The sequence below is a fragment of the Elaeis guineensis genome, chromosome 15, assembly GCF_000442705.2.
Source record: "Elaeis guineensis isolate ETL-2024a chromosome 15, EG11, whole genome shotgun sequence".
NCBI lineage: Eukaryota > Viridiplantae > Streptophyta > Magnoliopsida > Arecales > Arecaceae > Elaeis > Elaeis guineensis.
Genome location: NC_026007.2, coordinates 73,405,126 through 73,464,858, shown reverse-complemented (window position 1 = coordinate 73,464,858; position 59,733 = coordinate 73,405,126). Strand labels below are relative to the sequence as shown.

The window sequence follows — 59,733 nt, the reverse complement described above, 5'->3', positions numbered from 1 at the left end:
AGTATTCTATACTCATTGTGCCATAGAAATGATAGGATTTTGACCGAGCTGCTACTCAACAAAAGCTCTGCTAGTAGTGGAGGCTAATCCAAAGTTGCCTGGCACTTTGGGTGAGACTTGGAAGATGGACGGGCTCAATGGAGGGTGGCAAAAAGTCACCCTCTATCTCTTCCTATTTCCACATAATAAGCCCTACTCGTAGTTTAGATAATCATTCTACATTCATCAAGGGAGTAACTTGTTCATATTCCTACAATTTTAAATTAGAAACACAAGAATCATGTCCTTTCCACTAAATATTTTAGGGAAGACCTAGATAGCACGTTTTATGGACTTGAATTTTCTTTTTCCTTCTTCCATGCTTTTGAAAAATTGGAAGCTCTTTTTCAATGATTCGGATTAGTCCCAAAGACCCGAGCTATCCAACTAGTGTGACTGCTAGTTTGGAATTTTGCTTCAAACGATTCAATGAGGACTTTTAATAGGACTTAATATGACTTTCACTTGATGGTTTTTTTGATTCATTGCTATGATTAACTTGATCTACGCTTATGCAACATTTATGTTATATAATGATATTGGTCAAATAATACCCCAACGAAATTTACATTGTTGTAGATTTGTGAAGAGAGAATAAAGGGATAAAAAAGTGCCACCTATATTTCTCACTCAGCATAAATGGCTTCGGAGCTTTTGTTTTCTTAATTTTTAGTCCTAAGGCGTTTCCCATCATTGAGCTTGCAAACCCTATCAAACAACCCTTAAGGAAAGGCTGCCTAACTTTGCTGCATATCAAATAAAATGCATCACTTCAAACTCCTCGGCTGGGAATGTTAATCAGATCATTTATAATTCATTACTGGGTTCTTGCAGGTCATCAAACTCCTCACCATTGTAAAATCCAACTCCTCTAAAAGATCTATTAAAACAATACTCCGTACAATAACCATCCGTGATTAAGTCAAGGTACTTGGGCATGCCAATCTTCCTAGAAAATTTATGAAGATACCAAACAAGATTTCAAAAATCGATATTCAGTCACATACCGATTTCTGAGTCACGAACCAATTTTTATTTGATACAGTATTATATTATCTCGTATCGGTCCATACTGTCATTAAACAAATCAAAAAAATTTTCACCTACTACAACTAAAAATATATATATATATATATATATATATATATATATAATATATATATATATATATATATATATATATATATTGAACCGTACAAAACTCAATCCATACTGCACCAAATCGAACTGTCTGATTTCGTGCGATTTGAATCCATATTATCGTACCGAACTGACCGGTACGATCCGATTTAAAGTACCGATCGGTTCGGATCACGTACCAAAAAATCGGCCAAAATCATATTGATATTTTGCTAATATGATATAATATGAGGTGTATCGACCGGTTCGGATCGATATGAAATACAACAATACCAGGCATTTCGAGTTGATATCTGTTAAATGTGAAACTCAAGCCATTTTCTCCCTTATGTTCTCTTTACATATATCTTCCAATATGGTTTAGATGCAAAGATATATGACATATAGATCAGTTCAATGATGCATAATAAACAAGGGGACAACAACTGTTATTATTTGCTACTGCTTCTCCCCTCAACAAAATTATGATTAAAACGTGTAAAGTATTCGAGACTCTCACTCTGAGCTATCAGTTTACTTCAATTCCATCTGCCCGTTCTTCTTGTATTTCAGTATGATTTATTCCAGTGACACTGGACGTCTCCACCTCAACAGCAGAGTCAGGTGCTTTCACCATCCTCTCCTCTCCATCATCAGAGCTCGCCGCTGACCGCTCATCCCCCGACTGCTGCTGCTTTTGAGCAGATGGTTTCGGGTGTCGAATGGCAGCAACAGCATCTGGCATAGAAATTGCTGGTGGCTGAGGTGGGACCCATCTCCGCTGGCTAGGCCCTTCACTGGTTCCCATTCCATTAGGGAGCTGCTTTGGTTCCTTCATTTCGGGCTCTATTTCAGTTATTTTTTCAGTCTTCCTTCTCCACCAAGGTTCTGAAGCACCATGAGTCTTCCCGTTCGTCTGAGTCAGAAAGGAGGGATTGGTGCTCCCTTCTATTTCAGGATTCCACCCTTCATCGCTTGATTGGGAGCCCAGGTCACTGCTGGGCCCTTGCTGACGTTGCTGACGCACCTCCCAATATGGCTGTTTGATATAATCACATTGATACCAATCAACAATCCTTAAAACGTACAACATAAGAAGGCACTTCGCAAATTTGACTATAAAAATAGAAATGGCAATTCTCTCCAAGCAAGCGAAAGTGATGAATTGCTTTCAATTTCTTAGGATAGAAAAATATTCCTAATATTTGAAAAGCTTATAAAATGTGCTTAAGTATACAAATAACAGCTCATTTGTACAAGCCTACATAATTCCATGGAAAAAAAAAACTGAAACAAAATAAATGGATGCAAAATTATATTTTAATCAAGGTTTTCAGACCTGATGGGAAGGGGTATCTCGGCCATCTTGTCTTCTTCCTGTGACACAATGGGATCGGGACAGGGTTGGGATTCCAAAATCTATCCATGTGGAGAAGAAGAAAAGTGAATGAAAGAAAGGAAAGAAAGATGAAGAAAAAGAAAAAGTGATAGGAAAGATGAAGAAAAAGGAAAGAAAGAACAGGAGAAGAAAAAGAATTAAAGAAAAGAAGAAAAGAAAGAGAAATAAGAAGAAAAGGAAATAGAGGAAGGTAAAAGAAAAAAAAAAAAAAAAAAAAAAGGAAGGAAACAAGGAAGAAGGGAAAGAAAAAAAGAAAGAAAATGAAAGGAAAGAGAAAAAGGGAGAGAAATGGAGGGTATCTATAGGACTCTTGACAGAAATTATTGCCAGGATGGAGTGGGGACAGTAGGGCATCTCATTCTACGGGAAAATCGGGAAAACCCCATCCCAAAGGATTTCAAACCTTGATTTTAATAGATACAGAAATTGTATCACACAACTAGAAGTATAAAAGTCCTTACACGAACCTTTGGTCTAGAAGCTGAAAGAGGTTTTGCTGGTGGTTGATCATGACTTGGATGCATGTCATTGATCTCCTGGACATTAGAATAGGAAAAAGCAAATGGACTAAAATTATTTGTAATAAAATGAAAACATAATCCGATCCAGAAAATTAGTGGAATTAACAGTCTAGTTTGATTCCAGGATGCACACCCCCTCTCTATGCAATACTGATGATCAGGATAATTAAATATTGAAACTTGTTAAAGCAATTTCAGTTTCCAAATTATAGATAATGTAAGAAGTCTGTTTTCTAGTATGAAGATAATACTGATATGCAGTCCAGTTGTTGTGTGACTGCTAAAGTAAACAGGATAAAACATTTGCAAAATAAACAGGATAACTATTGTCGCTGTTTCTGTAATTTTAGTGGCCAATAGTTCCCCTTTTTTTGAGCATCAATTAGACTCCTCAAACTCGAATGATAAGTTCTAAGATTACTTTCATTTTTCTAAACAAATAAAATTCAGGAAATATAGTTTCCCATTACTTGGAAAATCCAATTTGACATGGCCTTGTATCAGGGTTGCAACTACTTAGAGAGCAGATAGAAATATCCAAAATATTGCTGATCCATTTACATGTTACACAAGCATTATTTACATGCTAACAAAAATATATCTCATCAATGAGGTCAAGGCGAGTTTAAAAGACATCATATAATTTCATGACTATCACCATCATAGCCTTAATTAAGCAGCCATCCCCTTTACATACCTTAGTTTTGTTACTATTGTTTAGCAAATGTTAACTCTAGACACCAAGAACAGAAGATAAAAACAGCTGGCATCCAATGTTACAATTCACAAATTCAAATGAAAAAACTTACAATTTGAAACACTGTGCAGAGAATGAGAAAAATATACCATTCAAATATCCCAAAACGGTCACATGGAAAAATGGTTTGTAGAAAGTGAACCCTATTCTCAGACAGCATATAAGATTCTAATGGACAATTTTCTGATGAAGCGCTACAATTAGTCTCCTATCAAAACAAGTATTTGGGACATAAAGGAAAGATTGTGGCATTCAAAAAACACCAATATCACTTTCTTTCATGCAATTATAGTGCTAGACTGATGCTGTGTTCCCTTTTTTTTTTTTTTTTCCTAAAAGGTTATGAAGGTATTGACAAGATGATGGAACTATATACCTCCATAGATGGCTTTGTGTGCGGTGCAGATACAGAGTCCACTGGTGCAGGTGTGGATGAAGGCCTCGCTGTCCGGTAAAATAAAAAAAGACAAGCAACAGAGACAAATGAGAATTGCAACATAAAGGCCAAAAAGGAGGGAAAAAGAACTGATGATTACCTCTTCCAAAGTCCATATTTGGCATGTCATTTACTTTAGCTTGCTGAAAAGAAAAATGAAAGAACTAGTGAGAAATTTCTCCATAAAATCAAACTAATTAATGACAATACTCAAGTAGCAGAAGAGTTCAAAGTAATTCAAGCTATGTACCATAGTCAAAGTTGTAATATCACCTTTGAAAACATAGAGGGGATACTTGCATCTGGTTGACTTACCTGAGAAGATCTCCATGAGTGGTTAGCTGGCCCTGAAGGTTGTACAAAAACAATTACAATTGTAGTCAGCTGAGAGAAATTGCATCACAGGTACTGGTAATATTATTGATCAAAATGCTTGTGAAAGATGTCTCACCACATTATTAAGCAATGCTAGAACAAAAGAGAGATGTAAGATATGACTCACAACTGCAAGTCTAAAATCATATCTTACTAGCAAACCTAGAAGTTTTAATGCTACAAGGTCACCCAATCAGATGCAAAGTTTTCATCTGGACCAAGATCCCTGTTCGAACCAGTATTGGGCACCACCAGATACAGTATATAGTAATTCCAGGCCTCTAATATCTCAGCCAACATAACCCAATAAAAACCAAGGTATCAGCTAACACCATAGTTTGCAATACCAACCCATACCATCTGGTATGCTCTAAGGGCTTGGTTCAAGCCCATATCAACTTATGCTACAGCTATTGTTACAACTCTAATAGTGTACCAAGTGCTGATATGGGGACACATATCATACCGACCTGACACGTACAAGTAATTTATCCTTACAGAGTCCAAAACCAAAATTAAAAACCTTGATTAATACAATATAAACATATTAGAAGATTTTTTTAATCAACTTTTTACTTCCTAAAATAGATTTTTAATTGCTAATTTTCAAAATCGATGCCTCCATACTTGCTAATTTCAGACTTAACGTACTAGTTGAGATTTAGATATCTCAGTCCCAAAATATCAGTCCGGATATTGGAAAATATCGGTTCATCCAAATTTACCTACCTTCCATATTGACTGAAATAAACTAAGATCTCGATTCATCTCAGTCTAGGCCACCCACTAAGAAGACCAAAATCTTTGAAAACCTTGAGAATTTTACATGCACAGACACAAGGTAAAGTGATGAAGTGCCATGCTTTAAGTGTGGGTTGAGAGAGGAAGTCCTTGAGACATTATTCTATTTCAAAATTGTCCAGGTATAATTTTGTCTGGAGCCCATGAGTTCTAGATTTTTAACTACATTATTGAGTGTTTTGTAAGTTAACTGGGAGCTTGATTGACTTGAATCATCAATAAAATCTCCACATGATATTATTAATTATTCATTTATTTCTTTCCCCATTCTTCATTGGGATTAATCTTTTTCTATACACAGTTGCATTTCTTAGCTCTATCCCAGGAAAAGGTATCAGATATAATAATTCTATAATTAAACTTGCAAGTTATTCAGTCTACGGTCACTACCATCTTACCTAAATTTCCAACCATGTGCAGAGAATTTTAGTGAATTGTTTAGATGCCTCGTTTTCTAAACATATAAATCATTAACTGACCAGAGTTAGCCAACCAATTATTAAGGATGTCTAATTGCAATTTATATGCAAGGTAGAAGACTGATTTTTCACAGAATGGTATGTTCCATTAAAGCAATATCACATAGATTTATCATTATCTAAGAAAAGGAGATATGGTATGTCCTTGTAATTAACTTACCATTCCCTACTGTAGATTGGATATACTCTTCTAGCAGCTTCTCTTGAGAAAAACTGTTTTCCCTTCTGCTTTCCAACTTATGAATAGCATCACCCATGGATTTCATCTCCTTCACTTGCATATCTAGTGCTCCCATAAAAGCCTCAAAGTACTTCCTCTCTAACAAGAACAAGGGGGAGGAAGCTCTCAAATTCAGGATCTTAATATAATTGATAATTAATAATTTACAAGCTTAGGAAAACGGAAAAAATTCATCTTGAATAACCTTCATTTTTAGCATTTAACAATTCTTGGCTTGCTTTTGCAACAACGGCAGCAGCAGAGGCAGCTGCTTTTGCAGCTTCTGTTGCTTCCTCAGCCAACCTGGAACTCTGTTTATCTTTCTTATCAGATTCACTTTCTTTGGCAACAACCTTTCTGATCCAAGATTTCAGCTTAGGAACAACCACATTCTGTTAAAATAAAAATATATATATCAAGTACAGAAATAGCATTTATTTAATGGCTCCCAAATCTAAATCAGAAAACTATAATTGATCAGCAGCAAGGATATAGGTGCTGGGTGACATCGTGCAAGCTGGCCGGTGGCTGGCATGGCATGTCCCATGCCGGCACACAAGCTCCCCATATTGAAACAAAAGAAACAACTAATAATAATTTAAAATCACCTTTTTATTTAAAAAATACTAACATTAGAGTTAAAAGGTGTTGTGGCAACTCTCACTAGCTGCCAGTATTGGCCTGGCATGTTATGTGCCAGCCAGTGCTTGAAACAATAATTAGCATCAAACATGTCAACATCCCAGTAAAATGTAAGACAAGTAAACTGGTGAATAAGTACCTTAAAAAGAACAGCAGTCCCAGCACCTGAAGCAGCTAGCACCCCTGTGGCAAGAAGTGCATGGGACCAGTGAAATCTGGATTGCTGCAAACTTGGAGCCACAGGAACCCCACCAGCAGGAGCAGGAGCAGCAGCAGGTTGTGGAGTTTGTACCAAGGGTTGGGGCTGCAAACCAATAGATGATTTTGGCTGCACAGCTGTTAACAGTCAAAACAAATCAGCCATTCAATTAAGGACAAGAGATAGAGGGATTTGTCTTCTATTTATAGAGATTTTGGTTATTTTTTTCAAGTTTGCTAAGATGTAATATATAGGTCAATAATAGTTTTTTAAACTTAGGATGGTGAACATATCTTAGTAAAAAAAAAAAAAAAAAAAGAGGTGGCTTCGTCCTTTGTGTGTGTGTGTGTGTGTGTGTGTGAGAGAGAGAGAGAGAGAGCAGCTCAAATTGGTTAGTGTGAAAGTTTTCTTGGAAAAGCCTTGATCAAATTATAACTATTACTTTGAGTGAATATTGTCCTGATAAGTCATAGTTTAACCATATTGTCATTTAGGCAAGTCCTAAACTCCTAATCACAGCCATGTTAGATTTAAAATGCCCCTTCAAATTATTCAAATATTAGATTTAAAATGGCCCTTCAGATTAGTCAATTTATATGGATGCTACGAAAGTGATCAAATTAAAGTAAATTAAGAAATAAAAACTACACTCATATTAGCTATAATACATGTTTTTAAACATGGATGTAAGTAGAATAACCAGTTTAGAACTGAATCAAAAGAAAAAACTCCTTTTTTCCTTCACTCATCAAGGAATTAATTAATGGAGCATTCCACTTTTTCCCACAAAAGTTGACATCTAAATATCATTTCAGATTATCATAGTTATCGGAGTCTGCTTTGAAGCTTTTGTCGCACAAAACTTTAAAAATAACATATCACTATCCAACCAATACCTTGATCTTTTGATCCTCAAATGAGAAAAAAAAATCACCAAATCCCGACGAACTAGAGCAATCTACCCAACTTGTCGAGCATACCAATCTGAATGCTCAACTTAATCTAAAAGAGCAAGGTCCTAGGGTCAAAGTATCAAATAAAAGTTTTATGAAGTTCTCAGAAAAAAAAAATATATATATATATATATAAGAATAATGCTGGAATGTAAGTAAACAAAAAGTATGCAATATAGAAATGAAAATAAGACAATAGTGATAATTTTTAACACAAATAACATTTAAAAAAAAAAAATCCTTTCCTATTAACTCCTGGTGGAGGCCTTGCTGGTCTAGGGTAGCTCAGCGATCATGAGATTTATTTATAAGAAGTCTACAATCTAAACAACATTTATGAAAGTGTACTGAGGTGTCAATACCAACATTAATTACAAAACAAAGCAAATAATGGGCAGGGTTCAAACTTCAAATAGATTACCCTGATTTATGGTAGCAGCCTCAACACTGGTAGCATTTGGAGGAGGGTCCTGTAATACATATGAAACATCAAAGCAGTGAAAAACATAATACCAAGCCTCTGCAAAAGAATGCCTCACCGGAAAGAAAAAAGTTGTAAAATGTAAATGAGATCCAAAAGGAAATTTAGGGGGGAAAAAGGAAAAAGCTTACTGGTACACGGCGAAAGGCTTCATCTATTTCCTCCTTTGTCAGGCCTTTCCTTTCAAGAAAGGAACGCCTGTGAATGATTGGGGAGCCCCTTACTCTTGGATGAGAAAGAAACTTCACAGCATTCTGCACTTGATCCTCCCTTATTGGTTGTGGTATTGTAAATACTGGTTCTGCTGAAGCTTCATTGGCAGCCTCTTCTTTGACATCCTTCCCATCCCCCTCCACTGTCTTTGATAACTCGGGCCCTAATGTTAGATGGTGCAACAGATATCAATGTACAAATATTATAGGCTGTTTCTTCTTCAAAAATTTACAGGGAAGATATAATGCACCAGCAACGCCTACATTTCCCCCGAGCAGTTCAAGCTTACGGTAAAAATGACACCAGTCACCATGTCTAACATAGTTAAACCCATAATTCACGTAAGTTCATTATTATTAATCTTAACATAGTTAAACCCATAATTCAGGTAAGTTCATTATTATTAATCTTTTTACGATATTGAATACTATCATTTGCAGAGACAATATCAAAATAATTCTGTGGTAAAAAAAAAAAAATTAAGCCTATGGTAGGCCAAAGAACCTTGGCATATATGAAAGCAAGCTTCGTCTACTTTCAAAATGTTTGAAAAAACTAGTAACCTCGTGAGGCTATAAGAAATTCTTTCACAAGCTATTCAGAACCTCAAAGAACAAAGAGGGTGGTTCAGTGGACTCTCCTCTCTGTGCCATCCAGTTTCTCTTCTTTCATAGCTAATACAACTGAAGCCTCTAGCCTACATAACTACTCATCAAGAATTCTAACAAAAAATTTTATATGCTGGTACCAAGGGTAATTTTCACATTAAAACCCTGACCTTCACTCAAATAAAAATTTGCCTTCGTTCCATTTTCTTCTGACATGCATGCTGATTACTTCTTTATTTTTTCTTTTTAATTTAGTGAAATCAGTATCCAAACTCCCTCCTTCCTTGTCAATAAATAGCATCAGTCAAAAGGCAAGTGGAGCTCCTTCGGATATATCAAGAAACCATCTTTTAACTACAATACAAGCCTATGCTTTCAACTTCGTTATCTCGGATTGCCCAATTTAATCATTTTCCTTTTCTTATTCCATACCAAAGCTGACAAAACCCAGCATGCGGACAAATTCTAATCGGAGATGAAGGAAACCCAGGAGGACATATTTAACAGGAAGAAAAAAGGTTAAAAACTGGAATCTAGTGACTGAAAACGAAAAAGGAACCCCTTGTTCAAAATGATTTCAGATCGGAAACCCAATAGAATCAAGGAAACAAGAAATTAAATTGGGACAGAGATTTCGAAAATAGGGATTTGGGAAAGAGAAGAAATCACCTTGGTTTTTGGGATTCTCGTCGGATTGGGTCGCCATGGCCACCACCTCCAACCGCTCTACAAAATGTTTGGGCCCAAAGAAAGGGGATGTGTTCGGACTAGAAATAAAAGAAGAACCGCAAGGACTGGGAAATGACCAGGTTTATGAGTGGGACCGGAGCGTGAGAGAGCCTTGGATTGGATCGGATTAGATTTGTTTAAAATAGAGCGGCAGATGGCTCTCTTCTAGAGAAGGTTAGTTGCACGCAGGCCGATGCAAGGAAGAAGTACAGGAACGGGTCACAGGAGCAAGTGTTTAAGATAATCACTCAAACCAAAGGCTGGAATTGGGCCGGGTCGGATGGGCTGCGTCCCGTCCGAGTCCAGCCCCAAATCCAATCGGGCCGACCCAAATAACCACTCTAATATTGGAAGCTCGATTTTTGGCATAAACTGCTAGAGGGTGGATCGCTATTTCATAGTTTTATGTAAAATTTTATTCAAATTTTTCAAGATGAGTCAATCTAGCTTACCATTGCAATACCGGACCAGCCACGAGTATCTATGACCTAGGTTTGAGTCAAGAAATTTTCACATTTTCACTGGTCACAATTATTGATATGCATTTCATGATGGCAATACAATTATCAGTGTTTCAATGTTTTGAATTATATTGTCACACACAATTATTGGCATTCCAAATTTGACCACTTTTTCTCCCTTCACTTAACAGGTCGATGAACACATCCTTCTTAAGACCCTTTTTTAAGATTCACTTATTCTGCACTTAAATAATCAGGTGGTATTATCTGGAATTTTGGATGAAAGTTCATGTCACCAAGTAGTCAAAGATAGGGTGCATTGTTTTGGTCATGACAATCTGGAGAATATGGCTTCAGAGAAATGATAGAATAGTTAGACAACTATGAAAGAGCTGACCTCCTGATACACGGAGGGATTGGAAAGATCGGAGTCCTCTGGCTTCTCCTGAATTTACGGTTGACTTGGAATACTTAGATCATGCTGTAGCTAAATGCTATTTGTATTTTCTCTTTTTGGCATTAACATAATTGATGCTCTGTCTGAATTTTATAAATTCTATAAACAGTTGAGAACCAATAGAATAATCTCTGTAAGAACGAACATACAACAAAATCTTGCAAGGTTGAGCTCCGCTATTCTATTCTTCTTTACACTTCCCAACAAAATCTTTATAAGAATCAATACAGCCAGGCGAACATCTTAGTATACAAAGCTTCATGTCTCATGATGGGAATCATACTGCAATAACGTCTTCCTTTTTAGCATTTTGGTTGGTGTCAGGGAGAGTTTCCAGTGACCAGGCTTTCCTGTTTCTCACCCTGCCACCTTCCTTCAACAACTCAGCCAACCTCCTCTTCTCATCATCAACATCCGGGTTCGCTATTCCCGGCTTCTCCTCCCTTATCGCAATAACATATTCCAATATCTCAACAGCCTCATCCAGCCTGCACCAAAGAAGAAGCACCAACAACAACTATCATTAAAAGATTCCCCCAAAAACATTATCATTAAAAGAAGTCCCTTAAAGTAGTAGCATGTGTTCTAATATCAAAGCTGGTGTAATGTATACTAATAAAACAAAAGGTGAACAGGAGACCCTTGATCTTATGCAACTAAACAAACGGGAAAGTAAGGACAAATGGCTGGCCATATAAATTATAAAGTAAATAGTTCCTTCTCTAAGACTATCACATAAGGTATGGAGGATATACAAAAAAGTTCTGTTCTCCTTTCCGACACAACTGTTATGTGAATTAGGTGGCAGAGTGTCTTATAATTGCACAACCAAGATCAGGAAAGTGTATAAGCATTTCTATAAAGCTGCAGACCACATGGCTTACAGGTAGTGGAAAGGTTCCAAGTAACCAATAATAAAGCACACCAAAACAGAAAGTAAAAGAAACTGTAAGCTAATCACAAACATACTTTGTTGGAAAAGGCAAATTCAAACAATAAAAGATAGCAAAAGATAATAATATTTTAATAGTGATTACACTTTCAGAAGGTCCGACTTTATGAGACGTGGAAGAAAATAATGACCTTAACATGATTGAGCAGTTGCAGCTTTGGTTTCAGATGCAAAGCTGGCACTTACAATGACTAATAGTACCCAAATAGGAGATGATTAAGTGACAACTAGTCTAAGCCAAAAACCTGCTATTTTTGATGATAAACTAAGCTCAATATATCCCTACTTGCCTATAGTGTAATCCAAGAACATACCATAATCAATTTGATTCTTTCTGATACCTAAAGCTATATGTGCCAAATAGGTTAAACAGCACTATTACTCAAGGTATCCATTCACAAAATATTGAATTATAATGCAATTGGCCCATAAAACATAATAAAAAGGGCATATGCTGTTCAGGTGACAGCAGCTAATTACTCTAAACTTGATGCTCTTCTGTGAGAAAGCATGTAAAGAGTGTAAGCTGGCATAAAGTCACTCCCACAAGCCATGATAACGTAGACCCACCTTAAACAAGAAGTCTTACCCCATCTAGATGAACCGCCTTTACTGAACAAAGAGTGATGATCTCTTATGGTCAGCTTTCAACCAGATGCCAGCCCTCTAAAGTAGTACCCAATTATTAGCCAAGGTAACTTCGGGCAAGAGAAAGATCCACCGTGAAAAATATAAGGCTTATGGGCATGTAGAAAATCTACCTTAATAGTTATGCAATTTAAGCTTATGCAACCAAGCCTTCCATCACTAAGCACAAAATAAATGAGATTCCAACACAAGCAGTGAAAGCTAAGACAACAAAACAGAAAGTAAATGACTCAGGAAAATTAAGGGAAGACTCAAAATGCAGAACCATCTAGAGTTCATACCTTCCCATTGCATCGTAGGTTCCTGCAAGATTACTATACACTCCAAGGGTTTCTTGATGATACAGTCCATACTCCAGTTCAAGTATACTCCTAGCTTCCTCAAACAGCTCTGCAGCTTCATTAATTGCATACCGCTGAACACATGCTAGCCCCATCTGGTTCAGAGCAATGCCAAAGAAAGCAGACTTCTTCTCCCCACATGCCCGAAGCTTGGTGATAGCATTCTTTAATGATGCATAAGACTCACCATAGTTCCCAACAATATAATACAACACCCCCATATGTGCCTCAATACCAGCAATTATGCTTTGTTGGCCAGCAGATTTATTATACGTCTGTATGGCTTTCTGAAGTAATTTCAATGCCTGCTCATGCTCGTTCATCAATCCATAAATGGCAGAAACATCAGTGAGACCACTGGCAATGTCCTCGACAGAGGTCCCCGGAATAGGCTTGCCATAGATTCGAAGGGCGTCTTCACAATATGACTTCGATTCCCTGAGCTTCCCCATCTTATGGTACAAATCAGCAAGACGCACAAAGATAGAAGCTACAGTTGGATGGTTCTCCCCTTTGGTTGATTTGAAGACGGTGAGTGCTTTTTGGTATGCAAAAACAGCCTCATCGTATCGACCCAAGGAGAGATAGATGTCTCCAATGCTGCAATCCACTGAAGCCACATCTTTTTCCTGGCCATTGGCCGCCATAGCCATGCTTGCCTGGACGAGATGCTCAAGAGCATTTTCATGGTCTCCCTTGGTATCACAAATGAGACCCATGAGCCACCGGTCTGCTGTTTCTTCTAGTAAAGCTGGTGCACCATTCTCCCTATGGATGTCAAGGGCCATCTGGCACAACTTCTCTGCTTCATCAAATTGCAGAGCCTGTACATGTGCTTCAGCTATGTAGCGACAAGTCTCACCAACACTTGGGTCCCTATCACCCAAGGCCTGTTTCTGGATTTGCAACCCAGTTGTGTAGCACCAGATTGAGCTCTCAAGCTGACCTAACATGGCATAAGCATCTCCCAGTTGCATATAACCAGAAAATTTAGCAAGAGCATGGTCATGGCCTTCTTCAAGCACAGGGATCTCAATTGAATGCTGAAGCACAGGGACAGCCTCAGCATACCGTCCTAAATCACAGTAGATTGCAGCAATAACATGAAGACTCATGACTAAGTCCAAACTAGGCTTCCCAGCAGCACATTTCTCAAATGATTTCGCAGCTCGAAGGGCATATTTCAGAGCCCTTCGTGGGTTTTCAGAAGCAATCAAATCCCTCACGTTTTTAAGAAGGAAAGGCCCAAGATCTGGGTTATCCAACCCTGCTTCAGATGGATCATCATTTCCATTTTGATACTTTGCCTCCCTCAGCAAGGAATTCTTTTGTTTCCTCATGTGATCAGCTCTACTGTTGGGCTTTGTTACACTCTTATCACCTCTCTCAAGGAAGCTGCCTTTGCTCTTCGAGCTGGATTTGAAGGAGGCATCTGACTCCACTTGTGATCGAGAAGGCTTCTTAGATTTCTTTGATGATTCAGATGACGCAAGGGAAGATTGTGCCTTGACTGGGCTCTCATGTTTCTTGTCAGCTGACCCATTTTCTATCCTTGTGGCCATATTGGTGACACTTGCACCCCGCGCTTCTTCCATTACTCTAACATGTTCCATCTTCCCACCAACAAGATGTTGCAGCTCCAAATCGATCCTTGATTCCTCACCATCAGATTCAAAACTCTCCCAACATGAGGACCTCTCGCTGGAGCTCACCATCTCACACACGTTATCATACAACTGCTGGATTGATGGTTCCACACAACTCTCGACAGGAAGGTCCAGATCCTCTGTTGGAGCGCTCATCGGGCTTGCAGAACCCCTAGGAGATGTTGGTGTAGACAGATTCTCTTTAATTTGAGAAGAATTCAACTCATCGGATGCCTCCTTCCCATTAACTCCATCCAGCATTATTCCGGGCATTGCAGCCAAAGTCGAAGCTAATGAGACGAATTAAAGTATTCAAGCCCAGCAATCGAAAAATCTGCAAACCACCATGGAATAAAAAGATTCAATCCTCCATTAAGGAACAAATAGAACAATTAGTGGTTCAATAATGAAACTTAATTCAAACCCATTCCACCCCTCCACCCCACACACCCCCTTCCCAAAAAAAGGGCAAAGTTTCCTTCCTCTGCTTCCATAACAAATGCTTGCTAAAAAAAACTTTAACTCACAATACAATGACAAACAGAATCCAGTTAAGAGCGAAACTAACTAAGATTCATATAACAATATAAAAGACGAAAAAGGTTCGTACCAAAAAAGCTCATGCGCAGAAAAAGAATGGAACTTTTACCATGAGAACAGATCACACCACTCCAATATCAATCTAATCCTTCGATGAGCAAACAAACAAAAAGAAAAAAAAAAATCAAATATCTGTCGGTACAACCCCTGCAATGATTAAAAAAAGAGAGTTAAAAATGCATCAATCTCTCCAGATCACTCAAAAACCCTAAATTCGAAAACCAAAACCACAAAAGCGAATTCATCAAGTTCTCCTCGGATATCGTCGGTTTCATCCATATACACAACCTCACATCCAATACGGCAAAACGACACATGAAAGACAATAAAAATCTCAATAATGCACGAAAAAAGACAAGAAAAACTCGCCCAATTTGCAACCCACCCATCCTGTCATCAGATTCATCAGCCCTGTACGATCCAAAAACAAACTAAAATTACAAGGATCAACAAGGAAATCCAGCGAGAGACAGACGACGTACCATAAAACCCCGCTACCACAGAAAGTATCCCAACTTTTCGTATTCTCTATAGAAATCACTGAGAGAAGGAGAGGAAGAGAAAGAGGAGGGTGGGGGATTGGGCGCGGGCGGCTGGTTGGGCGGTGGGCGGAATTCGGAATTCTAAGCTCCCTTATATATAGAAATATGGGCACTCAATTTTTTTTTAAAAAAAGAAAAAAATTAAAGAGGAATAAATTATATTTCGTCTAAATTAATTAGAACAAAGACGGTGGGAAATCCGGCGCAACACGAGGGTAAAATCGGAATTCAGAACCAAAATAATGTGGGTAAATAGTTATTTAATCCAATAACATAGCAAGATTCGAGCGGGGTGGTTTTTCTTCGCGACGAAGCAAAGCTGAGACGGCGGCCTCTCAACAACCGCAACATGGTTAGATGGCGGATTTGCCCCTGTCGCGATCATGCCGTCCTATTTTTATTTTCCGCTAGATCTGCCGAGTCTGTGATCAACGGTTGTGATTGATGAGTTCGGTTGCGGTTCGCCAAAGTGTATGCGGAGATGTTTAAATGGCGGATGGGTTGCTTGTGGAGGGAAAAAGGAGGAAAACCCACCTAAGGGAAACGAAGAGAAGATTGGCGTCCCATCACCTTACTTCGCCTGAGTTAGGTCCAGGATTTCTTCATGGCGTCTTTCTCCTGCCATGACCGTTGATTACCGTTACAGTGTTAGTAACAGTCCATTACTGTTAGATCTAGTCCTGGTCAATGTCATCTTCCAAATAAATATATTTTTAAATCTTAATTGCTACCTTCTTCTCATTAATAAACAAAAAAGACAGATAAATAGACTAGAACTGCTAGCTTGTGCCCCATTGAAACAGTAATTACAAACTTGATTAAATTATAAAAACCTCTCTTGAGATCAGAGATAACGTATACTTACATACAATAGTTGAAAAAATCTATGCTTACATTCTGAAGAATTAATTTTATTTAATATTTTAATATATAATTTAATAAAATGATAGTCGAACAACTTAAATAAGATCTAAATATCACGTCATAAAAAAATTTAAAAATAATTAAAATAATTTTAAGTGGCATAACAGTAGTGAGAACATAAAAAATATATGCATTCTTCTTTTTAAATGGATGTAAGTGTACATTTTATAAGTTAGTGGATGTAAGTTTTGAAAAAAATTTTATAATTGATTCTATAAATTAATATTATTTTTTTTAGGTAAGAAAATTAATATTATTTTTGCTTGACTATTTTTATACAATATAACAATGATTATAATGATCATTATGAGTTATTAGCACTATCATAGGGATATGCATGCAGAGATCTCTTGCATGCTACTTTCATGCTTCGGTATGGCAAATTTTTGTGATTAGTCCACAAGAATAGTTGATGGAAACGATGACTCAAAATGTCATTTCAAAAAATTATATTTATATGATCATCTCGTGGTTCAAGTTAATTTCTCAGCAGAAATTAAATATGATAATTAAAAAAAAAATATCAGGTTATTTCATTTACAATGAGATATTAAATATCTCAGGAGAAGGGATACTTGGTGCAAATTGCATGAGCCGTTATTTGGGTGGAGGGATGAGCTCCCTGGTGAACGCCTTCTGGAAGGTTCTGTCGGATGGACCGGGGCCGCCTAGCTGTTCCCGGTGGTTCTTCCAATCTGGTCGGCCGTCAGTGGTGGACCCCGTTTCCAGGAAACGATCCGACGTCTAAGATCCGAAGGTCCACCATCTGGGTACTAATCGAAGCCCCGGTCGGCTTTGGCGCGGGGTCGAGTTCTACCTATTCCTCGAGAACAATTTAACTTCACGAACCGGACCATTCAAGTGCGGAGTTTATAAACGCGATCAGGTGATGGAACTAGTTTAACATACTGCTCCGGAGGAGCAACTGAAACAATCTGGGACCGGACCCACTTGGCGCAAATTGGACTCCTCGTAAGAGCACATTCCAATCTTTTTTACTTGGTCTCAATTTCATTTGCTTTGGTAATTAACTCAAATCAGAAATTACTTTTCTTTGGACAATTGTATGTGACTTTGGTTTAGTAACCATTCCCATGCTAAATTAGGATCTTTTTTAAACCTCGGCAACGCCTTCTTCCTGTATTGCAGCAAGTACATACCATGCAAAGCTTGCATGCAAATAAATGTGGCTATATGTAATTAAGTTCCGTATCTTTCACCACAAAGTTCACTTTCATGGTTCGCTTGTACTTTAATCTCTCAGATTCATTCTAACTCATAAGCATTTCGTTTCCTCATCTTTTTTCTTTCCTTTGTTATAGAAATTGTTGCTCTGGATCAGCATGTGATCAAGTTGACCGATTAGTGTCCTGGGATCCCCACTACCAACTCGTACCAACTTCATTGATTGATAGGAGACCTTCATGCTGGGCATATGACAAGCATCTGCCACCAGGTCTCTCGTGAACAGATCAGAGGCCCCCACATCATGGAATAAAGTCATTGATCATTTTGGCGTGGATTAGATGGTACGGTTTGCCAGTTGGGCAACAAGCAATTTTTTTTCTTTTTTTCTTTTTTTTCCGACAACCAGGCGTGAAGTATTACTGGTGTAAGAACTCACGTCTAGATTACATGAAAGAGATGGAATGAGAGTAGGATAAAGGATAAGGACTGCCAGCTCCAAGGTTGGCCATAAATCCGCAGGTTGGTCGCCTTGTGAATAAATATCATGAGTAGCATGGATCAGGCAGCCAAGGTCTCCAATGAAGGAATGGCATCAAGAAGAGGCACCACGCGTCCAAGCCTTGACACTGGCTGAGTCGCCCAATGGAACTACTTTGTAAATTTCTAAAAGCTTAATTCTAGATTCAATGACCACTAAAGCGATGCTTCTAGGATAAGGTTAGTTAATAATTGGTAGGTAAGAAGTGAATGGAGAGATGGGGAACCAAACACTTAGGTAGGAACATTTATCATTGGATTGGAACAAAAACTAGATGAGCTTAGGTAGGACCACTCATCATTAGTTGACTTGCATCACCAATAGGACTCACTTAAGCAATCTACATCTTTTTTTTTTTTTTTGTAAGTTATCACAGCTTATAGCAAGAGTATGTATCTATTGCAATATACAATTTTTATGATGTCCAGTTTTTGAAAAATTGGAGAAATATATCTCATCGATGAACTAGTTGAGGGTAGGATTGGTTTTGCATTTTCTTTAAAAATGATCGTAATTTTTTAAGATTATCAATACTTTTGTTCTACACTTCTATTCAGGGCCTCAGACAATGGAGTTGAATCTTTCTCTCTCTCCACTCCTTTTAATCCAAACCATTAATAGTTACCGTTTTTTCATAAATAATGAAAAAAGCTGAATTTATGACAATCTGAAATATTAAATAGGATGCAACTTCGATATGACTGTCCAAGACAAACTCTAATTTAAGCCAAATCAAACCACATGGCATTATAAACTTTGCTTTAAATCTTGTTGTTTGTCTAATGATTATAGATGTCTAATTAAATACAGTTGGAGAGGTCGTTAATTGGTCTATATAAGATTATATTATTTATCATGTAGGGAGTAAGAATGCTGCCAAATCTTTTGTCCTACAATCTCTCCGTATAAATTGAAAACCTACATTTAAACATATAAATGTTTCTACAAAAAAAATATATATATAAATATAAATTTTTTAAAAAAGAGATATATAAGGATAAAATGATCATCCATACCTATAAGCTTATATGCTTAGCATGTAAATAGATAAACCTCTAGCATACCTCTCCCTAAAATATCTAGAGATGGGGGTGCGACGGCGCTTAGCCAAGCTTACCATTTGACCGTTTGGACTCAAGGCTGAAATTAAATAAATATAAAAAATATATTTTGACAGCTGTGGGATTTGAACCCACGCCCTTTCGGACCAGAGCCTAAATCTGGCGCCTTAGACCACTCGGCCAAACTGTCTTCGGACGGCGGGAGTGACCAATTGTATTAATTAGAACTTTCACAATTGCCTTTTTCTCGCTGCACGGACCAAGCACCTCTGTTTAAGCTCAAGGCATGCCCCCGCTAAAAAGGGCCGATTTCAAGTCGAGCTGTGCTCATGTTTAATATTTAAAGCCATCAATAGTTTTAGGCTAAGCTTATTGATTAGAGCAGCGCTAAAGCCTAAAATATTACTCAAAAATTAACCTGTTGCTGAGCTTTTGATGTGCAGATAGATTCATTTGCGGCTCCAAGGAAAATCTCCAAACACTATAATGCTCAAATTAGTCCGAGGACGTCAATAAAACGCTTCAATAGGACATGAACTAAAAATTCTGAAACTTCGTCATGTTTTTGGACACTACAGGTCACTCGACTTTTAGCACCAAATGATCACTCATCACTCTCAATGGCCCTTGATGATTGATTTGTTTTGATCAGAGCATATACATAAGCACAGGACTGGTTGTAATCTTCTTTCATCTTTCACAATTTATTCCTTGTAGATAGTGATCATTATAATCATCTCCATCTGGGTGGTATTTAGTTCATGATTGAAATGAGAATCAGAATCAAAATGGTCATATCCGTCGATGTATTTAGTTCATGATCAGAATTGTAATTGGAATGGAGATTTGAATCCTTAGGTATGAGTCGGGATTTGATTTTAAAGGGATAGAATTATTTTCATTCTGCTATGAAATTAGAATCGGAATAGGACTCCTCTAACCAAATGGTACAAATGGGAGTCATCCATTTCATGTTCTAACCCCCAAAACCAAATACACCTAATGGTTATCGGTTACTAAAGCACTATAGAAAATAGCAATAATTCAATGGAGTAGATCATCTATAGGTGAGGTTGCTACATGGAAGATAAAGAGTTCAAATGATTCAAAGTTCTATGTGCTGCTATTGATCACTTGTTAGATCACCACTTGGTTCACCAAGTTGATGTGGCAATCTCTGATGTTGTACACAGTAGGGTTGATGGTGCCAATCTAGCTTGGCCTACTGAAATCCATATCGAATTGAACTGAGATGATCCAAGGATGATATTTAACATTGTCCTATATCAATATATTTCAGTTGAATCTCAAATGGAAAGAGCATGTTCTTGTTAAGAGATACTAAGAGGAAGGCTCCTAAACCCAAGGGGTGTTTGATTGAGAGGAGTTGGGGCCTGGAATGGGAATGAATAACTCACAATCCAACCATTTGGTTGGAGAGTGAGGTAGAGGGGTTTCATTCTATTTTTGATTTTAAGACAGGATGGGAATGGTTTAAATCACTCTAAAATTCAATTCCGACTCTTCCTTGAAGATTTAAATCTCCATTCTAATTTTGATTCTGGTTGCGAACTAAATGCTTTATGAATATAGTAATTTTGATTCCCATTCTCATTTCAATATATTCCGATTTCAATCACGAACCAAATACACTTTCTACAAAAAAAAAAAAAAAAAAAAAAAAAGAGAGAGAGAGAGAGAGAGAGAAATTTAGGAGAAGTAAACATAGAAGTTTCAGCAAAATTTTCACTTAACATTTGAGCTAGCTTTAATTATATAACAATTATGATAGTTCAATGTATTTTTCCTGTGTCTTATGAGTACAGGAAACAATCTTGCTACAAAATAGCTTGCTTATTTCCCACGAAAAACCACAACACATTTGCTTTATCATTCCTATCCTGTTGCTTTTGCTTGCTTTACTTTCTGACTTGTTTCTCCTAATAATGATCACATGCCAAGAAACCCGCCATAGATTTAAAGTATTGTGGGAAGCATAGTATTTTTCAAAGTCTATATCGGTTAGGACTAAAACAGGAGGAGCCTGATGCTCTTATAAATAAGCCCTCCTAATTCTTGTTTATATGAACCATAACAAGCCAAGCCTTAGGTTAACTAAAAGGGTGTAATCGAAGTCTTGGGGAGTTATGAGGAAGAGAGGGTTTATATATTTGTCCGTTCAAAAATTGTAGCAGTTTTATTTTAGTAGAAATATCTCTTTTGAGATCATGAATGTAGTTCCATTTGAGGGACCGGACCACGTAAAAATTTTTGTGTTATTTTTCTCCTTTTTATTCTCTCTATTATTTGTGTGAGTGCTTCCACTGTCGGTCTCAACAAATGATATCAGAACGAGATTCTAGCCTAAAAGAGGAGAGAGAAAGGAGTAGGAGGTGCCACATCAGCAGTGCAGATGGAAGACCATTCAGCGCCATGTCAGCGGGTCTTAGCGCCACGTTAGTATTTTTTTGGAAAAAGGTTGGTTCTGACTAATTTTGATGTTCTGATTTCATTTTTGAGGTCAGTTTTCTCAAATTTGACTTATTTTATGGTACTTATTACTGGTTATTTGAGTGGAGGTATTTAATTGAGAATTTATTAAATATCATGACTCCATTGAAGAATGAAATTTCATTGTTTGATGGAAACACTGATTTTACTTTGTAGCAATACACAATTCAAGATTATTTGATGCAGCAGGATCTTGATTCTGCATTGCAGGATGAAAAGCCGAATGAGATGAAAGATTCAGATTAGAGTACAACCCAAAAGAAGACAGCTAATACGATTCGAATGGCACTGACCCCATAAATTAAAATCACAATGTTGAAAGAGACATCACCGAAGAAGTTGTGGGACATATTGGAGAGCAAATATACCTTGAAGATGTTAACCAACTGCTTGATGATAAAGATGGATTTGTACTCACTGGAGATGGAGGAAGTAATATTATCGACCATTCAAATAAATTTAATGAGTTAGTATCTTGACTATTGAATGTAGGGGAGACGATTAAGAAAGAAGAGCAGGTATTGCTCTTGTTGGCTTCACTATCCAGATCCTACAAACCACTGGTGCAGTCAATGCTAGTAGAAAAAAATACACTGCAGTTAAATAAGGTGATGAAGATTTTGAAAGAGAATCATCGGATGATAGAAGATGAAAATTACCTCGGAAAGAGTCAAGTACTAGCTACGGAGAGTTCTGAGAGAGGGAGAAAGAAGAGTGGTGACCAACATAGTGGAAAATCGAGATCTCGATCGAGAGACTTTAGCACTATTGAGGGCTATTATTGTGGAGAGTTTGGTCACATTCAGGTTCACTACCCAAAGTTCAGGGAGGACTTAAAAAATCTGAAAGAGTTGAAGGATAAGTCAAAGGTTGATTCTTCTGTAAATGTGGTTAATATTGATGATGAACTTTACTTCTCAAATATGGCTGCTATTAAAAATAATTCTAGCTAGATGATGGATTTTACTGCTGATATCCATGTATGCACTAACTGAAACCTATTTGACACTTTGCATATTGAGGAAGATTTTGGCTATGTCAATGTGGAAAATAATCTAAAGCAGAAAATTGAAGGCGTTGGAAGAGTTAACCTGAAGCTCCACAATGATAAAGTTAAAGTAATTCCTGATGTAAGGTATGTCCCTACTGGTGGAGCTAACATTATTTCATTGGGTGAGTTTGCTTCACATGAGTCCAAATATATTGGAATTGAGAATTGGTGTAAAGTGTGTAAGAGTGAAAACTTAGTTATGCAAGAAAGGAAAAAAGTGAAAAACATCTACTACTTAGATGGCCATGTCTTGTCAGCGAAGATGGAAAGCAGCAGAAAGACAGATACTCTAAAGATTGAGAAGAGAGTTCGGTTCTCCAACAAAATAGAAATATATGGGACTTTTGAAAAAGGAAGGAATTATTGTGGCAAGCATAGTAGTTTTCAAAATTCCACATCGGTTGGGACTAAAACAGGAGAAGTCTGGTGCTCCTATAAATAAGCCCTTTTGGTTTTTGTTTATATGAACCACAGCAAGTCAAGCTTTGGGTTAAATAAGAAAGTGTAATCGGAATCTTGGGGAGTTGTGAGGAAGAGAAGGTTTACAAATTTATCCGTTCAAAAATTATAGCAGTTTTATTTTAGTGAAGATATCCTTTTCGGGATCGTCGACGTAGGTCTATTTGAGAGATCGAACTACGTAAAAATTTTTATATTATTATTTTTTTTATTCTCTCTATTATTTATGTGAATACTTTTGCTGCTAGTCTCAACATAAAGATACAAATAAAGATTACGATAAAGCCTTCGCCTTATTTATGAGACTAGCGTTAAGCTAAAACTGACATGATAGAGAAAATATGGTACAAATTACACTACATAGAAATTTGGGGACTTGTCTTGCTTCCAAGTTTCAAGACGTTCCAAAAGATGCAAGACCCTCAGAGAGTAGTACACCTTGGGATGCATCTGTGAAAATTCTGTTATCGAACAGGTTTCTGGGACAAGAAAAATGTAGGATCCCCTTTTTCTTTTCTTTTTTTCTTTTTTTTTTTTTGGTAAGCAAAAGAGCCGAAGGCTATGTTAAAGTGAAAGTACAGAGTTTACAGCATACATATTGAAACATATATGGAAGAGAATACATAATGAAGTAGAAATGCCAGAGTAGGATGACAAAACAGAGAACAAATGATTGGTATAGCCAGATCTTTAGCAGATGAACTTGCAGTAAAGAAGGAAAGGAGCTTGGATGCAGGATCCTTTTCAAGAGCTTGTTTGTAGCTCTCAAGTAAGGATACAATCACTTCAAACTGAGGCCTTTTATCATGGTTAGTGTGATGAGATGGCTTAATTTCCCAGGACAAGCAGCAGACAATGGTGGTCTAGCATTCTGCAAAGATAAATGGAGTTCAGTATATGTGAACCATAATGGAGGCAAGACAATGAAATTAATTAAAGAATGCTGCTTTAAAAAAAAAAAATAAAATATCAAGTATCCGTTTGGATGGTTAGACCTAAAATCATATTAGATTTATGGGTGTGACCAATACAGCTATCAAAAATATTGAATTATAGACTAGACTAGACCTATGTCTCCAAATATTCAAAATTATCTTTTGAGTGAGATGGTCCGAATCTCATATGGAGAAAAAAAAAGATCCCACGAATTTCATCAGATTTTGGATCCAACCATCCAAACAATCCCTTATAGTTCTAGCTAATCTAATGGCATAGTAGTCATAGAAAAAACCTTAATATAATCATCTTAATCTGCTAGCTGATATATACCTACTAGTCCCAAGAAACCTATGGAGTTTTTATTTTCATGCTATCACCAAAATATAATGAATAACTAGGCAACATTGGGGAAATTGGCTCTTAAGTGGCAGGCACTTAATAATTCCCTTTTCAGTTCCACAAGTTGCCACCTTTATTCGTAGCCATAAACTGGCAACATACATGCAGCAGCCTACAGATAGAGATCAGAAAGAACCAGTGAACTCTCCTCGGTTGGGTGTAATGTATTTTATATTCAAAATACAGTTTATCAATCAAAGAGATGCAATAACCTGATCAGCATGAGACGAAAGGCAACTCATGCATCCAATCCAGTCCATTTAAAATCACTGATAGCAGAGGAAAAGGAAAAAAATCTCCATGCACATCCGAGAACTTGCTAGAAAATTGTGCAATTATATATATATATGATCAGATCATAGGAAACTATGTGATCATACCTTCTGGGCAACAGCACAAGAAGCTTGTTCAGGAGTCATGTCTTGGAATGGAAGCAACGCTGTTAGGAGCTCCCAAAGAACAATGCCAAAACTGTACAAGTCTACTTTCAAGAGATTCCAAAATCTGCTACCTTCACAGACAAATCTTCCCCAACAAGTATATTTTCTGACTTCAGATCCCTATGGAGGATTCCTTGAGAATGAAGATAATTTATCCCACGAGCAATATCAAGGGATAATTTTAAGACCAGCTTCAGAGGAAGTGAGTGAGGCTCTTGCTTGTGGAGATATTTATGAAGAGAACCATCTGCCATGTACTCAGTGATTATATGTGCAGAAAACTGGAGTTTTCTTTCATGCTGCAACAAACTGTAGAGAGAGCCAAATGCATGCATTTTGAGTCAGAAGGGAACCGGTCCATCCTGATCAAGTCAAAGTAACCATTTTAAAAAAAAAAAAAAAAAAACATGAATATCGTATGCAACAGACTGGAAGAAACTTGCATTAATTTACCGCTTAAAAGTTTCCCATATAGGCCAATGAGGAATCATATAAGTTTCCTTTTGTTAAAGGTAAATCCTAATAAATCAGTCCAAAGACCATGCATATTTGAAAGCCACCCTCTCGGGTTCAATTGGATTTTGATGAGGTTCCACAGGCCATGAGTAAAGGGGCACTTGATGAATAAATGGGAGATCTATTCCACCCTTGATTTACAGAGCTGGCAACTTGTGTTTACTTGCCAATCTTTTTTAACCAAAACTTTTTCGGTACAGAGCCTATTTCATAAAATAAGTTACAGAAGTATCTTTTATTATGGTTCTAATAATGTAGAGGGTATCAATAGTCTCATATCGATTGTGAGTCAAGAAAGACTCGCGCTTATAAGGAGAAAAAATTCTTCTTACGTGAGGTGCCTTTTAAAGGACAAAATCGTGAGGCCCATGAGCCAGAGCGGACAATACCTCACGTGACGGACCGAACCCTTGTCCGCAACAATAGCATGCCAGATAGGGGTCGAGGTCCGCCTCGATTCCCTGAGATCGAGATCCGCCTCAGCTGACTGGGTCAAGATTCGTCTCGGCTGACTGTGGTTCTAATAATGTGGAGGGCACCAATAGTCCCACATCGGTTGTGAGTCAAGGGGGACTCACGCTTATGCGGAAGAAAAAATCTTTCCCACGTGAGGCGTTTTTTAAAGGACAAAACCATGAGGCCCATGGGCTAGAGCGGACAGTACCTCACGTGATGGGCCGAGCCCTTGTCCGCAACAATGACGACCCAGGTAGGGGTCGAGGTTCACCTTGATTTTCTATGGCTGAGATCTGTCTCGACTGACTGTAGGACTCCTCGGACTATACACATCGGAGTCCCCCTTGACTGGAGGGCTCTGTTGTGGTTCTAATAATGTGGAGGGCACCAATAGTCCCATATCAGTTATGAGTCAACGGGAACTCACGCTTATAAAAAGGAAAAAATCTTTTCCATGCGAGATGCTTTTTAAAGAACAAAACTGTGAGACTTATGGGTCAGAGCGGACAATACCTCACGTGATGGACCAAGTCTTTGTCCTCCATATCTTTATTTTTTATAGAATGGTAGTCTTCCAAATAATTTTAATTATAGTGAGTATAGATTAGACCACCATTGTTAATAAATCTATAGTAAAAGTCAATCAAAAAAGTGCATAGCTTGCTATTTCAATGAGCCTGTGGCAATGATTTTCCAAATCAAACACGTTAATAATAAGTGAAAACTAGCTGCACAATTTAATTTCAAAGCCCCAGAATAGTAGGAAAATATAGTTATTTTTATTTTATTTTAGATTTTAATTATAAACTAAATATATCAAAAAATATGATTACTCCAATTTTTTTCCCAATTCATTTTGATTCCTTTATCGATTTTGATTTTAGTTATGAATCAGCACCAAAGTTTCTTTTTGACTAAAAGGTTATGCAGCATGGATATCTATAACCTTTAAAATCAAGCTTTTTTTTTTTTTAATAAGACAAAATCAAGGCTTTCGGTGATTCGTTTTGGACCGCTCACGAACCTTCGAGTTTGGTTTCCTTTTGTTTATTACGAAAGGATAAGGATATTTGAACAGTTTCCTCAAAAAACAGGGACATGACGTAAAGATAGGCTTGTTGGTTGATTAGACGTAAGTGGGAATCTTATCCCATTTATTTTGAAACAGTATGGATAGCAGTTAGCTCTTAGTTCTTATTAAAGGACAAGCCGGTAAATTTAAAGAAGGATAAAAGCCTGGATTGCTGGAATGCATGCTTGTTAGAAATCTGGCAGCCAATCCCTTGCCTGAGTTAATCATGTTTCGTCTTGATATTAAAAGAATGAAGCTAGAAATCATTCATCAAGAACGTGGAGTAGGCAGTTAAGATACCACAAATTGTAAAATATATTTTGTCAACAAAAATATTGGCTAATATCTATGTTTCTAAGTTGGAATTATTTTTAAATAAAAGAATTCTGGCCTTTTCGTTGTCAGGCCGTCCATTGTTTTTGCATGTAAGCCTAACCATCCAGTGATAAAGAAATGACATAAGTTAGCGATGTCCTGGGAGTTGTATATTTATGTCATTAAGAAGCTTTATGATCATCATGGTCATCAACCTTCGATACATAATAAGAAGATACTGGTAGTTAATTTCAACTTATCCAAGAATTAAATGTGATAGGGTGCTGCTCACACAAAATATTCCCTGGCTTAATCTGATTCTAGCCTAGCAACTCATAATTCAGCCAACTCCTTCTCTATTGCACTAATTCTTCTGAGCTACGTTAACCTTGCTGTGCCATGTCGCAAGCTTAGAGAAACTTTTTTGCATGGGTTGAACAAGCACACCGTAGCATTATAGCCAAAGAAAGTAAAATTATAATTCATTGCAGCCATGCAATTTGTCTCAGTTGCTCACATATTTAATACAATTACTAGAAAAACACCAGCAACCTAATGTATATGATGATGTACATGGAGAACATGTTAGAATACATACAGATAGATAAGTAGATACATATAGAAAATAGATGCACACCTGAATAGAATATTAGATTAATTTTAATAAATCTTTTTTGATACAAGACAAGAACAGGATATGTATGACATGGTTATTTGTCATCGCCTATAAAAGATTAGTAGGCTATTCAAGAAGGTCGCTCCAACTGTCTCTATTTTGCCACAGTTATGACAGCTACAACTAAAAAGCATCTTCCTATCATTAGCCAAACACGGTGGATGGCATTGCCTAAAGGATGGGGCTTGACGACAACAAGCCATCTACCTATCTATACATCATGCCTATGGATGGAGGACTATGATGGATTAAATAATATATTTCTTTGCATTTAAAAAATATTTTAAAAAAAAGAAAAAAGAAGAACACTTTTGCACCACAAAGGACCACATATGTTTGGATAACCTCCACATCATCCATCTCGTGGATGGATGCACTTGCTTACTCTAGCAACCCATTGTGATCACGGCCGGCCCTGGGGCGGGTCAAAGCGGGCGACCGCCCCAGGCCCCTTTTTTTTTTTTTCCGTCTGGTAAACCAAACGCCTCTTCCTCTCCCGAGTCCCAGCACCCCAACGGCTTTTTTAGATAAACCAAACGTCTTCTCCCTCTCACAACCTGTAGCTCTTCTCCCCTGCCTCCTCCTCCGTCTCACATCCAGTTGCGGATCGATCCTATGCACGCGGACTTGGACGAGGAGATCTCAAGTCTCCACAAAAAGATTCGGCTGTTGAAAGGCGTGAGTTTTTCTTTTCTTTTCTTGATTTTTTTTTTTTGAGTTTCTATTGATTTTTGCTTGCAATTTCATATGATAGGTTTGATTTGATTTGTCTTCTCGATCTTTTATATAGGTTGGATTTTTTTGCACTCTTCTTGTTAGATCCCCTGATTTAAAAGAAAGAAGCCAAAGTTAGGGACCTAAACATTCTTGGAATCGAACAATTAAACCCAGGATGAGGATGTTGTTTGTGTTTGAATATCTTAGTGTTAATGGTGGCCGCATATGTAATCACGTGAATGAATTATTTTGTTCATTATTAGTTTTTGCTGCGCATTGGAGCAGATATGGTTCAAATGGCAAAATGGTTCCGCTAGAGGTCTGCAGAACTGAGAGATAAATTATGCGCATATTGTAGTATGCTCCTATCATTCCCCAAATTCTTCATGGTGGTCTTCCGTGAATGTTTAAAACTAAAGTTAACTTCATCAGGATTCTTCTCTTCTTTGCCTCTTCTTGTGTCTCATGCCCAGAATGAAAACCATAAATAATGATTGCTCATTAATTCTCAAGTATAGAGGTTAATCTGAATAAGTTCTCCCTATTTTTTTATTTTTTTCACCGGAGCTTGTGGTTGTCGTCGTCCGGTCGTCGAAGGCTTTAGTTGTGGGCGGTGTTGGCCGGGGAGGAGGATCTCCCTTGTGGGTTGTGGCCTTGCCTCAGGAACAGGGATGAGTTCTCTGTTTCGTTAAAAAAAAAAAAAAACAGAGAGAAAGAGTCCTTGTTTTACCGTGGAAAAAGAAGGAAAAAAAAAAACTATTCGACCACTGTTGGCTGAATTGGATTTTTTGATGCTTTATATATAATTTTTTTTATTTCTCTTTTTAGATCCTTGAATATGTTGTACTCTCAGCTTCTCTTGTTCTCAGCTCATTGAGTCTTCCAGATGAACTTTTTCTCTGACCATTCTCTATACATATGTAACAAATTTAAAATTAAAAAAAAAAAATCACTGGAGCCTGTGGTTGTCGTCATCCGATCGTCGGAGACCGCTCCTTTAGTTGTGGGCGGTGTTGGTCGGAGAGGAGGATCTCCCTTACGACCTTACCTCAGGAACGAGGGATGAGTCCTCTATTCCGTTAAAAAAAAAAGAAAGGATCCCCTATTTTACCATGGAAGAAAAAGGAAAAAAAAAGAGAAAAGAAAAAATGATCCACAGTTCACACAATAAAGAAAAAAAAAGAAAAAAAATGATCCACACTGTTCTATTAAAAAAAGAGAGGATGAGTCCTCTGTTTTACTATGGAAGAAGAAGAAGGAAAAAAAAAGATGGTCCACAGTCCACACAATAAAAAAAAAAATGGTTCACACAATATAATTACATGGATTTGTTAATTATAATCCAATTGGTTTAGGTATATGAAATTTGGTTCGTCTATGTGAGAGTCTCAATCAATAGGTCAGTATTCTTGCATATGATGGAATATATTTAATTTTGTACATCTAGGACTTGCTTTTTTAAATAAATATAATTATGGTCTTTATATCCATCTTATTTTTTTAGATAGCTTGTGGTTTCACTTCATTTTCTTATTATTTTTACTATATCTTATTCTTAAAATAATTGATTAATTGTCATGTTTTATTTTTCAGGTTTAAATTTTTATTACAATTACAGTAGCTTTTGCTCAAATTTTGTTCCATCAACAAAGCCTTCAAACAAGTTCTATTGTTCTATCAAAAAGCTTTAAATCAGGTTCTATTGTTCTAAACTTTAAATTTATTGATTACTAATTTTAGCTAATATTTATTATTTTATTTATCAAAATGATACCTAGAAAATATCCTTCGGGTCATGAAAAACTTAAAAGAAAAAAAGAAAACAAGAACAATTAACTCAATCATTAAAAGGAGGTCTTGATAAATTTATTATAAGTAAAAAAAGTGATATAGTTGAGAATTCAAATAATATTGCTAGTGAATTTGTCAATAAAAATATAAATATTACTTATGAATTAAATAATGATAATAATATTATTAATAATGATAATACTAATAGCACAGATGATCTCATTAGTGGTGATAAAAATTTAATGAATGAAAAATCAAGTGAATCAAATATTTTTGACATTTATGATCCTAGGATATGGGATAGTCTTGATACAAATTCTAAAGATTTATTAATTAAAAATGATCCTAAAAGAGATATTAATATAAAGTTTCCTTTTGATCAATATAATAGACATTTTTCTTTAACACATTATGATCGAACTTTACCAAATGGAGAGCAACATGATCGAAAATGGTTAGTATATTCAAAAGAGTTAGACAAATTGTTTTGTTTTTGTTGTAAGCTATTTAAATCAAATGATAATAGTAGTAGAAGTCAATTAGCAAGTGATGGCTTTAGAGATTGGAAACACCTTAGTGAAAGACTTAAAGCTCATGAAACTAGTAATGATCACATTCATAATATGACCATTTGGATTGATTTACAGAATAGATTTAAAAAAAATCAAACAATCGATAAACATATTCAAGAGCAAATTAATAAAGAGAAAGAACATTGGAAAAAAGTACTATTAAGAATAGTAGCTGCTGTTAAATTTCTTGCTCAAAGTTCTCTAACTTTTCGTGGAACGAATGAAAAAATTTATCAAAATAGTAATGGTAATTTTTTACGATTAATTGAAATGATTGCTGTTTTTGATCCAATTATGCAAGAACATCTTAGACGTATTCAAAATAATGAAATTCAATATCATTATCTTAGTCATAAAATTCAAGATGAGTTAGTAATTGCATTAGCATCTAATATAAAAAATTTAATAATTAAAAAAATTAAAGAAGCAAAATATTATTCCATTATACTTGATTGTACTCCAGATGCAAGTCATCAAGAACAAATGTCTTTGATCATACGATGTGTGAATATTTCAAAAAGACCAATAACAATAGAAGAATACTTTTTAGAATTTTTAAAAGTAGATAATACATCAGGTTTAGGCCTTTTTAATGAATTACAATCTATTATAGAAACTCTTGATTTAAACATTGATGATATAAGAGGACAAGGATATGACAATGGATCTAATATGAAAGGAAAAAATCAGGGAGTACAAAAAAGATTATTAGAAATAAATTCTAGAGCATTTTATACACCATGTGCTTGTCATAGTCTTAACTTAACACTTTGTGATATGGCTTCATCTTGTAGTAAAGCTAAAACTTTTTTTGGTGTAATACAACGTATATATAATGCATTTGGTGGTTCTACAAAGAAATGGAAAATTTTACTTGATAATGTACCTAATTTAACATTAAAGCCATTGTCACAAACACGTTGGGAAAGTCGCATTGAGAGCGTCAAAGCAATAAGATTTCAAACTCCACAAATAAGAGAAGCTTTATATCAATTAGCTGAAATTTGTGAGGATTCAAAAACAAAGAGTGAAACTGAATCTTTAGCAACACATGAGCTTGAAAATTTTGAATTTTTATTAGGAATGATTATTTGGTATGATATACTATTTACTGTTAATTTAGTTAGTAAAAATTTACAATCTAAGGATATGCGTATAGATGTTGCCATTGATCAATTAAAAGGATTAGTTTCATTTTTTGAAAGATATAGAGAGACTGGCTTTACTTCTGCCATGATTTCAGCTAAGGAAATTGCAAATGAGATGGGAATTGATCCTATATTTCGTATAAAACGTCAAGTAAAAAGAAAAAAACAATTTGATAAAAATATTAATGTAGATATTGAACAATCACCAGAAGAATCATTTAGAATTAATTATTTTTTATATTTAGTAGATCAAGCTATCTTTTCATTGAAACATAGGTTTGAACAATTTCAATTATATGAAAATAATTTTGGATTTTTGTTTGATTTCAAAACATTAATTTCATTGGATGAAGAAAGTTTGAAAAAATTTTGTCTTAATCTTCAAAATATTTTAACGAATGATAATCATTATGATCTTGATGGGATTGATTTATTTTCAGAATTAAAAGTTCTAAAAGCAATTATGCCAAAAGAAAACAATACTGCTATAGATATACTTAATTATATTAATGAAATGAATTGTTATCCAAATACATCAATTGCATATAGAATATTATTGACCATACCTGTCACTGTTGCCTCTGCTGAAAGAAGTTTTTCAAAATTAAAATTATTAAAATCATATTTACGATCAACAATGTTACAAGAAAGATTAAATGGTTTAGCTATGCTATCTATTGAAGAAGAATTATTGTCAAATATTGATTACAAAGAAATTATAAAAAATTTTGCATTACAAAATATACGTAGATTAATTTTTCAATAATAATTAATATTTAAAATATATTAATTTTTAGTAAAATTTTTTTTTTTTATTTGGCCCTAGGCCTAAAAAATATCAAGACCGGCCCTGATTGTGATTGGCACCTTGATTAATGCAATGGTCTATAATCCTGAGATAAGCAATCCATTGTGATGGGTGATGTGGTGGCCATCCATGTACATTCTTTTACGGTAGGAAATTAGCAACATACAAAATATCTCATCTCCAAAAAAAAAAAAAAAAACCATCTCCACGTAAGAGTAGAGTACTGGAGCTGATCTTATTTCAAGGTTGTACTTAGTAATCTAAAAATCATCAATGTACTTCTCTGATGGATAACGCTAGCGTGACAGATTACGTACATGACTAGCAATGCTATCTGCATGATCAAATTAAGCCATATATGGATTCAGTGGAGTGCTTATGGAAGTCCTATCTCTTCTTTAACTTCTACGAATCTAGACTTTTTATTTCATGGATTGAAGGAGCCATCCAATACGTCCAAGGAATTCGAAGAATAACCTCTTTTGACTCCTCTCTCTCTTTCCTCACCAGCGGTCTCCTTGTCTATGTACATTCTCTACCTCATAAAAAGAAGAAAAAAAGAAGTCTCTGCACATTCTCATATTCGCATCCAACTATTCATCGCTTTCCATTATTTGTGTTCATCAATTCCCATCGTGGGCAAAAGTTCCCAAATCTACATGCATATATTCTGCTACTTTAGTATGTCTGGAAGCATCTAGGAAAGAAAAGTACCAGCAACCATTTCATTTTCTTCCATTTCTAGCTTGGAATCACCAAACGAGCTCCCAAGAAGTTAATTAGGTCATCTCCATGATTTCGTTTCGTAATGTGGGTGCATATGGGGATCCTGGCAGGCCTAGTATTCACCTCATTGCTTGCAATGTAGTTTGAGGGTATAATTTATGTAAATTAATGGAGAATTTTGTAATGATTTCTTTTAATGAGCGAAATGGGCAGATTGGAGATTTATATTATTAATGTCATATTGATTAGGTAAATGGCTTCTTATGAATAAAAGACTGGTGGTAGTCTTAGACTACTTCCATTTCCATTAAAAAAAAAAAAAGTCATATTGATTAGATCCAGAAAAACCAAAATAAGTTACGTTGATCACATAGTTTCAAAGTCAAGTAGCAAGAAGAGTGAGTTGGCACGAGAGCTTGGTAGATATGGACACAATCCACAAGTCCATGTTTTTCGATGATTAGTTTTGAGTACAAGTGGTGTCCAGAGCTACAAGTTGGTTGACCTTTGAAATGTGGGGATTTATGTAGGGAGAAAAGTCGGCGTGAGCCTTCCAGATATCTTGCCCGAGAATCACAAGATCTCACCTCAAATTTTGTTTGACTTTCGGATTTGTCATTATTGATAGAGAGATGGCCACTTTGTTGGAATGGAATCTTAAATCCTTTCGACCTTATTCTCTTTCCCCCACTTCTTTTTGACCGGGTATCTAAGACAAAGAATCCAGTGGGACCCCAATAGGGCAAAGGAAGGTCTAAATTGCCCAAAACGTTAAAATCTCTGCGCAAAAGATTGGAACACGTCCAAAGTCAAACCTTCAGCCTCTCTCTTTTCTTACGATATTACTTTATCTGAGTAGCTCAAAATTATGATGTATTACATGAGAGAGAGAGAGAGAGAGAGGAGAAGGAGAGGGAGAGGAAGAGGGAGAGGGAGCGAGGGCTTAATGGCAGGACCTCATAGGAATGACATTGTTTTGTTAGATTATCTTAACTGAACCACCCTCGCTAAAGTTTCAATTGTCTTTAGAATAGTCAAAACTTTGATTGCTTGAAAAGAAGAGATACAGAGGAAGCACTCGATCCTCTTACAGGAATAAAATTCTTGACACCAAAACATTGACCTATCATTGATGAAAATTAACCACCTTAATATAGGAAAACGTCTACCATTGCACATCTATTTGGCATTACACTCAAATCCACCAATTTGTTTGTCAATGAGGAATGCTTTCTGATCCAAAAGTTGAGAAGGGTCTATCTATTGGCCTCAACTTGCAAGGGATATTTCATCAGAAAAAAAACTTGGCCAGGGATATTCTACCCCTCCACTCGCATATAAATACGGAGCCATGCCCCCTCTCCTTGCCAACCTCAAGCATTTTACTTAATAGTGGTATATACATTGATAATGGATAGCAGGCCTGAGTCTTCTGAGACCCTTAGGTATGTCATTGCTTATGAGTCTTCTGAGTTTAATTTACTTGGCTTTCCCACTGTCACTAGTTTAGTATGAATTGCCTAGCTAGATCATTCTCTGATGATCATATCTACTATTTTAATTAAAATGATTTGACAATTTTGGAGATCATTTATTATGGTACAGCATGGGACTTTGTTTCAGCAAGTAGCACCCAGCTACATGCAACAAGAGGAGCTCGTGATGCAGTTTTCCAGGATTAATTGTTCTTAGAGACTTCATTGCTTTTCCAATCTTACCACACTAATTATTTGTTTTGCATGTTTAGACCATTTAATTATTATGCGATCATGGTTGTCACAACTAAAATATGAAGCGACTTGATAATACTTTATTATATAGTTCTCTATAATCCTTTTTTTTTTTTAGTATTATATAGTTCTCTATAATCATTGACCGTGTATCAATCAGGAACAAATGTGCGGCTTGCTTTAGACAGTACAACAAGATGGAGCATTTGGTCGAACATATGAGGGTTTCATTTCACTCAGTCCATGAGCCCAAGTGTGGCATATGCCAGAAGCACTGCAGATCCTTTGAGTCACTCAGGGAGCATCTCATAGGTTAGTTAATTAGAAGCCAAAAGTTAATCAAGTGAAGAAGGCTCCAGACCCTACATATACATTTTCCCTTCATTCCGAATGCTAAGGTTCGGCTTCTTCTCTTCTTCTAGGACCACTGCCAAAGATCGAATGCGCGAGGATATTCAGCATACGAGGTTGCAGCTTGTGCCTGAACGTGTTTGATAGCTCAAATGCTCTTAGGATTCACCGTGGGCAGTGTCAACTTTCCCGAGCTGCTCCCGTAAGGAACGCCTTCAGTCTGTCAAGTATGTTTAAATGAGTATCTGATCTTTTTAAGTGTCTTAACCGTTTGCAGTTCTTTACCTTGCATGCAGAATCTCAACATAAGCTTGTCAAGGTTGAGCTTGCAGAGCAGCTCATCAGACTATGATGCACGAATGCAAGGCCCTCGGGTGGTTGCTTTGGCCTGCAAAATGGTTGGAGGAGGAAGTGATGGATCACTAGATCTGTGTGCAAGAGTTTGCCTCATAGGTGAAGATGAGAATATCATCTTCCATGCTTACGTCAGGCCCCAAATCCCAGTCACAAATTATAGGTAACATATATATCAATGTTTTCGGAAGCAATAAGGTCATCATACTCTCTCTCTCTCTCTCTCTCTCTCTCTGTGAGAGAAAGGTCATCATAGCTAGTCATATTACAAAAAACAATAAGATTTCCTTTCAATCAATAACATGAGAAAAGAAATCATTATTCAAGAGAAACAAAAGCACACACTTGGTCTTTATCTAGAGAGCATTATTCCGGTGACATAACAAATATATATCTTAGTAAAATTTTGATGCTTCAATACTCCTCAGGTACGAAACTACAGGCATAAGACCTGAACACTTGAGGGATGCAACGCCTTTGAAGCAAGTGCAAAGGAGGATACAGGATTTCCTTTGCAATGGAGAACCAATATGGAAAATAAGATCAAGGGGTGGGAAGGCAAGAAGACTTGTGGGACACGGTTTAGATCACGACCTCGAATGCCTCGGTATTGAGTATCCTGCATTTATGATGAGGTAATGTGTTATTTTGAATCATTGCTTGCTGTTGACCACTTGTTTAATTTTCTGAGAAAATGTTGCATGATAAACCTATCGCTTTTACTTTGATATCTTTCTAAAATTACCACCACCATGGCATATTTTATTTAATGCATTTTTTATTGATCATAGGGACACAGCCAACTATCCACCATTGATGAAAACAAGCAAGCTCAGCAACTCACTCAAATATCTAACACAAGCCTACCTTGGGTAAGTCTGTAGAAGCTTCTACTGGTTATTCCATCATCATCTTTGAATCAAAATGCTCACTAGGCTTCATTTTATTTTATTTCTGTTCTAGTTATGACATTCAGACTGGCATACAAGATCCATATGAGGATTGCGTGGCTGCAATGAGGCTCTACATTCGAATGCGGTCGCAAGCTCACCCGCGTGACTACTCTTCAGGGTCGGGCGAGGCCCAAAACCGTAACAACTTTCCATCTTGGAGGCAGAGGGAGCTCGAGAGGATGACACCAGATCAACTGTTGGAGCTTTCAGGCTCTGATTACTATTGTTGGTGCTTGGACTCTTGAGCAAGTCATGGGAATATTACCCATATACTATGGGTTATGTCAGACTAGCACCAAGGCTATAATATCTAATGCCTTATTATAAGCATATATAAGTGACTATGGGTATTTGGTGTACTCGGATTATCAGAATACCTAGGTGGTCGTGCTTTATGTACTTGTTTTACGAATGCATTATGTACTGCAGCTGTAATAACTGCAATAATCTGGGTCTCTGTGTGGCTACTGAATCACCTTTCTATGAAAAAAAAGGAAAAAAAAAAAAGATATAGTATTATGGTACTACACTACTACTTGTTTGAAGGTTTAAATTCCTTTTTTTATTCCGTATTGATCAAGTGTTTTAATTCTGACAAGTTTGGACATGAGTGCATATATACAATTCATTGAAGATGGAAGGCACTAGGTTGATTAATGACTGATGATTCTTACGGGAGAGTCATGCATGGTTTATGACTTGAAACTAGCTTATCCGAAGGAAAACAAATAGAGTCATTTCATTAGGTGGTCATTTTACCTGGAAAAGAATATATCCATTTAGTTGCCATATCATCCATCGTTTTGTCATATGGCCCATCATTTAACTATGTTTAGCAAATCAGGCTCATCAATAAACTTCACATCTCACGTCATGTTACATGTATATGTATTGTCTTAATACTTTGTGTCGTGTTCAAATGACACCTTGGTATAATTGGTTTTTAAGTGTTGGTAAATGATATAGTCAGTCTACCACCAGGTCGGATTTTTTTTTTTTTTTTTTTTTTTTGACATCTGTTACATATTGACAGGCGCTATGTTGTTGTCTATATTTCTCCAAATTTGTTGTCTACATAAGTCCATAAAATACATGTATGCCGATGACAGTGGAAACTATCTATGAATATAAAATGAATGAGGAATTTAGTTTTCTCCTTTTGTTCTCTCAATGATAAAAGGAACACTAGTGGATTAAAAGGTTTCTTCCTCAGAAGAGAATGATCTTTTCTTTTACTTGTTCACCAAAAATTGAACTGAGTCTTATTTTTCTATTTTGTTGCTGTTCAAAATAAAGATACTTTTACAACTCTGTAGAAAATGTATATGAAAGGTTAAAACAACAGTGACATGTGTAATTTCTTTATCAAATAAATAATTAATATTTTTGAGGCTAATTAAAAAGTTGATGATTGACAATTTACTTCATGGTTAAATTTTAAGCAAATCCTTTTACAAATCTAGCAAAGATTTGTCCATAAACATTACCATGCTTATATTTCTTGAATTGAGAGGCTCTTAATTTCTATAGAAATTATAAATGCTACTGATAATTTTATATTTACAAATATACAATAATTTTTAATTGAGGCATTTAAATAATTATGAAAGAAAAGAAAGAACCTCCCATCATCCATCTATAATTAATTGATAATCTCATGCTAGTTCTTGTCAACACAGCTTTTTTGGGATGAATGGCTTCGATATAATTTGCTGAACTCGATGCACTGCCTGACGATTGTTAGCACAGTAAAATGTGTCTCGAAGCCATTCTTGATAATGGAGGGATGCCTAATATTAAGCATGTTGCTTGACGTGTAGTTCTCTATGAAATAAACACAATCAGTTCTTGCCTTGAAGGCAACCTCACGACGGAGCTCTTCAGCTTCTTGTGTATTTTGTATAGCTTTCTTATGGGTTAATACAACTACCAAATTTAAGCCTGAAATTAATAACAAGTTAAATTACATTCTTATCAAACAACAGAAACCATTGGTACAATTAAAGGACTTGTTAGGTTCGTGGAATTTTTTTTTTTTTTAAATATTATTTCTAAAAAATTGATTATCGATGGTTCCTTAAAATATATTGTCTGAAAAAATAATTTTGGTATTTGGTTGATCACAGGGAAAAAAATTATTTTAAAATAATTTATATTTGATGGAGCATTTTTTTTTGAAAAAAATATAAAATATATTTTATATTCTTCATATAAAAAAAATCTTACTCTATTTATATATTATCATTATTTGTAAATAAAAAATTATAATGATTAAAGATGTTTTAGCCGTATATCATGATAGATTAAGGAGGACCTGAGACATTATGATAGAAAAAATATTCATTTTAGACATAGATTTTTTTGATGACTTAAAAAAATATTTTTTAAAAAAATCTTAAATTTTCATAAAAATCAAAAAATCATATAAAAAAATAAAAAAATATATTTTTAATAAAATATTATTTTTCGATCTCTTCCTTTTAAAACCTTGACATAGATTCTTTTGGTGACTTAAAAAAATATTTTTTTAAAAAATCTTAAATTTTCATAAAAAAATCAAAAAATCATGTTCTATATAATTTTTTTTATATAAAATATGAAAATTATATTTTTAATAAAATATTATTTTCCAATCTCTTCCTTTTAAAACCTTCAAAGAAATTTCTTCATATTTCATTCATCATATTTTCCCCTCCATTTCCCGCGAACCAAACAAGTCCAAAATACCGGAATTTCTCCTCCATTGTACCATGGGAAACGAAATCTCTCCTTCATTTACCATGGGAAACGAGTTTCATGAAGCAGAGCCACCGTACTGTACCTCGTTCGCGGACGGCGCTAGCGATATCGGGCAGCTTCCTGACAGCCAGATTCCGCTCCTTCGCCGGCCCGCCGCAGCGAAGTACCAGAACCACGCACTCCGGCGCGGGCGCCGCCCCATCTCCTCCCTTGCCGCCCACCAGCGCCGCCTCCACGTCGCCCCTCGTCAGCCTAACTGCCTCCGGCAGCGCCGGCGCGTCCACCAGCTCCACCACCGCGTCCTCCTCCTGCTCCTCCCCTCTCCCGCTGCCACCTTCGCCCGGACCACGCGGCGGGCAATGGTGGCGGAGCGGGGCCCGGCGGCGCAGTCTCCGTCCTGAGGAGCAGGGGCCCTGTCTCGCCGGCCAGGGCTCGGCACGCCGTGTTCACAAACGAGCTCTTGCCATGGGCCCGGAACCCGGTGACGAGGACCGCCGGGGGGACGGCGGTGGGGCAGCCGTTGTCGCGGCGGATGAGGAGGAGGGCGTCACGGATCTCGCGGCGGAGGGAGACGACGGCCTCGTCCTGATTTTGCCGCCGGAAGGCGAGGAGCGCCGCGGCGCCGGTGACGGCGGCGGCGGCGAGCTTAGTGAGGAGGCGGAGAGAAGGGCGCTGCATTTGGCCTCCACTTCTTTTCAAAAGAATATAGATTTTCTTACCAAATTATGGGTGGTTTGTGGGACCGAAGGGTGGTAAAAAGGAGGTGGGAGAACCAAGAAATGAGATTATGGATCCAATGAAGCGATGGAACCTGGGGAAGAATTGGGTTCTTTGCCTCCCTTCACTTTGTCTCACCGTTATTCTCTGCCCTTTGGAAGTAATTTTAGACGATTATTTTATGTTAGTTCCCATTGTTATTGGCCATAATAGATCCTGAAGCATATATAGTCGGTTTCCTTTGTTGAGTAGTGCATGGATATGGTTGAAACTAGAAATGAGAGGTCTTTGTCAAGTAAAGGTGTCACCTAGATGGTGGACCCCCTGGACATTTGAAGGGCTTTTGAAATTGCACCGCCTTCAAATTGGGCGGTGGAGATAACATTAGATTTCAGAAAGATACGTGATTAGGTCCTTCTCCTCTTGCCTCCCTACTATTTGAAGAGCTGTACAAAAGAGCAGCAAAAAAAAAAAATATATCAGTTGCCTCCCCATGAAACTCGAGAAGGCATTCTTCAGTCTTTTGACCGTATTTAGGAGACATTTGGTGCATTACATAGATAATGTTACTATAGTAACGTGGTTACAGAGAAAAAATGATTATCTGATAAAATAATAAAGAATCCTACATTACAGTGTTTTGTATGTGTAGTCATGTTGTTGTAAAATAACAGAGAATCCTATATTACAGTATTTGGTATACAATTTAAATTACACAGAATAAAGTTAATTTTTCTAAAATACTTTCATTCTTACTTATTGATTATTGTCTATTTTGTACATGAACAACTTAATTTCGGGACACAATCATTTTGAGTAACATCATCATTATGTTTTCTTTTTTATTTTCATCAACCGAGACTATCCATAATTTATTTAATATATATTTTAACTTATATTGGTGGGGTATTTTGATCCTGAAGTTATCTTGTTGCAAGATTGCAGGGTTGTAAAATTATATATAATCACATAGCCACCTCTCCTTAATCAATCAGATACCTCTTTTTGATGTCATTCTGCATTACATATAATGTGATATTATCTATAAAAATGGTAAAACAAACAGTATAATTTGATTTTCTGTTGTAAAATTATATGTAATCTTGTCAGGATTATATATTACCAAACGCCCCTGAGCATCTTCAATGCGAGAACCTCCTGCAAATGTTGGAATCAATCAAATTTGCCCAAATAGTGGATGTATATGAGGTTGCAACTGGGTCGTGTTGATCCATAACCTGATCCATATGAATCTGATTTGATTCATTTTAAAGGATCCAATCCGATCCAAACCTATTATACCATTAGGACCTGAATCCATTTGATCATCTAAGTTGTGAATTAAGATTTATATGAATAGCATTTAACGTAAAGATAGGTTTAAAATTATTTTTTATATCTTATTTTTACAAAATATTGTTTATTATTTTTTTTCATATTTTTAGTAGTAGTTGGATATGTTTAACCCGAACATAATTTAGATTTGAATTTTTTGAGTTGGGGCTGTAGATCCGATCTGACTTGGATAATTTTTAGGATCGAAAGTCTTAGTCATAGATCTCATTCGATTTCACCTAATCTCCTATTAGGTTGGGTTTGAATTCAATATTGAGATTCGATCAAATAATTGGATCGAGTCGGTCACTCATAATCTGGTTCAATTCTGTTCCATTTGCACCCTTAGATAGGTATGGAATCTTTCCACTAACCGTAATTTTTCAGTACATTCCTTCTATAAATTCATCAATAGAGAAAGTGTCCGATCACCATTTTATAAAACTATTTGGAAGGTAACTACACTAGAAAAATCAAGGTGTTTATGTAGTTGGTGCTAAAAAATAAACTTAACAAGACAGATGTTGGCTAAAAGGGGTTGGGGAGGTAATGTAAGGTACTTTTTATGTAAAGCTAATGCGGAAAACATTAATCATCTCTTGATCAAATATCTCTTTACAAAAGCTTATGGTTCACCTTGAAAACTCAACTTGAGTTTTCAAGATTAAGGGATTGATCGAAAGACACAAGGGACTCATCGACAACTTGGTGAAGGAAGAAATTCAAGAAAGAATTGAGAAGAGGATCAGACCAGTTGGTCATAGCAATTTGTCGGCACATTTGGCTTGAACAGAATTTTTGTATTTTTTTTCAAAAAAGCCCTCTATAAATATTGTTCTGCATGCAGAAGGCACTCCAATCATTCATAAACATATATGAAGGTATATTATTGGAGAACCACCGGTCCCTTCGACTTCTACTCAGCCTGTTGCTACGGAGGTGGATCATTAGAGATCGACTCTGTCCTAACTCTCTCTCTCTCTCTCTCTTCTTTTTCTGTATCTGTAATCAAATAGAGCATGCATTCCTTTTATTTTGTTTTGTTGCGAACATTTTAGCATGGATTCCTTTTATTTTGTTTTGTTGCGAACATTTTATTGTGGATTCCTTTCATAAGTTGGGAATCGTAGATCGAGTGTTTTTTTTTTTTTCTTATTCTCCTGAAGCTCGGTGGGAGGTTCGATATAATAGTTTGCTCAGGCCGTAGTGGACGTACTGGATATTTTAAGTGCTCATGCTGTCCGTTGATAGAAATTAAAAAATATCGACGTTCATCTATCTGTTCTCCAGTATTGTGGAGTTCAATACATAAAAATTATATATCTGAAATATACAAAATTTACTTACTTAAATTTTGCATTGTTAATCAATATTCTTTATATATACATGATTTGTGCCATAAATTTTTCTTACTTTTCTGGAAACTACATTTATATGCATAGAGATATGGACTATATAAGGACAGAATACACACTCTCTTCTCTTGAAAAAGAGTATAATCAATTCTATATATAGTTTTAGTAATTATATATAATATTCATATATGTAAAAATTACGTTATCGTATTCGAATTATTGTCATCAATTTCATCGTTTGACTTCAAACTGGTAAGATTAAGGCTGTTAAATTCATATGTTATTCACTAAAAGGTGCCATTAATATCAACCATTCATGTAGGAATCATCACATAAACATGCATATATTGTCCTTTCTACCTGCAAGACACTTCTTAATCCTCTTATTTTAGCAAATTATCTCGCTCCTATTTACATTTTTTTTTTGGGAAGCATCGCTACTATTTATGTGACAAGGTGACCCAAGCGCATGGAAGTCGCTCTCACATTGGCATCAAACTACGTTCCTCCAAAGCTTACCCCTTCAAGATGGGGCCCATCCCCAAGAAAGGGAGGTATAATTGTGGGTGCCGCCAAAATTAGGTGTGCCGAGCACAGCACATCCCTACTTATCTCCTTCTTGTGGCCCGAAGCTTGTGAAGAACATGGTACCCTTCCACACTCCACTTATGGACCATTTAAATAATACAATATTAGCTGGCATAAAATCATATATAATCTACTCTGTTCACCTCCAATCCGCCACAGACAGCCCAAGAACCCTTTCTTGACAACTGGAACCCCACGAATTGAACGGGTGTAGGAGTGGGTGAAAAAGACTGGGTGTATCGATTATTGACTAATGCTGTGTAATTCTGACCCTATGACTTCTCCCCTTTTTTTACGTTTTTATTTATTAAGTCTACATCACATGCCACTCTCGACAAATTTACCATAAATGCCCTCATCGAAACACGCTTATCTATTTCCATTTTGTTCACACTGTTTTAGTAAATTTCGGAAGTTTGTAGGGGTTATAAAGTCATTTGGGCAAGAAGACAATCTAATGCCGTAGATTTCGCCAATCCCCGCCCTTTTCTTCCAGTCAACCATGGCGACCTCGATGAGTCTCTCGACCTCCTCACTTTCTCCTCCTCCGACGTCCTCCGGATCCGGCGACGGTGGGGGAGAAAGCGACTCGACCACCTCGAATGGAGGCGATTGGACTGTGGAAGGCAGCGACGCGCCGGCTCGGAGGCGCCGGGGTGGCCGGCCGGTGGAGGAGGGATATCGTCGCCGTCGCCCTGGTGGTCTCCGCGGCAGCGGTGATCCTCTCCTTCTCCGCGCCGTATCCGGTGTCCGTTTGGTTCCCTCCTCCCTCCGCCGTCTCCTTTTCCCATAGAACCGCCTCCTCTTTCTCTTCCTCCTCCTCCGCCGTCGCCGGAGGAGATTCGTCCTTTGATGGATCTCTTCTTCCTCCTTCAAATCCTATCCCTATTCCTCCTCCTTCACTTAGCTCTTTTCTTCAGTACGAGGAGCCAGTAGCCTCTGCTTCTACTCCACCCCCAAGTTCTCTTGTCGCGCCTTTGTCCTCTTCAGATGAGAATTCTGACGACGAGGAGGTGGAAGATAGTGGCGGTGACCTAAAGATGCCTCCTTTATGGCGAAAGGTAAGAAATCTCTGCTCGGAATTCTGTTCTTCTCCAACTTCGGTGGAAAATTCATACTTTTATGGAAATAATTTGATGCATAATTGGTTTCTGTAGCCTGGTGATGCTTCACACTCGACCGACTCCACCGCTACGACCGTGCCGCCGCCGGTTGTGGCATCTCCTCCACCGATTTCGAAATCTGATGCTGTGGAGGGGAAATCAAGCACTGGGGAACCAAAGGTGCCGCCTTTGCTGCCACAGGTGGATGTTACAGCTCAGGGGTTTCTTTTTTTTGTCATTCTTTGCAGAAATTTAACATTTTTAATTGGATATCTTGTGTTTCTCTTCATCTGTGTAGATCCCCGTTTGGTTGATGTCTCCTGATCAGCAGCTTATATATGCGAAGAGAGAAATTGATCATGCCCCACTTGTTTTGGATGATCCTGATCTTTATGCTCCACTGTTCAGAAATGTTTCAGTTTTTAAGAGGTGAGACCGAAGGAGTTTTGAATCATTTGGTTTCTCCTTCATCTTTCTTATGTTCAGGGTAGGAATTATACCGTTCAGAAATGATCTTCTGGACTGAATTTATCTCTGATTCGTTGTGTCTCGCGGTTGTTTTCTTTACCCTGTAATTTTGGGTAGTTAAATTATGGGGAGTTGGGCTGGGTTTCCTTGTTAGGGTTTCGGTTGTTAGTTTTGTCATTTTTCTGATTTGACCTAAGAGGATGGTAAGGGGCTTCTTGATGAGTCATAATTTGTAGTGTTAATTCTTCTGCCAATCTTGAATCTAGTTTAAAAATCATAGACTATTTGTTTACTTCTTAAAATTAGGCTTGTCTATGTTGGAAGAAAGAGAATGAGAGGTTGCCAATCTGGTTCCATAAGATCAGTTGAGCGCTGAACTAAGAAATTGGCTAACCTATAACTCTGTGTTGTGGTCTGATTGCCAGTTTTGTTTGGCCATGGCTATGGGCGATGCATGTTACCAAGATACTAACTTTTAGCCCGTTGAGCAATACCTTCCATTCCTTTTTCCCAGAAATATATCTTCCACACCAAGATTTGACAATGGAATCTAATTGTTGCACTTTCCAACCATGTCAGCATTCTAGTCTCTTGTGGCAAGTTATCTTTATTTTAGTAATTTTATACATCATAATACTCCTTTTGTCAGAATATATTCTGTTGTAGTGACTAGAAAATACATTGTAACTGCCAGAACATATAATGTTTAGTTAACACTTGGTATAAAAGTGTGCATGCTGTTATTATATCTCAAAATCTTTGAACTTCCAAGAGTTAGAATCAATTGTTACATTTTTTTTTTAGAGACAACATTTTGAAAGTGAAACTGCAATACTTACAGGAGCTATGAACTAATGGAAAGAATACTTAAAGTGTATATCTACAAGGATGGATCGAGACCTATTTTCCACTTTCCTGACCTTAAAGGCATCTACGCTTCTGAAGGATGGTTTATGAAATTAATGGAGGGAAACAAGCAATTTGTTGTGAAGGATGGAAAGAAGGCCCACTTATTCTATCTGCCATATGGTGCACGACAGCTAGAACTCACTCTTTATAGGCCTGATTCTCATAATATAAATGATCTTTTGATCTTTCTAAGGGACTACATCAACATGATCTCTGCTAAATATCCTTATTGGAACAGGACAAGAGGAACAGATCACTTCTTTGTTGCTTGCCATGATTGGGTATGCTCTTTCTATCTTTGTCCTTACCATCTTTCTTTTTCCCTCGAGTAAAATTTCATGTTTTAGGTGTTGTGAATATGATCTCACCTGCTCGTGTACTTGCATAACTCCGTGTGCATAACTTTGTTTTAGCATTTATCACTGTACTGTCCTTGATAGGAATCTGATATTGACATCTCACTGGTTTTATGTTATTCTATTGGACTTTAGAACAAATGATCGCTACAATTCATTCTTCATATGTATGAAATTGCTGAGATGCACAGTGCTCAATTGGAGCAAAGTAAATGTCACAATGAAATAATATTGCTTAGTTATAGTTTGTCACTTGGCAGCAGATTAATTTCTTTGACTAGCACCTATGGTTATGTTTTGTTTAAAAGTTTTTGGCTTTTGAGGAACCAAACAAGCTTTACCAAAATGAGGAGAAGTTATTAGAAAAAAAGAGAGAAAATGGCCAATGTTGTTGAACAACATAATCTTTTTGGAGTTAGCTAGAAGAGGTTTCATCAATCAATTTGTCTTTTTATTACTTTTATGGTCTAAAGAACATCGAAAGATAACATTTACACAATTTTTGAACTAGGGTACCATGATCCAAATTTTTCATATATCTTTTCGATTTTTGATGCGGTCTCAATGTTCTCCTTTACTTTCATATGTGATATTCGGATTTGACATCTCTAGCAGTTATGGTTGTCAGAAGAATGTGGCACGAAATTTTGTCAATTAGCTTATTACTGTGTCACTATAACAGAAACCATATGGCCGATGGTGTTGTTTAATTGACCAGCTAAGTTGATAAATATTTACCAACCATTCTCAACTTGCCATGTCACCCAAGGTAAAAAAAAAAGAGTATCAACTATGGGATATATTTGCCAACTGTCTGATATCTCCCAGTTACCATCTTCATTAACAGAATTCGTTTTTTGCTTTTTTTTGTTTTGGTTGGTGGGGGTGGGGATGACATCACAAACTTACTAAACGACCATTGTTTGTCTAATAATGTTTATGCTGGGCTGGTCATCTTTCAATAACTCTTTCTGATCATATATGATCTCTTAATCTTTCTTCATCTGAAACCATGTAGGGTCCGTACACAACAAAATTGCATGATGAATTTAAAAGGAACACCATCAAAGCTCTATGCAATGCAGATGTCTCGGAAGGAGTATTTATTCGTGGAAAAGATGTCTCCCTCCCAGAAACCTACATCAGAACACCCAGAAGGCCTCTCAGGGATGTTGGAGGGAAACCTGTTTCCCAGAGGTCTATACTTGCCTTCTTTGCCGGACAAATGCATGGCCGTGTCAGACCCATCCTTATCCAGTACTGGCGTGGGAAAGATGCAGACATGAGAATCTATGAGGCCCTCCCACATAGGGTTGCTAAAAAGATGTCATACATTCAACACATGAAAACAAGCAAATTTTGCATTTGTCCAATGGGCTATGAAGTGAACAGCCCAAGGATAGTGGAGGCTATCTATTATGAGTGTGTTCCGGTTATAATAGCAGATAATTTTGTGCTTCCATTTGATGAAGTGCTTGACTGGAGTGCATTTTCAGTGGTCGTGGCAGAGAAGGATATACCTAACTTGAAGGATATCTTGTTGAAAATTCCACTAAGACAATATATAACCATGCAGATGAATGTGAAGAGGCTGCAGAAGCATTTTCTATGGCATGCTAAGCCAATAAAGTACGATATCTTCCACATGATACTGCACTCAGTTTGGTTCAATAGGCTGAATCAGATTCAAGTGTAGCAGTAATGTTCCATCATACAGTTTGTTCAGAAGTTAAAGGGTAGACCATATAGTTCAGCATGACAAAACTAATCATGTTAGGTGAGCTGAATGGAAAGAGGATCCAGACTGCACGCAAGCTTGCATATTACATGAAAGAATATTCTTACAATTGTCAAAGAAACAGATTAATATGCACCAGTTTTTTCCTTTGGTTCTTTTATCCATGAAGGGGCTAGGCTGGCCTTCCACAGTTTGACATCCAGAGCTTTGATAGATAAGGCTTTGGATGTACAACAAGAACACAAAATAAGGATGTGGATATTGGATACAGGTATGGAACCAACATCTAGCTATTAGTTTGAATGTTAAGCAAGCAAATATTTCCATATTTATGCATTGTTTATGCCAGAGATGATTTCTTTTTTAAATATACATCCATGGATAATGAGAGGAGGTGATGAAGAAGTACTAAAACTTTTTTGTATTTAACTAATCATTTGCCTGACATTCTTTAGGTCACTAGTTTTCATCATTTGAGTATTTGAAGTTTTATGCAATTGGCAATCATAGTCAGAAATTTGGCGTTCAATATATGTCTGTTTGGTGTCAAGAAAATCTACGTTTTATTTATTTATTTTTTTGGTGGCAGTTATTTCCTTGGAAGAAGAACAGTCTAATTTTTAAAGTAATTATACAAAAAGAAAAAAGAAATTGAAAAGTAGGAGACCATGATATGCTTTTCTGGAAGGGATCTTGAGTTTACTCTTATTTTCCAGTGGTCTTTGGGGAACAAAAAAAAAAAATTCAGATAATGTACAGTTTCTGGGTTTTAGTTTTCCACCAAACAGACGGTAGAAAACTGAATTTTTCACTGAAATATAGTGTTCTGATCTGTTTTCATCCTTAACAGAATACTTGATATTCATGTAATTTTTTCCCCTTGTGAAAAAATTAAAAATAAAAGTGAAATAAAAAAGTGGATTGTTTTACAGTTAATTATGATTGTTCAGGGACTGACATGTGCGAGGGAATCGGAAAATATAGCAGCTACAGCAACCATTGATTCATCACATAGTGATGATTGATTTTTCTGTAAATAAGTTGTAGATACCTCATCAAGATGCTAATTCACAAAAGTTATGATTTATGAATTAGTAGATAGTTTTTGGATAACTTTATTTTTCTTAAGTAATTCAGAGAATGACGAAAGATTTAAAAGTTCTTGAACAATCTCCACTTTTTTTTAATCTATTGAAAGATTATTATCAATATGATTCCCAGTGAACTTACAATTTCATCATTCAGTTGTTATTTATTCTTATGTTTTTTGTTTCAAAATATTGTCTATTCGTGTTCTCAGGTAGCAATGGAAAACAGGAAACGACAGATAGGATGGACAGCATCATTCCATGGGTCGCTCACATAATTTTGCAGTTCCACTTTGTAAAGCATCTACTAATTTTGCTTGTTAAATAAGTTCAAAATTATTATTCATTGTTTGTAATGAGATTTCCTGTTAAAACATACATTTTTTCTGTCAAAAAAATATCACTTGTAAAAAGGACTATTTTTTTGGTTAACATTGATCAAGTAGATGTTATACTCCATTCTTGAAAAGCTTTTGAAGCTCCAATTATTAAATTGTGTTCCTCTTAACATGTTAAAGTTGGTAATGGAGAATGCGATATCTTCGTTGAGGTAAGGTGGTTGGTAACGCACACCAGTAGAAGAGGTACATGCTAAAGGAATAAAGACGGTGTTCGGTTCCTGTATAAATATTTTCATCTGCTGTATGTTATATAACAGGAACCTTTGCTTCAAAGACTTGGTTCTTACAAGTAGAAATTTATTCCGGTGCTTTTTTAGACTGTAACGTAGAAACAAGATGAGAATGGGATGCCAAGTTTACATCACCGCTCACTGCCATTTTTAAACAGAGCTGTACTTTTAACATGTATACTTGGTGCTACCTGCATCACTGTGCTAGCAGACCACCTGCCCTCTTGTGCAAGGGAGTTGAAATGGTAATGTCAAATTTAATAAAAATAGAGGAATCCACGGCTGCATGAAGTTAATTGGGGAAATGTAAGAGAAGCCATGAGAAACGGTGTTCAAACTAACAGCTTTTAATGTGAGAGATTTTGGTAGACCAAGTTAATGGATTCCAGGTCGGCTCCGGGCCAGGTGGACCCAGTACCTTCCCCTTCTTCCCCTTCACCCGACGTCGCCGTCACCATCACTGGCCCCTCGATGCCTCTTCCTCTGGCCCTAGGCACTGCATCCTCCTCCGCTAATGGACATGGATGGCTAAAGGACCCAATACAAAGAGTACTTGGGAAATCAAGAGGGTTCTCTTAATATAATATATTGATGGGACCACCATATGAAAAGATTCAGGGTAGTGATGGCGAATTCACTCATTCGCGTCATGTATGCAAAATCATTCTTGTTTTCTTCAAATCACTATGTTTTATGCACTCTTCTTCCAAAGAAATGCATCATGATCACTTTTTGAGACCTAATTTGCAAAAATCCAGATGGGAGGATTAACAGGAAATGAGTAATAAAGTCCCAACAATATACCCATCTCCGGATGTTCCGAACTGAGAAAAAGATTCGGACAGATTCTAATCAAAGTATCGTGCAAGACGCATGTAGGTTAAAACCACCAGCACATGGAATTGGAATCCCCAGAAGGCCTTAAAACTTCCACTCCCGTCCAACCCTTTTTCACATGAAATGAGAAAAAAAAATTGGGGCCCCATGGCACCTTCATGCTGGATGCCAGCAGCACAGGCTGTTTCCAGGCCCACACGGCAAATCCAGCTGGCGATCAATCATGGAAGTCTCGAGAGAACAGCCTTTAATCAAGTTCCCACTCCACAGCGCGGTTATCTCCTGGGCCTCCACGTTGAAATATAGCATCAATTATATGTCGAGACCTGATAAGCCGGGAAGGACGTCAAGAGAGACCCTCCAGTATCTGGGCAAAGAAACTAACTAAAATCACAATTACCGGTCTCGAATCCGGTATAAAACAATTACCAAATGGAGGGAAAAGAATCATAGCGCATGCACCTGTGTCATTTATGTCGTCCATCACAGTATCGTCTAGCTAAAAGAATGAAAGCGATCAAGCACATCATGTCAGAATAATGATCTCCACAAACATTTAGCATTCGCATATAAATATAAGGGGAGGGCATGCTATTATGTACAAATTAAGAATTCTGGCATCATAAAATATTCTGCTACTCGGTACCTTTGGATTTAACTGGATGAGCACTTAAGCAGCGAGTGAAAAAAGAAAAAAAAGGGGGAAAATTGGAGGAAGAAAAAAAGCTTCATTACTAAACTTAAAACAGAAAGAAATGATATAGGATTATGAACAGCACAAGCTGTCGTATCTGGAACTCCTTTTCTCAAAAGCCTGTCTACTGCCATTCCCGAACTCCAATTCGAAGCAAGAACATCTGTTTGATCTGCACAACATCAGTCTGGAAGTTTCAAACGCTCGAACAACACCAGGAAGCTTTGATCAGGTATAACATAAAGAAATCCAAGCTCCGTGCCTCTGACATGCGGTCCAAAGCCCTGCACAAGACAGTTTGAGAGTTAAAACAATTTCCTTAAGGGAGTCAATGTTTTTGCCAGCACTATTATAGTACTGCACGGTTATAGTATATCGGAGTGATACAGCTTGTTAGCCCAGGCTGAAGCAATATAGAAGTTTAAGATCATGACCTACTGTCATTTTAGCGTGTCACACTTGATGATCGACTTATACAGTGAACAATCAACACCATACAAAGCATTACTAAAATATTTAACCATCCAGAGCCAGTTTGATGCCTCCTGCTAAGGGTTTTATTCATTTGATCTTGGCAGCATGCCAAAGAATTGATTAGAAATTCACCCATTACCTTATTTTTCACGATCCTCCACGTCACCCCTTCATCCAGGTGCCATAAGATAACTGTTGCACATGATCATACTATTCTAAGTTGATTCCCTGCCAAAACCCCCTCCCTGCTTCTCTCCACGCTCCATTATTGCTAGCACAAATCCACCTAGCCTTCATCTCTATCATGCTGATCTTGTGGATTTGAACACTGTTTATCATTGAATTTTTGTTTAAAAATTAAAGGGCATGTGCTGTACAAGCTGTACATAACATCTCAAAGCACGTCGCTGCTTCATCCCCTAGGTACCTAATGCGGACGCATGCAGCAAATTCAGATGTGTGTACGTGGAAATAGACCACTTGAAAAATTTAAAATACAAAGCATTTAGGAATCGGTGCGGGACTGAGGTACCCTATGGAGAAGTTTCCTGCAATGAAGCTTCATCCGCCCAGATCTTTTTGTACTTCAGATGAACCTTCAATGCTTCTATCAATCACATTTGTGAAAAAGTAGGTTCGAAAAATAGAAAAAGATCTAAAGAGCATGGAAGAGTTATCCTTTACAACCTCCTACCCTCAACCAACTGAAATCAAAGAGTACGAATCTTGTGCCTCTTAAATCATAGAAGGTTCTGTCAGAACTATATTTACTAATTAGCTATATGAGCACCACACTGTGTGCCATGTGTTTCAAGCCATCTATCTAATAAGGTTTTGATGCTAAATGATAAATTGTCACAAGGTTATGTATCCACTGGCATGGTGGTACACAAATACAGATACCATAGGCATAAAATAATTTGAAAGAAGCATTAAATGACCTGCTTTTACCTTTCCATTGAGCTGTAACAATTCTCCATCAACCCATTGTGGATTCTTGAATCCAGGTTCTGCTATTCTTCCCTGGCCCTTGTAACTTGCAACCTGCAATTTCAATGCAATTGGATCAATTCTAAAGAACATCTTTTGCTGAGGTAGGGTTCTGAGACTTAAGTGCATAAAAATGAATATGCATAACCACATCAACAAGGAATATAAGGGTGAATTATCAAATTGTTCTTGTAAGGTTTGAAAGACAGGTTATGTCAGATCATCACTTGCACATCTGATACAGGAACAAACTAAAAGAAACTAAAGCAAAGATTACCACGCCAAGCTCCTCTGGATAGAGTCCACGGTTTCGAAGCTGATTCCCCTTCCCAATTTTAGCACGAAATGTTACCTGCCCAAAGAAAACCAGGTAGAAAATGTACACAGATTCAACGTATTGAAGAAAAAGTGAAGAAAAACTAATTAATTAATCACATGCCTGTCCAGCAGGAACATTTAGATCCCCAGTCAATTTTACAGCTTCAACATACTCAAAGAACTCTATGTCTTGATCTGTTTCATCCGTACTATTCCAGTGACCATACTTGCGCTGCAGTTGCACCACCTCAGTGCCATAGGGGCCAAAAGCTCCCACATATAGACCTGCATGAAGACAGAGGATGCTGGCTGTTATATATTTTGAATCAAATGTAAACCATATTTGATTCTCCAATCAGATTTACCATCAAACGGATCTAAACCATCATTGTCCGTGATGATGCGATTAAAAACCGTATTCCTAGACAATCTGTTTCTTCTCTGAGCCTGGCTAACTGCAAGCTGGATAACCTCTCGGAGATCTTTAGAAACCTAATACAATTAACTCTTGTTGATCAGTTCAAGTGATACATACATAAATAATTCAAGATTGCTACTGTTCACCATAATGTACTGTTACTGTAATGTCTCAGTAACCTGATGCACTCCAAAGACACACTTTGTAGTCAGCTCTATAAGCCAATTATAATTTATATCATCTGATTTTGTTCTCATCTAGGTGCAATCATATTGTAATCAGCCAATAACTATTTATAAACACAAGTGTCAAGGCAGAAATTGATCTGGAAAGCCAGCACATTCAAGCTTATTAAGTGTCAATAACACTTTGTGGGTGAGATACATGGTCAATACAATGAAAACACGTAACAAATGTCAGTCTGACGTATAACCACAAATACATGAAGTAGTTCATCAAAATTGGCAGCATCCTCTTTCCTCAAGTTGAAGAATACCAGACATGACAGGTAAATGTGAAATTTCAGTCGAGACAGGAAAATTCACGCTCAAGGCATATGCACCAAGCATCTGGTACACATATATGATTTGACAACTAAGCAGGTTCCAAACTCCTGAAGAGCTCACCAATGACAGTAAGGTAAAAGGCACCAATATTATGAAGGCATGCAAGACTTGGCTAGTATTTTATATCTTATATGCAAGCAAAGCCAAAATAATAAAAGGAATCTAGCATATTCAGCAGCAGCAGTGGCAGTACTAATGCTAGTAACATGTATGACTAAAAATTACAAGATCATTGGAGCCATTGGCCCACTATATCTTGATTGCAGGTGAGACAAACGTGCTCATGAAAAACTGCAGTATCAGCAGCTCACGTACTGCTTAATATTATATAGATTGATCATAATACATAATGTTAAGTTCGATCACAAATTTGGCACAACTACAAACATTTATTACTAAATAACTGAAGATTATTTTATCTTAAGCTCACCTTTGAGGTAGCCTTGTCCCCACTCAAGAATGCCTTGGCAACATCAGGAGGCATAAGATCTGAGGCTGCTTGAGCAGCAATAGCTGCAACTTTGATTTTTCTAGCTTTTCTTTCTTCAGCATCAAGTTCAGCACCCCTTCCAGGAATATGCAATATGAAAGAGTCCTTTTCCAAATCTGCTATTTCTGCTGGAACACGTACATATGATTTTGACAAAACATCCTCTTTGTTATGAAGCACTCCACCAATATAAAGCTTCACATTTGTATTTTTGCTCCCTTCGGTTGAATCAGCACCCCCACCCACTGGCAGTGCTTCACGCTGAATGCTATCCAGATTGCTTGTTTCATCCTTCGCATCATCAATGGCAGTGGTCTTCTCTTCATCTTCTTGCACTAACTGCTCCAAAGATTCTGTATCCACCTTAGTTTCCTCCGACCCAATAACATTCAATACTTTCACTTTAAACCCAGGAATCCTCTCCTTGAGAAAATTTATAATACTTGTAAGGCCTTCTTCAGTAGAATCCTTAGAATTTATATCCTCCCCACCTTTCTCTGCAGCATCTTCATTTCCTTTCTCTGCAGCAACTTCATTGCCTTTCTCTGCAGCAACTTCATTGCCTTTCTCTGCAGCATCATCATTAGCGGGATTTCCTTCTATGGATGAGTTCTCAGAGTCATATATAGCTGAATCATCTGTTGCCTTCGATACCAATGAGGGGGAAAGGGTTGATTTTCCTTTCAAAGTTTGCAAGGACACAACCTGGCCAATGATTGAGCATCAGAGGTGGTTGGGAAAATTACTACATGGTTATAGAAAATGATCAGAGTAAAATTGAAGGAATCTTATAACAGCCTTGACATTATAATACCTGTGTTATATATACCCCATCATCATCTTTGATAAGAAATATTTCAAACAATGGGGTTCCTGTAGATCTAGTGAGAAGTTGCCTGAAATTGCAGTAATCAACAAGTTATAATGGCTCAGAGAGAGAGAGAGAGAGAGAGAGAGAGAGAGAGAGGCTGAAAACTAATACCTTGGACTATAACTCTTGGCAACATATCTTCCAACACCTGGGGTTATGCGTACTATTCTGCCAAAAGGATCATCAGAATCCTTTGCCCAGCCCACCCACCAACCTACCTGAAAGATGAAGTGACAGCATCTGAATTGCAGCACATCATAGAGCATTAATCTAAACAAGAACTGTGGTGTGTAAAATGCTAATTAAAATGATTATGATGACCAAGTATCCACTTGAGACTAATCTCTATTTGGTTAAGAAAAGATGCATAAGCTAACAAAGAAAATTTGTATACGCCAGTTAAACCTTAGCATTTGCTTGTATTTAAGAATTGATGTGCAAAGTTTGGGGAAATGAAAAATGCATTCCAAGGAAACTATTGTAAGGCATAAGCTAATGCTCATAGTGGTGACCACATTGGAAGTTTATTTCCTTTGGTTAGTATACACGGTAATGAAGAGTAAACATAGTAGTTTGTTTTTGAATACATGGTAGACATATAGGCATGTTTCAGACCCTGTTATCTTCTCCTTTTTTGCTGGAGGGGGGACCAAACTACATGCCAAATAAAAAATTACTAGAGCACGCAATTAAAACATATGCATCATGTCAGTTAATTACAGTACGATTCAAGCTTTTCCAAGCAGTTCTGTAGTTAGTCCTTCCTTTTAATATATTGCTTAGCTTTTCCTTTTAATATATTGCCATTAATCTGTAGTGTTGCATTATATAGTGCACAAAGGCAAGTTGTATGTAAGTGATATATTTTATCAATGCTAGCATTAGTATGAAGGAGGAATTGTAATGCATGTGCCATGTTTTTGTAAGAATAATCGATGAAATTTTCTCATTCAAAAACAGCATTCGCAATCAATGAATTAATTTTCTCAACAGAGTATGCCAATTGGGTGAAAATACAAACTTTAATTACCTAACAGAAACTTAACTTATTTTTTACCTACTCCTCTATGTAATAGTCCCAAAGTGTTCTAGCACTTGATACCATACCCGATAACACAATAAGCTTGTTTATATACTAAATCATACAAATACAATCTTAGTTGCTAGCATCGGAAGTGGGTTGCTGGAGTGGGAAAAAGTGCAGATGCAGGGAAGTGGATAGTTTAGAAACACTATTAGTAAACAATTGCTTAGGAAGTAGGTCCAGGAACAAGATTCCGGTAAAATTTCAAAGCATTTGTGTGACTTGAGGGAGAAGATTATGGCTACTAAGAGCACAATATGCTTTGGTTTAAACTCAATCCCATTTCTCAAACTAACATGCACAAGGCTATGAAAATCGCCCCATTTCATTGCTCAAAAATTGTGTAAATGCACTACATCCACATCACTGGTAAGTAGTAATTGCAACTATTACACCATCTAGGCAAAGAGAAAGTAGCATTTGCATGTTCTTTAACAAACAAGGTACAAGGATTGAAAACATAGTTACTTTACAGAACAAACTAACATTGCATGGGCACGATTAAAGAGATGAGTAAATTAATCTACTCCAACAGCCACATGAAACTTCTCGAAAGTAATGCAGGTGCAATAAAGATGCAAGTGAATGATGCAACACAATACTTGATAAATACTAAAAAACGGTTCCTTTTTCTGAGCATATTTTTTAATTTAATTTTAAAATAACATATAAGGCGAATAAAATTAGGTAGTCTAAAAGTAATTTAGATATTCACATTAGCAGCAGAGCTAAAGTTGCAGCCACTGTAGAGCTCCAAACCTCCAAACAATAAGGATCAGGTAACTATATGGCACCTAAGATAGAAGACTCCTGAATCTCAAGAAAACTCTTACACTAAACTAATATGGAGATAAGGGAATATATGCATGATAGGGAATTACCAGCCCACTGCCTGCAAGTCTACATAACTTTGATGCATCATGATAACGTTCCTCTTCTATAGCATTCTGGAGAATGACAAGATATAGTATTAGAATCAAAGCTCAAAATTGTTAAACAACTTGATAATGATAGAACGAATATGACTGACCTTCAGCTCAGACATTACTTGAGCTACGACATCCTTAGATGTTGCTTCTGCAATAGCTTTCTTCAGTTTGGCAGCTTCGGAAAAGTCCTCTTTTTCAATGGCTTCTTCAAGTTGAAACTACCATGAAAAGAAAGAAGATAATTAGATCGATCAATTCGGATTGCCATAAAATTAAAAAGACAAGAAAAAAGAATTGGTAGCACTAAATGCATTATTGGATTGATAAGCAAATTAAATCCCAGAAAACAGCGAGAAAAATCCAATATAATCCAAATCCAACTCAAAAATTTCATAACAAAGCATAAGAAATCTTGAATTTGGCCCTTTCGATTCAAGGGCATGAAAAGGGGGGGAGGAGATTGATCACCTTGAGTACGGAAAAGAAGTTTTCGGCCTGGTCGGTCTCCGAGAAATGGCTGCTCCACCGGTTCCAGTCCCAGTCTGAGTAACCACCTCCGCCGCCGCCGGTCGTGACGGCAGGGGTGCTACAGCGGCAGGAGAGGGTAGCGCCGCTGCGCTCGCACCGGAGGAGGGGGCGGCGGAGGGCCGCGCCGGCGAAGCCGAGGTGGACGTCCCTCGAGGGCGGAGCGGAGGAGCGGAGGAGCGGCGCCGCCGAACCCCATGCGTTCGCGACGGCCATCGCGCACTCTCTCTCGGAAGGGCGAGAAGGGCAGAAGGGGGTGGATCGAGATGAGAAGACGACTATTTATGGGTTGTGGGGCTTGGAGAATTGTTTGCAGTTTGGGATAATGAAATGGCAGCGGACGTACCAGCGGCTGCCACGTACTACCTCAGGAAATTATCTTTTTCTTTTAAAAAATGGATCTGGTACGCTTGCTATTCATGGACACTTATTTAGTTCCGACTGATAAGCGAAGGCGGCAATTTAAGTTCAGGTTACGGAAACGAGTAGGCCGTTACCTGCACCCAACTCGCGTTTACCTTGAGGTAGGGTGGGACACGAGATCGAATGAGCAGAGTTAGGGTAGACGGGTTAGATTGATGGTACCGTATAAAAGTATAAAAATTATATTTTATATATAAGTTAATTTTTTTAGAAAGATATTTTTTATATAAATTAATTTTTTTAAAAAATAATTTATTATATATATATATATATATATATTATTGTCAAAATTAAATCTGGTTAGGTCCATCAAAATGGTGCTATTGGATCCGCAATTGTAGAAGATGATTTGCCTTTGAATCACAGACCTGCACATAAAATGAATAAAAAAAGCTTATCGAATTGTCTCTGATCGAGCATTCCGATGTCTAAGTCAAATTAGACTTTAGAAGAACTATAATAAAGAGAATATAACAAAGAATTATAGTAAAAATATTATCTTATTCTGATCGACTCATTTTATCTTTCTCGGATTGGTCTTGAAATCAATCTTTAGGAGCTTTATCTTTGGAAACTCGGCTTATTGGAGCTCAGTCTTTTAGACTTTTCGACATCGACTTTTTGATGAGCTCGACCTTCTTAATCTTTTGAGGTTGGTTTTCTAATGAGCTTAGCTTCTTAATATTCTCAGCTTTCTGATGTGCTTGGCTTTCTCGACCTTGTGAAGTCGATTTTCTGATAGGCTCGATCTTCTTAGGCTTCTCGGCCTTTTGA

The 59,733-nt window shown here is 37.0% G+C and overlaps 6 protein-coding genes, 1 non-coding gene and 1 pseudogene across 11 annotated transcripts; 3 read left to right on the top strand and 5 right to left on the bottom strand.

Annotated features, from left to right (window-relative positions):
• Nucleotides 1-1,471: 1,471 nt before the first annotated feature.
• On the bottom strand, nt 1,472-10,070 carry LOC105058727 (peroxisomal membrane protein PEX14). Of its 4 annotated transcripts, none has more exons than XM_010941744.4 (11): nt 9,912-10,070; nt 8,553-8,797; nt 8,362-8,410; nt 6,928-7,124; nt 6,352-6,538; nt 6,087-6,245; nt 4,545-4,618; nt 4,372-4,414; nt 4,212-4,279; nt 3,025-3,093; nt 1,472-2,197 (listed from the first exon to the last, which is right to left on the bottom strand). In XM_010941744.4, exons 1-11 carry the CDS (start codon nt 9,946-9,948, stop codon nt 1,688-1,690), a joined length of 1,638 nt encoding a protein of 545 aa, XP_010940046.1. In that variant the 5' UTR covers nt 9,949-10,070; the 3' UTR covers nt 1,472-1,687. The 4 variants fall into 4 exon arrangements, with proteins under 4 accessions (XP_010940046.1, XP_010940047.1, XP_010940048.1 ...); XM_010941745.4 differs by having other exon boundaries at nt 4,587-4,618; XM_010941746.4 differs by lacking the exon at nt 3,025-3,093.
• Nucleotides 10,071-10,951: 881 nt separating this feature from the next.
• On the bottom strand, nt 10,952-15,711 carry LOC105058726 (protein KINESIN LIGHT CHAIN-RELATED 1). The gene is made up of 3 exons (XM_010941743.4): nt 15,559-15,711; nt 12,771-14,810; nt 10,952-11,377 (listed from the first exon to the last, which is right to left on the bottom strand). The coding sequence occupies exons 2-3, from the start codon at nt 14,747-14,749 to the stop codon at nt 11,167-11,169; spliced, it is 2,190 nt and encodes a 729-aa protein (XP_010940045.2). The 5' UTR covers nt 14,750-14,810; nt 15,559-15,711; the 3' UTR covers nt 10,952-11,166.
• A 3,728-nt stretch (nt 15,712-19,439) lies between these two features.
• On the bottom strand, nt 19,440-19,519 carry TRNAL-UAG (transfer RNA leucine (anticodon UAG)). The gene has a single exon. It is a non-coding gene; the product is annotated as a tRNA-Leu (tRNA).
• A 9,052-nt stretch (nt 19,520-28,571) lies between these two features.
• On the top strand, nt 28,572-37,840 carry LOC105058725 (RNA exonuclease 4). Of its 2 annotated transcripts, XM_073249503.1 has the most exons (8): nt 28,584-28,841; nt 30,474-30,576; nt 35,816-35,967; nt 36,078-36,208; nt 36,303-36,523; nt 36,789-36,995; nt 37,152-37,232; nt 37,324-37,840. In XM_073249503.1, the coding sequence occupies exons 3-8, from the start codon at nt 35,853-35,855 to the stop codon at nt 37,556-37,558; spliced, it is 990 nt and encodes a 329-aa protein (XP_073105604.1). In that variant the 5' UTR covers nt 28,584-28,841; nt 30,474-30,576; nt 35,816-35,852; the 3' UTR covers nt 37,559-37,840. The 2 variants fall into 2 exon arrangements, with proteins under 2 accessions (XP_073105603.1, XP_073105604.1); XM_073249502.1 differs by lacking the exon at nt 30,474-30,576 and having other exon boundaries at nt 28,572-28,841.
• On the top strand, nt 30,584-35,809 carry LOC140854084 (uncharacterized). Its single transcript, XM_073249501.1, has one exon. The coding sequence runs from the start codon at nt 30,914-30,916 to the stop codon at nt 33,155-33,157; it is 2,244 nt and encodes a 747-aa protein (XP_073105602.1). The 5' UTR covers nt 30,584-30,913; the 3' UTR covers nt 33,158-35,809.
• Nucleotides 37,841-38,973: 1,133 nt separating the features above from the next.
• LOC105058847 (uncharacterized) lies at nt 38,974-40,964 on the bottom strand (annotated as a pseudogene).
• Nucleotides 40,965-44,552: 3,588 nt separating this feature from the next.
• On the top strand, nt 44,553-50,202 carry LOC105058724 (probable glycosyltransferase At5g03795). The gene is made up of 6 exons (XM_010941740.4): nt 44,553-45,108; nt 45,205-45,351; nt 45,449-45,579; nt 46,460-46,808; nt 47,902-48,892; nt 49,922-50,202. Exons 1-5 carry the CDS (start codon nt 44,650-44,652, stop codon nt 48,577-48,579), a joined length of 1,764 nt encoding a protein of 587 aa, XP_010940042.1. The 5' UTR covers nt 44,553-44,649; the 3' UTR covers nt 48,580-48,892; nt 49,922-50,202.
• Nucleotides 50,203-51,747: 1,545 nt separating this feature from the next.
• LOC105058723 (protein EXECUTER 2, chloroplastic) lies at nt 51,748-58,804 on the bottom strand. Its single transcript, XM_010941739.4, has 11 exons — nt 58,480-58,804; nt 58,113-58,229; nt 57,964-58,029; nt 56,110-56,216; nt 55,942-56,023; nt 55,068-55,832; nt 54,019-54,145; nt 53,775-53,938; nt 53,613-53,687; nt 53,297-53,389; nt 51,748-52,155 (listed from the first exon to the last, which is right to left on the bottom strand). Exons 1-11 carry the CDS (start codon nt 58,750-58,752, stop codon nt 52,054-52,056), a joined length of 1,971 nt encoding a protein of 656 aa, XP_010940041.1. The 5' UTR covers nt 58,753-58,804; the 3' UTR covers nt 51,748-52,053.
• Nucleotides 58,805-59,733: the final 929 nt, after the last annotated feature.

Bases quoted from the DNA above. Each gene is read 5' to 3' on its own strand.
- LOC105058727 (XM_010941744.4), bottom strand. From the start codon at position 9,948: ATGGCGACCCAATCCGACGAGAATCCCAAAAACCAAG. The intron at 8,798-9,911 runs GTGATTTCTTCT...ATCTAACATTAG, and splicing joins CGAGAATCCCAAAAACCAAG to GGCCCGAGTTATCAAAGACA. The intron at 7,125-8,361 runs GTAATCTATTTG...GACTGTTAACAG, and splicing joins GGCTGCTACCATAAATCAGG to CTGTGCAGCCAAAATCATCT.
- LOC105058726 (XM_010941743.4), bottom strand. From the start codon at position 14,749: ATGCCCGGAATAATGCTGGATGGAGTTAATGGGAAGGAGGCATCCGAT. The intron at 11,378-12,770 runs GTATGAACTCTA...TCTTTGGTGCAG, and splicing joins ACCTACGATGCAATGGGAAG to GCTGGATGAGGCTGTTGAGA.
- LOC140854084 (XM_073249501.1), top strand. From the start codon at position 30,914: ATGAATGAAAAATCAAGTGAATCAAATATTTTTGACATTTATGATCCT.
- LOC105058725 (XM_073249502.1), top strand. From the start codon at position 35,853: ATGGAGCATTTGGTCGAACATATGAGGGTTTCATTTCACTCAGTCCAT. The intron at 35,968-36,077 runs GTTAGTTAATTA...CTCTTCTTCTAG, and splicing joins ACTCAGGGAGCATCTCATAG to GACCACTGCCAAAGATCGAA. The intron at 36,209-36,302 runs GTAAGGAACGCC...CCTTGCATGCAG, and splicing joins AACTTTCCCGAGCTGCTCCC to AATCTCAACATAAGCTTGTC.
- LOC105058724 (XM_010941740.4), top strand. From the start codon at position 44,650: ATGGAGGCGATTGGACTGTGGAAGGCAGCGACGCGCCGGCTCGGAGGC. The intron at 45,352-45,448 runs GTGGATGTTACA...TCATCTGTGTAG, and splicing joins TGCCGCCTTTGCTGCCACAG to ATCCCCGTTTGGTTGATGTC. The intron at 45,580-46,459 runs GTGAGACCGAAG...CAATACTTACAG, and splicing joins AATGTTTCAGTTTTTAAGAG to GAGCTATGAACTAATGGAAA.
- LOC105058723 (XM_010941739.4), bottom strand. From the start codon at position 58,752: ATGGCCGTCGCGAACGCATGGGGTTCGGCGGCGCCGCTCCTCCGCTCC. The intron at 53,688-53,774 runs GCATGTGATTAA...TTCTTTGGGCAG, and splicing joins TAAATGTTCCTGCTGGACAG to GTAACATTTCGTGCTAAAAT. The intron at 53,390-53,612 runs GTAATCTTTGCT...TTGAAATTGCAG, and splicing joins ATCCAGAGGAGCTTGGCGTG to GTTGCAAGTTACAAGGGCCA.